We start from the raw sequence: 62,112 nt of genomic DNA on the forward strand, positions 1-62,112 counted from the left end.
AGGGCTTCAAGGCAAGAAATGTCTCCGTGACCCCAGCACGGATTCCCCACCCTGGCTAGTCAGACACCTGCTGGGTCAGCCTGTGTGTATGTCCCTGAGAGATGGGTTGGCCATCTTGAGGATACCTATGAAAGCTGAGGAGCCTGTGACAGGGGATCAGCAGAGAACCCCACACTTTATGCGTCTAACATGTTAGTGTCTCCTTTAGTCAACCAGTAAGAAATTTCACACTTGTGGGGTACGTACTTTAGATGGTAGAGTGTTTGCCTAGCATGCACAAAACCCTGGGTTCACTCCATACCCCTGCAGAAAACTGGGTGTGGTGGTATGTACCCACAATCCCAGCACTGGAGAAACTGAAGCAGGAGGATTGTGCATTCAGGACCAGCCTGGTCTACAAAGTAAGACTCTGTCTCCAAGCAAACAAACAAACAAACAAACAAACAAAACAAAATAAAAGCTTCAATACTGATGAATTAGTAAATAATTTTTAAGATTTGTTTCTGCTGGGCATAGTGGTAATTATCTGTATTCCCAACATTCCCCACTGCTTAGGTCATCCTTGACTACAGAATGAGTTAGAGGCTAGCCTCGGCTACAGTGAGCCCATGTATGTGGCTCTGGATCCTCTGAGACTCAGACTCCTGCCCTCTGGGACCCGTGTTTTTCTGGAGGACAGTTAAACTGCAGACGACAGATAGAGACTTGACCGCTTGATCTGTGACCGACGGCAGAATGAACACAGACACGGACAGACAGACACTACAAAGCTGGCCCAAACATGTCCACATTGCTCATTCACAGTTCAGAGAGGCAGAGAGGCTGAGCAACTGGAACCATGGGAACTCCGAGGAACCATGTGGCTATGTGTGTATGTAGGGTCTTGTAGTATTGTTTAAGGAGAGAGAGAGAGAGAGAGAGAGAGAGAGAGAGAGAGAGAGAGAGAGAGAGAGAGAGAGAGAGGATTTCTTCACACTGGCTGTTTCTCTTGACTTGTGTCCTGGGAACGTGACTGTCACCTGCCAGGCAAGCCCTGAAGACTCTTCTGTCTGTGACCTGGATATGGATCAGTTCCAAAGGAAAGACCTGGAAGCGGATGGCGAGCCTAGCATGCCACCTCCTCAGCTGGCACCTGTGATAACAGCCCCACCCACCACATTCTGCCAAGGGTCCAGCTATCTGCTTTGTTGGGACTGGCTCAGTCCCAGGAACACTCAGAGCCAAGCAGAGCGAACCAGGCAGGACCTGTTCCAAGTGTGTGTACACGGTGTGCGTGGTGAGAACTAGACTCAGAAGCAGCCAGGAGGCAGGCTAACTGGGAAGGGATTTTCTTAATTTCAGAAGGGACTGTGGAGAATGGTTTTCGATTTTTGCCTAGAAAAGGTTTCTGGAGGACCAGAGCCTTTTCCCCAGGCGTTTCTTGAATTAAAGAAGGAAAGATGAGAAGAAGCAAAGGATTGGGACACAGGCGCTCATCCTTGTCTCAAACCCAGGTAGCAGAGCTCAGGCTCGGTATGGATTACCCTGACAAACAGGACTCTTCTTGTAACCCTAACAAGCGTGTCCAAGAATACAGGAAACAAACTGGTCCCAAGTGCCCCAAGTTCTAAAGAGGTTTTAGAACATTTGGGCCAGGCCTTCCTTAACAAAAACCCGAGGACTTTTAAACCAGAGCTGACGAGAGGAGCAGGGGAGCATGGAGAGCAGAAGAGCGACCCACAGACTGGACACCTGGCCTGTGCCAGTGAAAAGGAACTGTGAATAAAAGCCAAGGTGAAGCAAGAGGGTGAGACACAGGGGCAGGCAAGGGCACCCACAGATGAAGAGCTACCCCATCAGGGTCAAGTGATGCCGAGGAGCGTGTAGGAAGGGTGGAAGCTGGGCCCTGGGCTTATGATTCCTTCATTTTTACCCCCTCCTCCTCTGAGGTAAAATATAGATACAGTGGAATGCACAAACCTTAAAACACATCATGCCATGCATCTCTCAAACTCACACACCTGTGCAACCCAAAGTCCATGTCATCACCTCAGAAAACACTACGCACATGCTCCCAGTCAGTGCCCTCCCCAGAAGCAACGCTGTTCCGTAGTTCCGATGTTCTCTCCCTCTCCCTCCTGCCTCCCTCCCTCTCTCTCCTCCCTCCCCCTCCCTTCTCTCCCTCCCTTACCTTGAATATCCTACCTAGATGCTTATCTATTTATCTCATTACCAATTTCTGCCTGTGCTAATTTTCTGTCTGTTCCTTATTATTTTCTCCTACTTAATTTATTTTGCCTTTTTGCCCCTAGATTTTTGTTTGGTTTGGTTTTTTTGTTTTCTGTTTGTTTGTTTTGAGACCAAGTCTCTCTTACTCTGTAGACCAGACTGGCCTCGAACTCAGAGAGATCTGCCTGCCTCTGCCTCCCGAGTGCTGGAATTAAAGGTGTGTCCTGCTGCCGCCGCTGCCCAGCCTTTTCTAGATTTTTTTTAAAGTAGAAACTTAGGTAATTGATTTTGGGCATTCCAAGTACTGTTTTAGATGCACTTTGATACACTGGTTACTTCTTTTGTGGGTTATTGAAAAGAGTGTTACTTATTTTAAACATTTGGAAAATTCTATATACTTTTTATTTATCCATTATAAGCAAAGAACTTATTCCCTATTCTGTATGATTTCAATTCATCTAAATATATTGAAACGGTCAATTTATTTTATGTCCTGACATATTTTCTCAGTGAGTGAATTGTGTACAGTTGTAAAACACATATGCTGTGTATTCATTGAGTGTACGCATACATCTGCTTGCTATGATTTCCCAGTGGATGTCATCATCAAATGTCCTTGGTTCTAATGGCTTTCTTTGGGGGGGAGGGGGGTTTGGTTGGATGTTTGGTTGGTTTGCTGGCTTGCTTTTTGTGTCATTAGCAAATATATTCATTATGCAAAATTATGGGTTTATTGATGACCTCTTCATACGTATATATCATGTACTTTGCTCATTTTCACCCCCACATTACTCCATTTCTCTGTCTTGTTCCTTCCCACTAGTTCCCATCTTCTTCCCAGACAGATAATCTCCTCGTGTGTGTGTGTGTGTGTGTGTGTGTGTGTGTGTGTGTGTGTTCTAGATTTTTGTATATGAGAAAACATACAATAATTGTCATGCAGCATCTGGCTTATTTCCCTTAGCACAATGATCTCCAGTTCCATCCGTGTTCCTGCAAATTATATAATTTCATTACAGCTGAATAATAGTATATTATTCAGTATAAAATTATATAATTTCAATACAGCCATTGTAGTGCTGGCAAGATGGTTCACTGGGTAAAGGTGCTTGCAGCACCCACATAACAAGCCGGATATGAACGAGCAGGGGCTCCTGTAACCCCAGTGCTGTAAGGGGCGGGAACAGAAGGACTCCTGGAGCTTGCCACCCTTCCTCCAAGTTCAGTGACAGACCCTGTCTTACAAAAAAAAAAAGTGATACCACGCTGATTCCAGGGGTCTGGGCCATCACTTGGGGCCATGTTGGTGTCTGAGGACCTCACTGCCACTGGGGCCATGCCAGTCTGGGTGGCCTTCACTGCAACATGGGGCCAGGATGGCATCCAGACCTGGGGTGCTGCTGAGGACCATGACTGGGTCAATGGTCCTACTGCAGCCGGGGTCTGTGTGGAAGTCAGTGGCCCATGTTGCCACTAGGGCCCACACGGAGGCCTGGGGTCTGGGCAGCAACCTGTGGCCTTGTTGGTGTTCAAGGCCTGTACTACATCCAGAGCCATACAGATCTGGGTGGCCTGTGCTGCCACCAGGGGCTATGGTCTCATCTGGGCCCAGGCTGCTGCCAAAGGTCATATCTGGGTCTGTAGCCTTATAGTAGCCATGGTCTGGGTTGACATCTGTGGCTGCCATTGCCACCAAAGGCCATGTAGATGCCCAAGGTCAGGTCAGCCACCTGAGTCCATGTTGGCATCTGAGGGCCATGCTGCAGCCAGGGCCATACAGATCTGAACGGCCTGCACTGTTACCCAATGCCATGGTGACATCCAGGCCGAGCTGCAGCTGAGGGTCACATCTAGGTCCATGGCCCTACTACAGCCAGAGTCTGTGCTGACGCCCAAGGCTCCTCTTACTATCGAAGACTATGCAGACGCCCAAGGTCTGGGGCCACGTTGGTGTCTGAGGACCACGCTGCCTGGGGCAATGGTAACATCCAGACCCGGCTGCTGCCAAGGACCATGTCTGGGTCTGTGGTCCTGCCAAGGCCAGGGTCTGTGTTGAAATCAGAGGCCCGTGTTGCCACCAAAGGTCAGTCACATGGAAGCCTGGGGTTGGGGTTGAAGCCTGAGGCCTTGTTGGTGTCCAGGGGCCATGCCGCTGCCAGAACCATCCTCATCTGAGTGGTCAGTGCCTCCACCTGGAGCCAGGATGCTGTCTGGGCCGGAGTTGCTGCCAATGGCCATGTCTGGGTCTGTGGTCGAGCTGCAGCTGGGTCTATGTTAATGTCTGTGGCCTGTGTCACCTCAGCGGTGGCCATAGGAACCATGTGGGATAAAATCAGAGGGTCATGCTGAGCTGGCCCTGAGAAAGCTGGGCCCTACCTCTTGCTGGACACTGCAACAGGAGAGCTGGTCCCTACCCTCATGAGAGAACTGCACTCAGGAGAAATGGCCCCACTTCTCACCTCGGGTGAAGGAGAACTGACCCTGATGGTGTGGGCACAGGGGAGCTGGCTCCATCCCCTCACCTGAAGCGGGGTGTCCACAGCAGGGCCCTGGGTTGGCCCACCCTAACATCTGCCCCATCTAGGACCTGCTGGAGCTCATGAAGGGACTGGTCTTGTGGGACAATACATGCAGGATCTTCGTGAGTGGAGCGGCTGCAGGCTGTCCCAGAAGAGTTTGGGTGAGGATCCCGTGACTATGTACCAGAAGCCAGAGGCCTTGAATCGGACCAGTGACTCACTGTAATGAACATTTGCTAGTTGTGGTGGTTTCAGAGAAAATGGCCCCAAAGGGAGTGGCACTATTAGGAGGTGTGGCCTTGCTGGAGGAAGTGTGTCACTGTGGGGGCGGGCTTTGAAGTCTCTTTTTCTTAAGCTTCCGTCAGTGTGACAGTCAGTCGACTTCCTGTTGCCTGGAAGTCAAGATGTAGGACTCTCAGTTCCAACACCACATCTGCCTGCACGCCTCCAGGCTCCCCACCCCGATGTGATGGACTGAACCCCCTGAAACTGTGAGAGAGCCACCCCAATTAAATGTTTTCTTTGTAAGAGTTGCTGTGGTCATAGTGTCTCTGCACAGCAGTAAAAAAGCCCTAACTAAGACACTAGTAAAGCTGATTGGACAAAAGGGTATTCTATGTGACACGCCAAGGCTCCCAGTGTCACCAGGACAAATGAAGAGGTGTTGGAGAGGCTGGAAAGATGCAGAAGTGAAGAGGGTTTTTTGTTTGTTTTTTGTTTTGTTTTGTTCTTGTTTTTGTTTGTCTGTTTGCTTTGTTTGTTTTTTTTTAATTTTCCTTTGGTGGGGTGCTGCAGGGGTGAGGGGAGAATATGAGAGGACTGGGAGGTGAGTGGAATTAGGGTGCATGATGTGAAATTCCCAAAGAATCAATAAAGAAATTAGGTTAAATTTTTTTAAAAAAAAGGTGAAGAGTGATAGAGCAGGACACCTAATTGCCTCTTCCCTTCTCATGCACAGAGGCAAGTGCACCTGTACACACACACACACACACACACACACACACACACACACAACATATAGACACAACACATGTAGACACAACACATATAGACACACCACGTATAGACACACATACAAGCCAAAGGATGGAGGTGAGTGTCCTTACTTAACTTTCATTCTTCAAGGACATTTCTCCAGATACAGGATTCTGATGGATGGTGGCGCTCTTCTTCCATCATGTTAAAGATGCTGTTTCTCCATCTTCTCACTGCCGTTATTATTAGCAATCATGTACCTCTTCTCTAAATGTATTCTGTCATCTTTTCCACTTCCCAGACATTATTGTTTCAGTCTGTAACAACAGCCCGCCCGCCCAGATGTGGCTTGGCTCGAGCAGGCCCTGCTTGAGCTCTGCTGAGCTTCTCAGTCTGTGTGCTGTGTCTTTCAGCACACTGGGAAATTTGGGGCCATTCTGTTTTCAATTGTCTTTATATCTCCTTTCCTTTCTCCTCCTCTCATGCTGGAACTGGGGTTCAAAATGTGCTGGACCTCTCGTCATTGCTCCACGGATCAGTTTCTAGTCCCTGCTCCTCCGGTGCGTCCATCCCTTGTTGATCTGTGCTCAGGTTCAACACTTCTATCATTTCAACTGTGAGCTTGAACCTGTCAGTGGACTTGCATTTTACATACACTTTTCAGCTTCAGAATTTCTATTTGGTTCTGTTTAATAATTTTTACTTTTTGTAAATGTTTCTTTTACATTTACAAATGTTGCTTATTCATTACATTTTTCTTCACGTCTTCTAGCAAAATTATTATTTCTGTGTTTAAATTATCCAATTCCAGTATTTAAATAGTTTGTTTCCTTTTATTTCAAATATGGATCACATTCTCTTATTTATTTATTTATTTATTTATTTATTTATTTATTTATTTATATTTGCTTGTTTGGTTTTTCATTTTTGTCTGTTGGTTTGTTTTGTTTTGTTTTTTATACAGGGTCTCTCTATATAGCCCTAGCTATCCTGGAACTTGCTATGTAGACGAGGCTGGCTTTGAACTCACAGAGATCTGCCTACCTCTGCCTCCAAAGTGCTGAATTAAAGGCCACCATGCCCGTCTATATTCTCTTATTTCTAATTTGCACCCCGAATGTAATGAATGATATTTGTGAATTTTCTGGGTTCTCCTCTTTGCCATTTGAAGGATACTGACATTTTGTCAGGCCATTAACTGCTGAGCTCAGACTCCAGCCTCCATTTCCCTTGTGGTGACCGGCAGCTAAACCTTTGGTCAGTCCTCTGGGGTCTGTTTGAGCTGCCCAGGTGCTCTTCCACACATGCATGGCTGAAGAGCCAATCGGAGACTCAGGTGTGGTTTATTTATCGTTTTTAAATGTCTACTACATCTTTGCTTCTTTCAGTGTATGTAGTGTGCATGTCTGTGTGTTGCATGCGTACAACACACGCCACAGCACACATGTAGAACTCAGAAAACAACTTGCAGGAGTCAGTTCTCTCCTTCCCTCAAGTAGGTTCTGGGGATTGCACTGGGTCTTCAGGCTTGGTGGCAAGCACCTGTACCTGCTGAGCCAACTTGCCAGCCCTTAGTTATAGCTCATATATGAAACTGAAGCATTTGCTCGGAGACTGTATCACATTTGCAATATCCGTGTTTTTGTTTGTTTGTTTGTTTTGTTTTTTAAGTTCCTGGCTGCCTCAGACAGTCTCCTCTGATTCTTAAAGCCAGTGAGATGACAAGCTTCGATTTGACTCTTAGTCTGCATGGAGCCAACTGCAGCCTGCCCTTGGATGTGCATGGACAACTCACTAAGTGAAATTTCTTCTCCCCTGCCTGCCTTTGGTCAGTCTCCGATATCTTTGGGTGCTCGCTACTTTTTACCTGTGTCTGGAGGGCGTGGCTCTTATCTACAGCCACCAATGGTTTGGTAAGAACCACTCCACCATTTCTGGAAATGGAACTCTGGCCACCCAATGAGTGGCATGGAAGATGTCAGTGTTTGCTACGTTCGATTATGACGGAGTGGTGGGGCAGACATCTGACTGGAGTGCATTCAAGCGGAAGGAAGGAATTACGAAAGCAAGGTGCTCAGTTTCCTGAAAAGTTCCTGGTGAAGAAAACAGGGGGCTGGTAACGGTTCAGCTCACAACTGGCTGCAACTCCAGTTCCAGGGGACCCCAATACCTTCTTCTGGCATCCGAAGGCACCATGCATGCACTTGGGACATAGATACACTATACACGTAGGCAAGACATCCACAAGCACATAATAAAACAATTAAATATTTTTTAAATAATAAGAAAACAGGTGCTTAGGGGAAGCAAACGTGGCATTGAGATGGGCCTTTCTGTGAGACGTTCTGATGACAAGGAGCAGCTGTTGGTCCAAGAGGAAAGAATTGCTGAAGTGAGAGGTCCTTGTGTGGATGAGAGAGGTCAGGACCGACTATCCAAATGGCAGCTGTGGCTAAGCCAGTCTTCTGCAGTCACAGACACAAGGGTCAGTTAATGTGACGGGAGCTTGTTGGCGTTCTCTCCGGGTTGTTTTTGTGTTCTCAGTGAGACAAGCCTGCCTGGGATCTAGCGTGAGGATAATGGAAACACATAGGTATTTGGAAAAAGGGAGAAGACATGAAAGGGAGGGGAGCTACTCTCATGGTGATGAACTTAATAAGCGCATGTAAGCATGCATTCTTCTCTACCCATTTTGTTACCACCCAGGTGAAGGCACAGAGCAAGGCCAGAGCCATACCTACTCCACCAAAGCCATGCCTCCTAATAGTGCCACTCCCTATGAGATTATGAGGGCCAATTACATTCAAACTACCACCCATGACTGGAGTATTTGAGCTGGAAGTTAGAAAGTAATGGCCCAAAGGTGCATGCACTGCTTGAAATTGAAAATACATAGAAATTGTTGTTCATGGTCACAGCAAAACTGGTCAATCATGGGGGTGAATAGCTAAGGTAAAAGAGGACCAACCAAGCTCTTGGAGAGAAGAGATCAAGGACCAAGAAGCCGGGACTGTGGAAGGATCACGCAACATATATAAGAGAATCATTAGTCAGTGGAACAAATTTTGAGAAAGTGGTAGTAGATCTTGCTGTAGGCCACAAGCATATGAAATAGAGATTCAGCTGTCTATGATAAAGCTATACCTAGAAGGATCTAAACTAAACTCTTCAGGGAAATGACGGGAGTGTCTGGGATGTCTATCAGTGTCTACAGCAGAAGGGACAGTGTAGTGTACAGACAGATGTTTGCTAGCTATTGAAATAAGGGCTCCAGAGCCCCAGCACACCTCCGTTCCAAGACCAATTCATAGCCATTTCCAGGCAGATCACAATCAGCTGCTGGGGATGAGGTGAGCTTCCTTCCTTCCCAATACTCTGACAACATGTTAGAGGGAGAAGGATTTACCAGTCCATTCCTAGAGTCATCTAAGTCTAAACCCTGTGGACCACCAGCTCTGCTAGTGACTAGTCTACCTCTCAGCAGAGCAGGTGGGGAATAGGGGCTCTCTGGAGGCTGGTGCAGGGGACACTACTAATGTGCCATGCCGGTTCCCACCAGCTTGTGACCGGTTTTTTACAAATCAGGGTTGAAATGGCGCAGTGGGTGGGGCATGGATATGCAGGCGTGAAGAGGCAGAGGAGACTGTCTGGATCTTTAGCAGACAGGTGGGACAACGTCTGTTGTTGCTCCCTGTTCATAGGAAACAGGGATCCCGTGACATGCCGCACATGCCTTGGCTCGGGAGTTCCATAAAGTTCAAAACCATCCTGAGCTACAGGTGGATTGGGTTTGTTCGCTTTTAAGAAATAAAGACTAACTGGAATCGCTACCCACCCATCCTCCCAGATGAGTGATTCTGCCCTCATCTTTAATTCTTCCTTTCACATTCAGGCAGCAAGTCCTGATGACTGAACTATCCTCTCCTCTCCACACACACTAACCAGGGGAATGTCAAGCCTGGCCCTTTCCTCGTTCTATGCTGCCACCTCCTGGCAGGCTTCACTCCCATGCCGGCCCACTGCGGGGGGGGGGGGGGGGGGGGGGCTAGGCACCGGGGTGTGCCTCCACCAGACCGATCTGTCGGTAACGCTAACCACACCCTCCACCTTTTGGAAAACATCAGCCAACTCCGAGCTTCCCGTCCACAAATCTCTCAGGCCAACCTCTGTCTATCTGCCATGTCCCCTGTTTGTCTCCATTCTCTGCCTGGGCTTCCCCTAATGGCGTCTCCCCAGGAGCTGCACGGATTCAAGGCCACTGTCCCTGTGTTGCTTCTGTGGCCTCGTGTGGCCTTCCTCTGAGTGTGCTCTGTCCATCGAAACTCTGTTCACCCTCCAAGAGCCGACTCCCATGCTGTTCCCTCCGTGAGGTCTTCACATTCATGCCACTTCATGCCACTTCACGAGCCGTGACCTGTGCCTGTGGAACGATGACCTACTCATTTTTGTGTCTCAACACTAACCCAGAGTCCATCCCAGAGTGTGTGCTCAACACTCTGTGAGCTCCGAGTGTAGATTCAGCCTTTCCCAGAGAATTGATCTTGAAAGCCTTCCTGACTCTCCATAAAGATCCGATCCATTTCCGCTGTCTGTCTGAGCCAGGTGCCAGCTCCGAGCTCTACAGGGAAAAGACCCCAAGACGTGCTGATTTCTGGTCATGTCTAGTTCCTGTGACATCCACCAGCTAGCCTTGTCTCGGCCCACAGGGCCCATGGAGAGTAGGTCTCTCTTCCTTCCCTAAGGCAGCCATCCTATGCCTTCGAGTTTTCTCATATCCAACCTACACAGTTTCTTCAGCCCTCCCTGAAAGGTGTGGTTTCATGTCCCTCTCCCTGTCATGGTCACCTTCTCTGAACACATCTCAAGTTGTCGTCATTTCTCTTAAGAACTGGAGCGCTGATTAGAGGAGGGGACAGAAGATGTCATCTAAGGGTATCAAGGACAGTGTGGGGCTAGAATCCGGGTTTGAAGCATCCATTTCTAGTGTGTTCTGCCATACAGGACTGGGATCACCAAGTGAGGGTGGTTTCTAAGACTCCTTTTCTTTTCTTTTCTTTTCTTTTTTAGCACATTCTTTTTTGTTTGTTTGTTTGTTTTTTGTTTTTTGTTTTTCAAGACAAGGTTTCTCTGTGTAGTTTTGCACCTTTCCTGGAGCTCGCTTTGGAGACCACGCTGGCCTCGAACTCACAGAGATCCGCCTGCCTCTGCCTCCCGAGTGCTGGGATTAAAGGCGTGTGCCATCACCGCCTGGCTTAGGACTCCTTTTCTTAGAAATTCATGTAAAGATCTCTCTCTCTCCCCCTCCCTCCTTCCCCCCTCCCTTCTTGTAGAACTAAGGATGGAAACCAGGGCTCTTTGCGTGCTGGGCAAACACTACCACTGAGTGACATTTCCCACTCATGAAGATCTCTTCTGACTGCACAGGCTCCACACGATCAAGCTTCTTCAGCCCGCATTGGCAGCCTCCTCAGGAAGCTAACGAAGAGGAGGAGAAGACAATAGGCGTGGTGAGTTGCTATTTAGAAATGGGGTTCCCCAGAGCTGGTGGATGGTGTCTCGATGTGACCATCAGGAGATCGCCACGGTCGATACCCAGCCTTGGAAACCTCCTCAATAGCTTCTTTCTACCAAAATAAGGGAGGTTCCTGGGGGGCCCCCAGTGCTGCCGCATTAGGTCATTGCCTTATGATCTTGGTGTCAGTGCCGGGTTTCTGTCGCTACAGATCCCAGGGTCCCCAGAATCTCTGCAAACCCCAGACCTTGGCCCCAGCTCACTGGCCAGAGAGAGAAGCCTTCAGCACTGCATTCCTGCAGATTCCCACAAGCTCCCGGGCCAGCCTCCTCAACCACGCTGTTAGTGGCGGGAGGTGGTGGTTACAGAAGCCATGAGTCAGACTGTCGGAACCAACCCTGCCAGTTCCACCTTCCATCCAACCACAAAGTCAGCAAAAGGCAGTCCAGGGGTTGGCTGGAAACCGCGGTCGCTACATACTCCGCAGGTGGGCAAGGCAAATGGAATTTGCCCGTGTGAATCGTCCTCCCTCTGGATGGACCACGCCTTCCTTTCCGACGGCTGGCAGCAGCAAGTCTTGTCTCCTGCAGCAGGGACTCCAACTCTGGAGCACTTGCTGGAGCACTTGCTGGAGCACTTGCTGGAACATAGAACAGTTGAGATTCAAAACAAAAGCAAGAGAGGTGGGGATTGGTGTGTTGTTGTCACTGTCCCCCTCCCCCAGCCCAGCCCCGGCCAATGCCACCAACCCACCTGGGAAATGAGCGCAAGGGTCCATCAGGGGCCAAAGTGCCTCCAACAAGAACCTTAGCCATTGGTGTGTGGGTGTGGGAGTAGAGGACTTAAGGGATCCTGACATCATTTGTATAGGCTCACAGGTGCTAAGTGACAAAGGTGTGGATTTTGGAAGCTCTGAACCAATAAGTTAAGTAGTTTTCTTTGCTCATGATTTCCAGAAGCTTTACTGCGCCGAGGTGTTTCGGGGCAGAGAGAGTGAGAAGAGAGACAACACCAAACCTTCCCGTGAGCCTCTGCAGAACGCTTTTTAACAGAATGCTGACCAAGGAACCACCTGGGCTACAGCCTCAGATTGTTTAAGCTCACATGCGGAGAGAGATTTCATATTCCTAAGCCAAGGGCTCCCAGAACACACCACGGCAAATCAGTACACAAGGAGAGCTCTGTCTCTGCTAAGCCTGTGCTGGGAATGAGGCCTTGTGTGAGGACCCTTGGCAGGTCCAGCCCTTTGCCAGCCACGTGAATGGGCTGGTACAGGAGCAGGATTCGGGTGTCAGACAGGTCCACGGGCTGCTCTGTTGTTCATGGAATTGGACATGCTCTCTTCTCTGTCACCAGTCTGTACCAGGGGACATACGGTCCCAGACTCTGCCTTTTCAGGGATTGAACACCTCAGCAAACCATCAGAGGACCACCCTTTGAACAGCAAGCTCCCAGACAACCTCTGAAAGCTTCCTGGAGCGGGGTGGGCTGATTTGAGTGGAACAATCTGGATGGGAAAGGCAGAAGAAAGTAGAGTCGGGGCTACAGAACGACGTGAAAGTGGGCACAGTTTATCAGCGAGGCAGGTTCCGACAGATGAGGCATCAAGGAAGTCAGGTCCTACGGAGACCTGGACCTTACAGATTGGAATAGAACGGGAGACTCAAGTAATGGCTGCAGGATGGACAACATCCAGTCATTGGCGAATCTCTCACAGGCCCACATTGTGACAGACAGTGATGGTACAGGGACTGGAGACCATAGCCAGGGTCCCTGCTGACCGCTCTGTTAACAGGTATGATTGGGCTCCGGGTTCCTCTCTTCAGAAGAAATCTCTGCCTTCCTGATAGGAGATGGGATGTCATCAACACCTAACTTTTACCTCCTGTAGCTGGTCGGCTACACGCAGCAGGGAGGCAAGGCAGCATGGGCTGACTCACCCCATCAGGACCGTCTTCCCATGACCTGTAAGTCCCAGGCTTGGCAAGGAGAGGGAAAGGGTGGGAGGAGGGGCCTAGCTACAGACACCCTATGGCTCAACAGGGTGGGAGGAAATGGGGACCTAAACTGTGGGAGGCTACGGGAAGCGGGTAGGAGGGGAAGCACTACACTGGAGCAAGAACAGAGGAGGCCAGGGGACACCCGCCATCCCACAGTGTCCCAGAGATCACAGTGAATGTTCACATGCTTCCACCTCGTGCTGTTTTGAGCCTGATATTTACACAAGCTCGTTTAATCCCCACAAGAACCTGGTGAGGTCATTGCTAATATCATTCCCATTGTGTAGAGGAAGAAACCCAGACGTCGTAACGATGCCAAAGCCACTCAACAACTATGTGGGGGAGGTGGCATTGAACCCGAGAAGCCTGGTGCCGCAGCTTGTGCCTCCAATGACGCTCCAGAGGAAGCTGATTCTGGGCAATGCATGACTTCTCCTCTCCCTGGCCCCGCCCCCCTTGACCAAGTGAACAGAATGCAGAACAGGTTGCTTGCTGGTGGCCAGGCCCAGAGCACCCTGACTCCAGGACTGACAGTCGGCCCTCATGAAATCTCTTCAGGCAATCTCTCCTTCATGAAAGCCTTTTTGCTCAGTTCCCTTCTGGATGAAGTAACCCTGGCTTTATCCTAGATGGACCTCCTCAGACATCCAGCTGCTCCCACCCGGGACTCCAAACCTGTTCACCTTTCAGAGTCGCAAGACTCTGTCTTTTCTAGAACACCGTGTTGTGTGCAACCTGTTCAACAAGAGGCCAGGACTCTGGGAGAGAGTCATTCATCATTCCTCATACCCACAGAGTAGTCACTGCGTGTCACCAAGTGCCACCGTGTGCCTAGTGAACAAAAGGCCAATCCCGGCTCTGTTGTGCTTTCGCTCAAGTGGAAAGACGCCGTGAAGACAAGATGAGCCGGGGCAAAGAACAGCATGTAGCAGCAAAATGAAAACCCCGAAGGGAGCATGAAAGGGAAAGGGACAGACAGACGGACAGTAGAGCACCCGCAGAGCCGGCTTTGGTAGCCAGGGGTGGCCTCCCTGTGAGCCGGGAAGACCTGAAGAAGGTGGGGTTGGCCGTGCAAAGTTTCATTCATGCCCCAGTGGTCCTCGCCCCTCCGGGGGCTCGGCCTGCTGGACTGCGGGGTCTGTGGCAGCTTCCAAACCGCCACAGTCGCTCTTGCTTCCTACACTTGAGTTGTCAAGACTCCCTGATCCAGCTGGAGCTTGCTCTCCGGTCTGCTGTTCTTCCTCCTCCTCTGAACAGTACAGACTAGCCTGGGGAGTGAACCGGGAGGAGGTGGGTCACTGTCCTGTCTGCTGCCGGGAAAGGAGAGGGCTGTGTCTTGGTCTCACGGCTGTCTTACGGCTACCCTGGGGAAGATGCTCCAGGTTCCTCTGACTTTGTGCTAGACTCAGAGAGGGTCAGGGGTAGGTGGGTGCAGGGGCACACAAGGCCTGTCGGAGGCCAATAGTGAGTGTCAGTCCCATACAGCAGCGTCGGGGACTGGAGGGTCTCCCACCAACTCTCCAGACCCCAGCCCCGGGCCAGTGCTGTGATGCATCCATCATCTTCAGGAAAGGTACCTTGTCATACTGCCTGGCCTCTCATAGCTTTCCACAATCAACCCCTTCAAACTGCGAGGGCAAGGATAGTTGCTTGGAGCCTCTAGAGGCAGGAGAGACTCAGCCAGTTGTCCCAGGGCCCTGGGAAGTCTAGAGGATGTCAGGAGAGCTTTGATTGCTGGGCCATGAGAGGCAGGCCTCCCCTAACAAGACAAGGCCATCCTTACTAACAGTCATCCATCTGACTCTGCAAGGGACCCAGAGTCCATCCCAGTCCCAGATTCAAGCCACACACTGTGGTTGTAATTTGCTTGCCCAGACCCTGGGCAATAGTCATACTCCAGAACTATTTGGCAGGAAATTAGAGCTTCTGGAAACCCCAAGAGTGGCCTAGGACATCATTATTAGAAGGGAAGGCTCTGTTTCTATCCACCATACACAAGAAGCTGGTGTCAAAATGCAGAATGGCTATATCCCCAAGTACACTGCCTATCTAGATGATTTTTGTCATTTAAGAAAGAAAGAGAGAGAGAGAAAGAGAGAGAGAAGAAAAGAAAGAAAAAGAAAAGAAAACTTGGTTGCAAGTTTTTCTTTCTCTGAAGTAGAGACGCCCACTGGCCAACCACCCTAGCCTCCTTGGTGAGTTCTAGGCCAGTGAGAGACTGTGTCTCAGGAAGCAAGTAGACAACACCAGGGGAACAATTCCTGCGGCTGTTCTTATGTCCATCTTATGTATGTGCATACACGTACACATGCACCCCTGCACTCAAATAAAATAAGATGAACTAAAAATAAAACGCAGATCCCAAAGACAGCCCCAGCTGCCCAGTATAAGGGCAGTGCTGTAGGGAACATCATGGGGGAGGGGAGAGGAGGGGAGGGGTGAGGAGGGGAAGGGAGAGGAGGGGAGAGGAGAGGAAGGGAGAGGAGTGGAGAGGAGGGGAAGGGAGAGGAGGGGAGGGGGAGGGGAGGAGGAAAGAGGAGAGGAGGGGAGGGGAGAGGAGTGGAGAGGAGGGGAAGGGAGAGGAGAAGAAGGGAGAGGAGGGGAGGGGAAAGGAGGGGAGGGGGAGGGGAGGAGGAAAGAGGAAAGGAGGGGAGAGGAGAGGAGGGGAGAGGAGGGAATGGGAGAGGAGGGGAGAGGAGAGGAGGAAAGAGGAGGGGAGGGGAGAGGAGGGAAAAGGAGGGGAGGGGAGAGGAGGGAAAAGGAGGGGAGGGGAGAGGAGGGGAGGAGGGGAGGGGAGGAGGAAAGAGGAGAGGAGGGGAGAGGAGGGGAGAGGAGAGGAAGGGAGAGGAGTAGAGAGGAGGGGAAGAGAGAGGAGAGGAGGGAGAGGGGAGGGGGAGGGGAGGAAGAAAGAGGAGAGGAGGGGAGAGGAGGGAAGAGGAGAGGAGGAGATCCTCAAAGGCAGCACATCTCCTCTTCCTTGATTCTGGGGGCTTTGCCTCCACTCTTCCCCACCATTCTCTCACTCCACTTCCCGCCCACATCACCGGCTTGACCCACTAGACATGGCATCTGGTCCAGTCTTCCTGTGTCCCTTCTGGCCCTCTTCCAACCAAAGAGATTTTTAAAAGCATAAATCAGGCTAAACTAGTTGTACTCATCTGTAATCCCAGTACTCAGGAGGTGGAGCAGGAGGATTGCCGGGAGTTGGGAGCCATCATGGACTACATAATGAAACTAACTTAATGCTCTCTCTATATATAAATCTGTCTGTCTGTCTAGCTATCTATCTATGTATCTATCTCTTTCTCCCTCTCTCTCTTTCATTCTCCCCTCCCCCATATCTCTCTCTCTCTCTCTCTCTCTCTCTCTCTCTCTCTCTCTCTCTCTCTTTCTTCTCTCTCTCTCTCTCTCTCTCTCTCTCTCTCTCTCTCTCTTTCTGTGTGTGTGTGTGTGTGTGTGTGTGTGTGTGTGTGTGTGTGTGTACTGTAATGTAGGAGCTAGATAGTGGCACAGATCTGTACTATTATCTCAGTACTTGGGTGATGAAAGAAAGAGTATCTCAAGTTCAAACTATCTATCCTCAGGCACATAGAGAGTTCCAGCCTGAGCTAAATAGGCCTTTTCTTATGAATGATAGATGATAGGTAGATGATAGATAGATAGATAGATAGATAGATAGATAGATAGATAGATAGACAGATAGATAAGACACATGAAGAGAGAGACAGAGACAGGCAGGCAGGCAGGCAGACATGTAAACCAGTATGTGTCACTCTTGCTAAAAACTCTCAGTAGCTTCCCATGATGCCCTTCCCCATGTCCTGCAAGGACTGACATGATCCTGGCTGGCCCTGGTCTCTTCTCCCATCTTTTCCAGCCACTCTCAGTACCTTGACCACGTCACATCCCCTGTCATCTCTCTGCTACCAGCATCCTCTCCACTCGCTTCCTATGGCTAGCTGCTGTCAACCCAGAGAACCGAACCCAGGGAAGGTTTCTGCAAGGAAGCTTGTTCATCAAACCTTCAGCTAAATCATGTCCTATGCCAAGCATTTTCTCTTTCTCTCAGTTTTTCTTCACACTTTGAAACAGGCACACACAGGTTTAACTGTATATATGAATTATTTATAGCATGTCTTTCTAGCTTTCGCTGGTGTAGTGTCTGCTTATTATCTCTCTCCCCTGGTCTGTGAAGATCAGTCTTGGTCTGTCACCATGGTAACCTCATAACCAGACAGTAGCTGGCATAGGATGTGTTCAATAAACATGTGTTAAATTTATAGATTAATGAATCAATGGATCGATAAGCTCTCCTAAAAGAAACACCTACACTTAACAGACTCAATGCTTACATTGATATGTGTATCAGGTAAGTACATTACTCCCCTTTATTTATTTTTAAAGATTTATTTCCTTTTATTTTCTGTACCTGTTTTGCTTGCATGTATGTATGTGCATCATGTGTGTGCCTGGTGCCCAGAGAAGTCAGAAGAGGGAATCAGAGCCCTTGGAACTGGAGCTATGAATGGTTGTGAGCCACTATGTGGGTGCTGGGAACCTAACTCAGATCCTCTGGAAGAGCAACAAATGCTCTTAACCACTTAGCCATCTCTCCAGCCCCACCACACACACACACACACACACACACACACACACACACACACACACACACACACCAAACCAACCATGCTGCTTTTTTATTTTGTTTGTCTGTTTTGAGACAAGCTCCTTCTATGTAGCCCTAGCTGTCCTGGAACTTACTATGTAGACCTAGCTGGCCTCAGACTCACAGAGATCTGCCTGCCTCTGCCTCCCAAATGCTAACATTAAAGGAGTGTGCCACCATGCCTGGCCACATGACCTTTTAAGAGAAAAATTGTTCTTCTAGAGCAGGAATGCCTTTCGACATAGTGAAATGCTGTTGTCATCTACAAATGCATTGAGTCGTGCTCATCACTTTCCTGGGACCCAGGCAGTCTGTGACCTGCAATGTAGACAGCTTGTAATAAAAAGCTATCACTTTGATTTATTACAGGACTCTATAACTGCAAAAGATAATGTCTGTTTTGCTGTGTGTTCCAATCGTGTTAATAGTTGATGTCCACAAACCAGGTTCTATGCAGGTCACCTACTGTGGGAATGACTTCTGTGCTCACTCAGTCTGTTTGGTAGGACACTAGGATCTATGAAGGAATGAGCTACGGCTCTAGGCAACAGTTTACATAAGAAGGGAGAAGAGGGGATCAGTAGCCACAGCTAAATGAGAAAAGGGCTTTAATTCACAAACTGTGACCTGATTGACCAACAGTAATAGCGTCTGACTGGCCAGAGAGCGATCAAAACTTTGCAACTGATAGGTTTGTACGTTATTTCACACAAGTTTTCATATGACAAGGATTGGTGTGCACATATTTTGCTTTGCATAATCAGAAATCATTCGAATATTTGTTGGCTAGAATACTAAGTAATCTCTTGAAAATAGACTTCTTTTGTCTTCCTTCATCAGATAGAAAGTGTGTTGCGCAAATAATCTAAAATCATAATAAAAATGATCCTATATGCAATCATAATAAAAGTAATCCCTGCCCTATGTGACCTAGGATGAGTCACTTAACTTCTCTAGGCCTCAATTTCCTTGCGTATAAAATGGGCTTACTTATACAGGACCTAACTTTGTGTGTTATTGTAATTAGAGTTTACATAGTACAATGCCTAGCTCACTTATAGACACCTGGTCCATGGGGACTAATATTATTTATTAGTATTATCCGTAGCTCATAAACTATACCTTGTGTCTCAGCGGAATCCATCACTCACTCCGTCATTCTCTGTGAGGGCCTAAGTCAGTGAGAGATGCCAAGCTAAAGGGTCCCCTGGGTCAAATTCTCAAGGAAAAAAATACTTTGTTCATTCCCCCAAATCATCCCAGTTGCCGGCCTCTTCTGGGAGCTGGCAGGGCATGGTGGGTGGGAAGAAGATGAAGCCAGACAGCTCATCCTCAACAGGCCTTCAGACCTGTCACTCTGTTCTGCCAGCCCAGCACAAACTCAGCAGGTCTCGGCCTGGGAACCGCCCCACCCCATGCCTTGCCCACCGCTTTCCTCAAGAGCACCCCAGCCTGGCCCAGGCTCTACATTGCCCAGGCCTGACTTTCCAGAGGAAACTACTTTGAGATTGGCATGAGCTTAAGGTGTGGCTCCTGTGGCCCTGGCCAGCCCTGAGTGTAGAGCCACAGGGTGGAGCAGGGGCGGGGTGGGGCGGGGTGGGATGGGGAGACACAATGCACACCCACTCCCCAGGGCCTGGGTGCTTTGCACAAGTGTGGAAACATTTTTCTCCTGAGTCTTCAATTGAGAGCAATTTAAATTCCTGTAGCTGTTGGAGTGGAGGCTGAGAACCTGGGGTGAGCTGGTGGGTGGAGCCAGGGAGGGAGGGTTGAGCGGGGCACCCAGAGCTGACTTCGGGGAATCACAACCTGGGTAAATCCTCAGTGCGGGGAAACTGAGGCCTCTCCAGGGGAAACAAGAAGCACTAAGGGCATAGTCAGAGAAACAGGGACTGGCCACAGCCCAGAGAAACGAGGCCAAGTGAGCTCGGGAAGGAGAAGCAGTGAGACCAGGAAGGGCATTGCAGAGGCAAGAGTGGATAAAAAATGGGGGTAAAGGGAGCTGTGAGATGCCTCAAGGAGCCAGGGTGCTTGCTGCCAAGTCTGAAGACCCGAGCTCAATCCCTGGAACCCACATGGTAGAAAGAGAGAATTGACTCCTCCTGCAAACTTCTCTGACATCCACACGTATCCCCACGCATGCGCACGGGCACACACAATGTAATTTTTTTTTAATTGTTAAAGATAATGCTGACCCCCTTCTCTCTAGAAATAAGATGGCAGCTGCAGCAGGCCAGGCAGTGACTTCCAGGATCCACAAATCCTTCCTCAATCCAGGACATAAGAATGGGTTATGGGCTCCAACCCACCCACCCACCAAGAGCAGGCTACCTGTACGTCCTATGGTTCCTGAGTGCCCTCTTCAGGCTGGCCTCCCTCTACTGGACCCCACATCTCCCATCAGGTCCAGGGTAGGGAGAACAGGAAAGGGGCAATGGGAGCTAAGTCCCTGGACTCACGCTCTGTGCCCTGACCCAGGTAGACCCACAACTAGTTCACAGGAGACTCCGACTCTGGCCCAGGTGCTGCATTTTGGGGAGTCTTGGAGTGCTTCTCAACCAATAAGGTCCAAGCACAGAGAGGAAATGAATTGACCTGGGTCAGTAGCAGTACCCCTCTCATAGCCCACCTTCCTCAGGAACAGAAGCAGCAAGAACTTGCCCAAAGCTCCCAGAGTCAGACTTGGCAGAACCAGAATTTGACAAGTTCTATGTCCAGAGCATGGGTCTACAGCTTCAAGAGTTGATCTCAAGGCAAGTGGACCCCTAGAGGCCCCTGATTTTAGTTGTCCCACCTCTAAAGTGGGCGTAGTAAAAAGGAGCTCTGCCCGGGACATAAGATTGAGAGCAGACATAAGGACATGAGAGCAAATCTATTGGCAAGATGGAGCAAGGGTCTCTACTGCTCCAATCCAGGGCCAAAAGGGGCATGTGAGTGGACAAGGGGCACCAAGAGATCCTTAAAGCAAGGGGTCAGGGACCCAGAGTAGCACAAGGTTGAAACTGAGGGGTCCAGCAAGTAAGTTGTCCTTGGGGGTGTACAAGAAAGATGGGCATGCAGGAGTCAGGGTGCCAAGTGTGCATTGATCCTACCCCCATCTTTCTGACACCCCCCCCCCAGCTCTAAGGTAGTCATGAGGCCCAGCCCATCTTGACCATCATGGCTCCTCTGGTGTTAGACCCAGTTCCAACGGTAAACACAACAGCGATGTATGGAATGGACAAAACAAGTAAGGCTGTGTACTTGCGCTCCGGAATCTATCTGGGTGTTTCTGTGCACATGTCCATGGTCCCTCTGTTTCCTCAGAATATCAGAGAGAACGTGGAAGACCACTTGGCCTCATCACATCCCTTGTCTGTTGAATTTAGAAGGGTTTCCTGCCCTGTCTCATCACCTAGGTATGGCCCTGCACTCTGGCATTCTCTTGTTCTCTCCTCCGTGAGTAAGATAGGACAGGACTAACTCCTTTGGCTCCACTTATAAGTGAATACTTCATGACCCACGAAGGCCAGGGACTTCAGCCAGGCACAGGGTCTCACTTGGATCTAGAATCTAGAAGATTGGAGCTGATCGGGAAAGAGTAGCATGGGAAGGCAGGGGATGGCATGTGAGTTCTTGGGTTCTCCGAGTCAATAATAATTCATGGTGTGTCATGCATTTCAAAATAGAACAGTCTTCCAATTCCTGAGGAAAGGCTCTCTCCTTCTTGACACCTGAAACAAGGCTAGTACCAAGCCCCACCTACATATGTGGTGGTTTTCCTACCCACGCTGAAGTTTCACTTGCAATTTAGGCACAGGAAAAGACTAACAAAGTAAGCAATAGTAAACTAGAACAACAGTACTAATATATACCGTCATAAAGAGTTATTTGAGTGTTCCTCCTTCTCTTTTGCCTCACTCTCCCCTGTCTTGATACCTTTTTGAATTGCTTGTGGTCACACTTCTTGGTGACGGAGAGTGACCGAAGGACTGTGTACTGGGGTCGAGCTATGGGAACTACTAGAGCCAAAAGCTCATGACAAATATCCCCACTACAAAGAAATGGTGAACACTTGGGTTTGGTTTTGTTTTTTAAAATCTTCCCAATACCCCTGATGACCTTAGGAGAAAAGATACGTTTGGGGGCAAGTTCAGAGCAGAGCAGAACAGGCTGCCTCCTGTTTCTAAGGCTTGTAGACACACACACCCCCATACACACCTCCCCCTGACTCCCCCTCCTTCCCACCAGGACCCAGTAGACACACTTCCCTCGAGAAGCCCTCCTGCCTCTCATGGCCCTGTCTGCACCTTTTATGCCATCACAGCCAACTCCGTGACTGGCACAGTGTCCAGCATATGGTCAGAGCTCAGGACGTGGTTATGAGGGACGGATATGGTATGGTTTGAATGGGAAATGCAGCCTTCACACACACACACACACACACACACACACACACACACACACACACACACACTTCTCTGCCCCACATGCACTCCGGCTCATGTGTTTAAACACTTCATTCTCTAATAGTGACACTGTTTGGGGACGTCATAGAACCTTTGGGATGTGAGGCCTAACTGCCAGACAATAGACCTTGGAGGTGGGACTTGAGGGTTCGAGGCCCACTCTACCTCCTGTCTAAGCTACCTGTGCTTCCTGATCCACAGAGCTACAAGCAAGCCGCCTTACACTCTTCCCTGTGGTTTTCCCACCATGATGGACTGTGCCCTCCGCTGTTGAAGCTGTGAACCAAAATGAACCTTTTCTTTCTTAAGTTGCTTCTGTCTGGTATTTTTATCATAGTAACGAGAATAGTAACTAAGAGAGAGTGCTAAATAAGTAAAACTATGACCACAGGCTAAGCCCCTAGGATGGTATTCTTTTCATGTCTGTATCACTAATGTCTGTTACAGGAATGTAGCTCAGGATAAATAGGGAGTATGGTGTCCAGAAAGCAGGACAAGTGATGCCTGTAGGAACAGGTTGACCGATTAAGTGTGCACCGGAAGATGTAGGTTGAACCCAGATGCTCAACGCAATGAGAGGTAAAACCGCTATGCTTGGGAGATCCCAGGGAAAGTTCTGAGACAGGACTTACAGGTGTTGCTGATGGATGGCACAGGGAGACCAGGAGAAAGGATTCCAGCAGAGGGAGGCCTAAGAAAGGCCTGGTGGTGCAGGAGAACCTGCTCCCTTGGGGGATTGCCCTAGAGGGCTGTTAAATTGGGTGTTCTACTATCTCTTGTGGATTATCTATCTGTCTGCTCAGAAACTGTGCTACCATGCTGTCTTCTTAGCTCTGGGATTTTTTTAAACAATTTATTTAAATTTATTTTATGTGCATTGATGTGAAGGTGTCAGATCCCCTGGAACCGGAGTTACAGACAGTTGTGAGCTGCCATGTGGGTGATGGGAATTGAACCTGGGTCCTCTGGAAGAGCAGCCAGTGCTCTTAACCTCTGAGCCATCTCTCTAGCCCCAGCTATGGGATTTTTAAGCCCTGGAAGATATGCAGATCATGGGAAAGGGGAAACTGAGGCACTCAGACTAGCCCAAGCCTCTTGGCAGCTCTGGCCTGAACAGCTGCCCAATGAAACCATCCTTCCTTCCTCCCTCAAGGGCTCCCTGCCCCTCAGACAGTGGGCTCTCAGTGCCCAGGCCAGGAGGAGAAAAAAAACAGGAACCATCCAAAGAGGCTCCATTGTTCCCCAGCAAATGACTCACATGGGGAATGCTCCCTCCCTGTGTGACAGCCCTCTTCCCCAGTATGCTGTTCCTGGTGACTCAGAGGCTAAAATCACAAACCCTGTCCCTGTTCCCACCTCCCTCCTGGGCTCTGAGAATGTATGTGCATTACTCAAGCATCAGCTTCTCTCCTGTAGGTGGGTAAAAGCTGTAGGTGGGTAAAAGAAGACCAGACCGGCATAAGTTCCTCCAAGCTGGGCAGATATGAGGGTCTTGATTCCCTGTGACGCTCGGGAGAAACGACAGAAACACCACTCAGTGTGTGCAGTGTGCTGGCCTTTTATTCCTGGAGTGGTGCAGGCATAGGGGTCAGGCAGAGCACGGGCTTCTAGCTGGCCCAGCTCCCACCTTCCAGATGGGAGTTTGCACTGGGTGCCTAGGAGGACCCAGAGCTGGGATGCTCAGGGCAGGGACACAGGCAAGGGGCAGAGCTTTGGAGAGAGCAGCGCCCGCCGCCCTCTCTATTTCCAGCGCCCGGTGACTTTGGCCTTCCCACGAGTTTTGGAGCTGCAGGAGAAGCAGAACCCCAGGAGATGGAGGGAGTGGGGGTAACAGTTTCCAGTGGGGCAGGGGGCAGGCTAAGGAAAGCTAAGGGTTGAGATGGACATCCTGGAGCAGGGGTGGGATATGACAACGGCCTTGCCCCGCCCCATCCCACCCTGCACGCGTAAGCAGTGGCTAAGGCTGAAAGAAGGAAGCTGTGAACGGAAGGAGAAGAGGAAGGGCTGGGGTCCGAACCCTCACAGCAGGACGGGGAAGAGAGAGGCAGGCTGCCCCGTGAGAGAGGGGCCGTAGACACTTACACTTTCTGGTTGTCATTGATCCTGTTTCGCAGGACGTTGATCTGGAAGGAAAACAGGGAAGATAAAGGATAAAGTGGGGTTCATTCAGTGAGGTCTGGGAGGGAGAAGGGGGTTCAGCATAGAAGCAAGGGTGCAAAGCAGGAGGAGATAAGTACCAGAACACTGTGGGGGGCCGGTGAGTGAGTTGAATGGACGGATGGAGGGACGGGGAAAGAGGCTTTGAGGGTCAGCCGTGGTGGGGAGCAGGTCAAACCGGAGCACGGCAGAAGGATGGGCACAGTGAGCAACTCACCTCGTACTTCTGCTGCTTGAACTTCTCCTGAAGGTCGAACTTCTCCGCCTCCAGGTTGTGAATGCTCTGCCAGAGCTCCTTGGCCTTCTCTCTGCGGAAGCCGCAGTGGGAGGGGAAGGGGGGCGCATTAAAGACCGTGGCTTTGGCTTTCACCCTGGCGCGGACTGGCCTGCACGGTCCCCAGCCTGCCCTTGCACACTCAGGTCTGCAGAGGGTGCCTCCAGCCTGGGCTATGGGCCTGGCCATTCTGAAATTCTGGGTCCCTGCTACTGTGCCCCGTGTTCAGGGACAGACACCAAGGGCTGCCAGAGCACAGTTCTGAGAGTCCTGGTGCTGTAGAGCATCTAGTTCAATCCTCCTTCCCACCTTCTGCGTGAAGGTGGGCAAGCAAGGGCTCAGTTCTCCTTCCCTGTCCGCAAAGCTCCCACGGGAGGCCTGACCTGTGAGGCCCAACCCCTGGTCATGAGCCTTGGTAAATGTGTGAGGGCGGGACTCCCCCTGGTGGTTTACAGGAAGAAGTACCCTCCACCCCACTCTAGAGAACAGGGCCAGAGGCCACCCACCCAACCGGGCCCACCTCAGCTGGTCTTCATTCAGGTGGTCGATGGCCAGCACCTTCCTCCTCTCGGCCAGGATCTTCTTCTTCTTCTCTCGCTCCGTCTGTCTCTTCCCGCTCTTGCGCTCTGTCTAAAGGGGGTGGGGAGCAGAGACACTTGTCTAGAGATGGCTCTTCCCTGTCCCCTGACCCTCCCTGTCCCCTGGGGGCGTAGGGCCAGGTCTGCAGAACACCAGGTTCCTATCCTGTCGCTCTAGCAACGTGACACACCATCACCTTCTAGATCCCCCCCCCCAGAGAAACTGAGGCAGGGGCAAGGAGGAGCCTAAGTGCCCTCCCTCCTCCCACAACTCCTCCTCCAACAAGGTGTGCTCCCCTCCCAGGGAGCACTCTACAACTAAAGGGAGGACTCGAGGTTTTGTACCCACCTGAGCTTGCTAAACCAGGAAACCATGAGAGAAAGACCCAGAGAGAAAGACCAAGACCGCCACAGAGACACGGAGAGAAGCAGGGTGGGAGACAGGAAGACAGTAAGGACAAGGTGATTCGGCTGCTCAGCAGGGGCTGACTGCTGTGCCAAGCACAGGTCTGGAGCTCAGGGAAGGGAAATGTTTAGAACATTTGCCTAGTATGGTCACTGTGAGGACAGAGACATGGGGGCAGAGCTGGGGGCTTAGGGTATCTAAAAGAAAATATTCCAATGCCTCCATGCATAAAGAAAATTGGGCCTGGTTGGGCATGGTGGCCCTTGCCTTTAATCCCAGTACTTGGGAGGCAGAGGTTAGGTGGATCTCTGTGAATTCAAGGCTAGCCTGGTCTACAGAGTGAGTTCCAGGACAGTCAAGGCTACACAGTGAAAGCCTGTCTTTAAAAAACAAAACAAAAAGAAAGATGAAAAAAGAAAATCAGGCCCCAGCCCTGATGGGGTGGGGGGCTGGGGGGGCTGGGGGGCGGGGTATCTAGTAGGCGTGAGTGTCCACGAGCAAACCACCCCACATCCGTGCAGCACACACTTTCCACGCTAGCTCGTTGCCTCTCGAAAGCTGCAGGGCAGGCAATACTAGGCCATGTGAGGAGACAGGATCAGAGGGTATAGCAGGCCATGCTGCTGTGTGTGGCAGAATCAGCTCTCTAACCAGAGCTCCAGGACCCATGATTCTCCCGGTTGCAGCCAGTCACCTTGGGGAGCCAGCATGAGGAGGCATATTAGTGTTCTAACCTTTGCCCACAGCAGAGTCATCCTAGTGAAGCCACGGTCAGGCTGATAGCCAGTTTGGGGGGGGGGGGCTAAGCATGGGGAGACCTTAGACTTCAGCCACAGCAGTTGGGAATTTCTTCATGGATCCAACCAAAGGCAGCCTTGAGGATACACTGAGATCTCCTGGTGCCCGATGCCGCTTCCCACCTACCTTCTGGATGTACCCTCCAAAATGCATCATGTTAGACAGAGCCTTCTTCTTCCGGGCCTCATCCTCAGCCTTCCTCCTGTTCTCCTCCTCCTCGCGCCGGGCCCTTTCTTCCTGATTGCAGGGAGGGCAAATGAACGCATTAGTGTCGAGGGTGGGAATCCAGACTCTGGGTTGAAGCTGGTGTTCTTTACAAATGAGCTCAGCTTTCTTCCCATTGGACAAGGAGCTTTCTGAGGTACGCTCTGGCACAAGATGGGCAAAGTGGAGTTTACTGAATGGGAAACGAACTGTTGTATGAATGAGTTAATAAAGCACCGATTCACATCTGTAAAATCCCACCATCCCCCCAAGCTGAGAGGCCCTCTGTCCTCACATCCTCTTCTAGGGAAGGGATGGGGGCTAGGGGGTCTTAAAATCATGAGCACAAGGCCCCGGCGAGTCTGTCCTGTTCATTGGTGTGATATCAACACTGAGCCAATGACCTGAACTTCTGTGATAAATGCTGCCTCTCAGACTGATGTCTGTGAATACAGAGGGCACTGGGACTTCTGGGGCTCTGGGGCTAGTGTGGTCACTCACAGCCAAGCGGTTCTGCCGTTCCTTCTCCCGCTCATTGCGAATGCGCTGCTGCTCGGCCCGCTCTGCCCGCCGCTTTTCCTAGGGAGAGAGGTAGAAACTCCCATGTGTGCCCAGGAGGGGTGTTATCCCCAGTCCAGGAACTGGGAGGTGGCCCTCTTCCGCTCTCAGTCTGCTCCAGGGACGCAGATGGAAGTGGCCCATCACAGGTGGAGACTGTCTCGATTCTGTGGGAAATGCCAAGTGGCTTCTCTTGTCTCCCTTTAGGGCTGTATCCACGCTCTGCCCCCAGTCCTGGCCCTGGCAGCTTTTCTGTGCTCAAAGATTCATGACTGGAGTGCGCATCTGAGGGAAGCAGGCTGGGTAAAGAAAAACAAGGAATCAAATAATCTCCTCTCTCAGAGTGGAATTCTGGGTGTCACCTAGGATTGCGCAGGCCGATCCGGCGTCTCCTGCAGTAGTGAGGCAGCTATGCCCCATGGGTAGGAAGGAGGAACAGGGAACACGGACTTGACTGCCGTTCCACAGCCAGTGGTGCCTGGTCAAGACCAGCTAGAGCCAGAACTTATCAGGCTCCTGTTGGCAAGGAGCATCCGCACTGATAGGCAGGTGGCAGGGACCCAAGGAGAGCAGCATCCAACAGGTTGGCAGCTTGAGGCAGACTGCAGAGGCGGGGTGGGGGCGGGGTGGGGGGAGGACGGGGTGGACTGTGGAAGATTGACACATACGATCCTGTCTTTGAGCGAGATTAGCTCCTCCTCCTCCTTCTTCCGGTTCTCAAAGTGAGCCTCGATCAGTGTCTGTAGTTCATTCAAATCCTTCTCCATGCGCTTCCGGTGGATGTCCTGTGGGGAGAGCCTGGGTGAGCCTGCTGCACCCGTGAAATGAGGGGCTCAATGCAAAAATTACTAACCGGGCATGGGACCTGAACCTCTGCCATCCCTACAGCATCCTGCCCACGGCCTGCCCCAGCCCACAAGATCAGGAGCTCGGTCACTCTCATTGGAGTCCTTGTCCCCACCCCAAGCTGGCCTGTTCAACCCGCAGCCACCACTCACATCAAAGTCCACTCTCTCTCCATCGGGGATCTTGGGTGGCACCAAGTTCGGCATGAAGAGCCTGCTGCAGAGAGGAATGGAGAGTCAGGAGTCACCAAGGCGACTGGGGAGGTGAGGAACTATGTGTTCCTGGAGCCTCTGGGGCTGTCTTCCTGCAGGAGCGTTCACCTCTGTGATGATGTCAGCACCAACGTCTACCTCACTTGCTCAGACTTTCAGCGAGTTGATATCATTTTGTTCTCTCACTAGATCTCAGAAGCGGGCAGCGCGGACCCCCATCAGGAAAATGGAAGCTTAAAACTACACAGCCGGGAAGCAGAAGAGCTGAGCTTGGATGGTGTGTCCGTGTCCCCGCCCCCAACCCCACCCCACCCCACCCCTGTGGGTCTCTGATTCTTGATTCCCTCATATGCTCTTGGGCCTTTGGGAGCTAAAAGGAGATGCTCCAGGATATACAAGGCAGCCAGCAGAGAGGATGAACAGAGCTAAGACCCACACAGGCCACTGGAGGCCATGAGGGTGCTAAGGCGCCATCTGCTGGCGATATAAGCATTGCCAAGAAGGAAATGCTCCGTCCCAGTGGCCCCACACTCACAGCCTCCAGATGTGGTTCCAGGTATAAGACAAAGCTACCCTGTTGTGCCCATTGGTAGCTCCCCGAAGCTGTCATGCCCAGATTGGCACAGTTGCACTGCTTGGCTCCCCGAAGTTTGCGCCCCTCTCCCCCTAGGTCCCACCTTAATTGAGAGGGAGGTCATCCTGTGGGATAGGCAGTGTGTCTGTCCAAGGCCATGACTAGCCCTTCCCCATTCTGTAGATGAATGTAACTCCATCCATGTTAGGACATAATTGGTAGTGAAGTTCAGGGTGCAGTTCATCCCCTGTTCTCCCCCGCAGGCAGGGATCTCTGGGCAGTATACAACCTGTTCAACCCTCTGTGGGTCTGTGTCTACCACAACTCCTGCTCATGCTCGCTATACCACATGCACGCCTGTCTCTTTCTCGTCAGCCTCCCTAATTGCCCTCTGCCCCCAGGGCTTTACTACAGATAGGTGCATCCCACTCACCTGGGCTTGGGTTTGGACTCCTCTGCTGGACCGTCTGGAGGAGAGAGAAGGACGTATGGGGTCAGCAAGCCTGAATATTCCCAGTTCCGCCCTGAGCTGGACACCTATGGGTCTCTGTGTCCCTGCCTGCACAGGGAATCTCCCCCAGCCCTGGTAAATCTGGACTTCCATAGTCACCAACAGGCATGAAGGTAGCCTGGAGGTGAGGTCACACAGCATGACTGGCTGTGTCTACAGGGACACTAGACCTGGGGCCTCAGAGCCTTTGCTCATCTGTTCTGGGTTGGGAAGATTGCTTCTCAGACTTCACAGTGATGCAGGGGCTTGTGGGAAGGTTCCCAGGGGCTCCAACCCTAGAGACCCTCTCAAGTCTGCCTCAATGTTTTGGGCCCTGGAGCTCCTGGTGGCCACAGGGCCAGGGAGGTAGTGGGCATGATTCCAAGGTCTGGCTTCCTATCCCCCCAAACCCCCAAGCCCCCAACTTCAGTGACTGGAGCCAGCTGATAGAGGCTGCAGCCTGCCAGGGACCTTGATGACGATATCACTACAGCATGGAGCATCTATATCTTGGAAGTCCATCCTACCAACACCAGACCTCACTGGCACTGCCTGGGTGCCAGGAGCCTGGGGTGTGAATGTGACTTCTGAGTCCACTACCCTGCACAGACTAGGGGGGCTAGATGCTGGTTCCTTCTCCTTTGGGGCACTAAGGCCCCTTCTCTGAGGTAAAGAGGACAAAGGTTCAGAGCCACCCAACCCCTGCAAGTGCCACCAAGTTCTGCCTTCTAACCCTTTCCTGTATAACTTCCGGTAGAATCCCCGGGCACAGTCTTCCTCAAAGCTACTATGAGAAATTCCCCTGTCATGTCTGACTCCTGTGCTGATACCCAGCAGCACTTACCTTCAGCGTCTTTGGCTTCTTCATCTGGACCAACCTCTAAACAAAACACAAACAATCAATAGAAGTCCTGTTCTGAGCTTATTTCCCTGAGAGCACACCCATGGTCAGGCACGCAAGCCTCTTCGTTTGTAGGGTCAGCCATGAAAGAAGCACTGGACTGCTGTACCCCCCAGCCCAGCCAGGAATGGCAAGCACACAAGCTAGAAAGCGCCTGGACGACTGACTTCTTCAAACACCACCCCTGAGGCCCTTGTCCCCTTACCCCGGCGTACCTTCTGCTTTGGTCTCCTCTGTCTCAGCCTCACCCTCCGGCTCAGCCTCAGCCCCACCATCCTCCTGCTCCTCCTCCACGGCCTCCTCTTGCTCTGGAGAGGTGAACCAGACACCATGAACAACCAGGCCCCTCTCTCAGCAACCAGACAGCACCTCCAGAACAGAGATCAGCCTGGGAGGGGTGGGAGAGGACTAGTAATATCCAGATTCACATGATTCGGGAGCCTTGGCCTCGAGTGACAGAAGGAAGCTGCTTTGTTCCCCGTTGACACCAGAAGGCAGCAAACTAGAACTCACAGCCACACCCAGCCCGGGACAACTTCTGTAAGCAAAGGTTCGTAGGCACATAACCTCATTCACTCATCTACACTCTCATCCGTGGCTCAACCCCACAAGTGAGGAGGTGCAGCTGGGACTGTGGGTCTGCCAGCCCGAAGAGTTCACTGTCTGCTCCTTTGCAGGAAAAGTGAAACCCAACAGAAGGGTACCATCTGGCTGGTAAGTGTCCCAAATTTGCCACCCCGGGAGTTTGGAAATCAGAATGGGGTCTTCTGCAGTGTGGACACCTATTTGCCACCTGGAGGCTTCTGGACAAGGCAGATATTTGGGGAGGGAGCACTGATGTGGTGGTGGGTGCTATGGGGAGCACCAGTGATGGAGGACAGCAAGACCCACTGCTGGGGACCAGTTGGGATGAAGGACTATCGTGCCTCTTTCTGCCCAAGTTAGAACTTGCTTCTGCGATCTCCCTGGTGATATGATTCCATCATCTTCCCTAACTTTTCACCCTGGAGGCTCCAATCAGCGCCTGGCAGCACAGGACAAGTCCTGATTAAACTGAGGTGCCAGGGAAGGTCTGCTGTGAATTCAGGGACTCTTCAAGTCTACAGACCCTTCCTCCATGTCTAGCAGAAACCAAAGCCACGAGGTTGTGCGGGTGGATGAAACGTCCAATATTTAGAGAGTTGTGCTACCCAGAAGGCTGCCAGGAATTTCTATTTTCATCATTTGCTTGGCAGGATGTGGACCCCGCCTCTCCCAACATTCAGAAGGGACAGACAGATTAAGGAGGCAGGATGCCATCCAGACCATGACTCGGCTTGGCGGAAGTGCTTGTAACATTCGGTGATGGATAGGCTGACAAGTGGTGGCCCTTGGCAGAAGAAAAGACCTCATGACAGAAAGAACCATCGGAGGGAAGAGGGCACCTCCACCCCTTCTGCTCATCTCCTCTGGCCTCCTTTCCTAGGACTGGGTCCTCATGGAGGTCTGGGGTACTTCGTTCAACCCTGCGGGAGGTTTGCCAGTAGCGTGAGAATAGAGGAAGATGGCCAGTTCTGGGGTCCACCTTGAGACCACCATGCCGGCACCTCTTCCATGCACCCTAGGCTTCATCTCTCTGTGCCATGTGCCCTTGGTCCAGTGGTCACACAGAAGCTCAATGAGCAGGTCACACTTAGGGCCTCCCTTGGACATCACTGTGGGAAAGCTGGTCCTAAAATTAAGCCCCATTCTGTCTCCTTTGCCCTCCTGTTATCCCTGAGAGCAAGTCCAGCCTCACGCCACCACTCAGCAGCACACATCTGAAGGCTTACATCACGCCCTCTCTGCTCTGGCTATTCGCAGTCTTCTCTGCTACTCTTCAATGACTTTGTCCTCAGAACCCTAACCCTTTGGCCGCCATGCCTTGGGCAAAGCAGGGAAGGTCCCCCACATGGAACACTGCCATGCACAGCAGAGCAGTTGGGGTTCATTCGTGCCCTAAGAATCTCTCTGTGACCACACGTGGAGCACAGCCCAGATCCTTCCCACTGCCCACCCCAGAGAAAAGTCAAGAAGGAAAGGAAGGAATGGGCAAGGGGTCCTAGGGTCCTGGCTTGAAGTGATGGACCTTCCTAGCCCAAGCCCAGCCCCAGGGGAACAGGAGAGCAGGGGAGAGGACAGAGGAAGCAGTATACCGTCTTCGTCTTCACTCCAGTCTTCCTCTTCCAGGCGCAGGAGGTGACAGCCGCAAAGGGAGCAAGCAGAACAGGTTAGCGTGCAGCAGACAGCCTGGTGGAGGCGGCACAGGCCACAGGCAGCCAAAGTTAGGCCTGAACTCCCATCCCCAAGCCAACACTCAAGCCACATGGCAGGCTCACTCCTCAGTGACATCCCCACGCCTCAAGTAAACAGACACCATGACAGTCAGTTCCCAACCACTACTGAGAACAGAATGCCTAAAACCAAGCGGAGCCTGGCACCTGAAAGTGTTCAGCCCCGGCCTGCTTCTAGGCTGCAGACCCAGCTTCTCCCTCACTAAGATAGTGGACCCCAGTATCAGAAAATGGGGAAAAATTTACTCCCTCTCCATCTTCTCCTACATTCCTGCCCTGAGTGAGTTTTGGGACTATCCCACAGAACACCCACAGACTCCCAGAATCACATCTAGGACCACCACACGGGAGGCCATACTAAGAGAGCTGGCCGGGCCTGTTGGAAGGCATGGACTCACAATCTGAGGAGGCTGACTACGCTTCCCCATTGTTCTCCATGCAAATCTCTGCTTACGGAAGAGTTTAAGAAGCCAGCAATGGTGACACACGCCTTTCATCCCAGCAGGCGGATCTCTGTGAAGTTGGAGGCCAGCCTGGTCCACAGAGCTAGTTTTAGGACAGCCGAGGCTACACAAAGAAACCCTGTCTCGAAAAACCAAAAAAGATGTGTATGTGTGTGAGAGAGGTGGGAGTGGGGGGATCTTAACAGCAATGGGAAGATCCTTTGCCCTAGAAAAAAGGCCCTTAGGACTATCTGCCCTGTAGGTTTCAGCCGCTCATCTGGACCCTTCCTTTCTGAGCCAGAGGCGGTGCCTTGGACCATTCAAGACAAGTAAGGCAGAGGCAGATGCTGCAAGGCTCACACTCGACTGAGAACTTTGAATCCCAGACAGAACCTGCTGTGTGTGTGAGTAGTAGTAGCCAGGCTGAAGGTCCCAAATCTGGCTGAAGTCTGTTTCCCAAACCCTACCACCAAGAACCTGCTGTAAAAATCCCCCAAGGCAAAGGAATCCCCAGAAGATGAAGTCCCTACTATAGGAAAGTCGGAGGCAGCTGAGCTCTTGATTCAAAACGTCTTTGAAGCTGGACATGGTGGCTGTGGCTCATGCCTATAATCCCAGTACTGAAGCTGAGGCAGGGAGATTGCCACAGCTTGAGACCAGACTGAATTAAAAAAAAAAAAAAAAAAAAAAAGCCTTGGTCTGGAGATTATCTCAGTGGTGAAATGCCAGGTGGGCCAGGATGAGAGATCTTTCTAACGGCTCCTAAAAACCAGAAATGGCATCTGTGGACCCTTTGTGCTCATGGCTCCTATTTGGCTACATGACCCCAGAACAGGCGTAAAGGAGCAAGAGCCTCCTCACTTTTCCCAGAAGGCCTGAGGAGCCGGGGAGGTGCGGCTCCCTAGACAGTCAGAGACCCTTTTCCTTGTCCTTGTGTCCACACAGGACATGACTTTCCCAAACCACGGCAAGCCGGGCTGCAGACTGGCTGTGGCGTAGGAGCCAAGAGCCACAGGGTCATTCTGGGCCTTCCAGGAGGAAGAGGAGAGAGAGAGGGAGAGAGAGAGAGAGAGGGAGAGAGAGAGGAGAGCCCAAGACAAGGAGGGTGACACGTCATCATATCCAAGACGAGGGGACAGCAAGATGGACCTTTGCCAGGTTATAATAAAGCTTCATGCCCATAGGAAATTTCCCAGGTAATGGAGCACTTTCATAGCCACATTTTCAAAAGCAGTCAATGGAATATGCTTCGGTTTGTTCATGGCATTATGGCTGTGTTTGTTTGTTTAATGGGCTTATTTTTTCTAACTTTGAATTTAATTTAACCTTTTATACATATGGATGTTTTGCCTGCATGTATGTTGGTGCACTTGTGTGCATGGTGCCCGTAGAAGCCAGAAGAGGGTGTCAGATATCCTGAAACTGGAGTTATATACGGTTGTGGACCACCATGGGGGTAGCAGGTATTGAACCTGGGTCCTCTGGAAAAGCAGCCAGTGCTCATAAGTGCTGAACCATCTCTCCAGCCTACATATCTTGAGATATGTGCTGAAATAATAAAGTGCGTATCTGGGAATGGTTTGTGGTGCCTCCTCAGATCAGCTAGGAGTTTAGGACAAAGAAAGACAAGCTATTACCCCAGAAACATTGGCCTCCCAAAACTCCTCTCTGGTTCCCCATGTGCCGGAAGTACATACCTTCCACAGCTTCTGTTCAGAAGAGAAGACCAGGGCGAAAGAGAAGAGAGAAGACGTGAGTCAGTTTCCAGCCGTACTGCCCTGCATCTGTGTGAGCATCCCCATGAGCGCTTACCTTCCTGTTCCCTGCGTATGAAAGAAGACACTGTCAGAACCGGTGCACATGCTACTACACACACACACACACACACACACACACACACACACACACACACCTCCATACAATGACCTTTCCTTGAAGTCAGCCAGCTGCCTTTTCCACTTCCTTCTTGTGCAAATGGCACTCCATCTTCTGGCTCGCCCTGCAAAGGCCCCCAGCAGCCTGGCCCACCCTTCCTAGCCAGCACTATTTGCCACTGTCCCTCACAAACCTCTAAGTCAACAATCATCTCAGCCTTCTTCCCACTTCTGCCTCTCACCTCACCTCTGAGGTTCTCCCAGGCAGTGCTCCTTTTCAGAAAGCCCTTTCCTCCCAAATCTCTCTACAAATGCTGCCGGATGAGGCCTGCCTTCTCCATGCAGCTGCCTCTGACCATCCCAGTACCCACTCTCCCTCTTCCCTGAGCTCCTGCGAAACCTCGGCCACATCTGCCCATTACATCCCTTTGCTAAGCCCTTCCGTGGTTCATATCTCAGCAGCCCAAATGGAAAGGAGGTTCTGTGTGGGTCCATCTGACCTCCCTGGCAGCATCTCCACTCAGAATACTTGTTGGATTGCCTAACTGTAGCTCATCTTTGGCTTCAACAGGACAGGCCTGTAGACAGGTACTATGAGGGACTGGGGATCTGAGAAGGAGTGATACTGCTGTGCCCTGGGGAAGGATGAGGGAGGCCACCATTTCTGTGGCCTCAGGAGGGCTGTTGACTTGTTAGCAGTTTCAACAGGCCCAGCTCCTCAGCTTCCCCCTGATGGCCAGTGCACTAGCTAGTAAGACCCTGCTGGTCCTGGAACCCGGTTCTGTGTTCCCAAAGTCCCCAGTCTGAGGTTGCCTGTTAACCAAGAGCTACAGAAATGGGAAGGAAGGGGAGAAATCCCAAATCCAAGTCCTGGAAGCAGGTGCAGTCACTCCTACCAGGTCGTGGGGGTTGCTGGGCAGCTCACTGGCTGAGTATGAGGAGACAGTACGCAAGGCAGGACGCTCCGATACTTACTCCTCCTCGTACTCCTCCACCACCTCCTCCGTGTCAGACATGGTCTCGGCTCTCCCTCCGGAAAGAGAAAAACATCATTGCAGGCAGTCAGAGTGAGGCGGCTGCCCTCTGCAGGAGCCTTCTGCACCTAGCTATAGAGGGCTCAAAGAAGCCTGGGGATGAGTTCACTGGGTGACCCACGGGACAAAGCCAGTATCTCCTTCTGCAAGGAGGCAGCCAGGACCCCTGAATCACCGCAAGGCAGCAACTGGTGGTGTTCCCCCATTCCTGGCCCCTGAGCAGGCATGCCACCCTGGACTTCTTATGTTCCTCTTTGTAAGTCCCAAAGAGATGTTAGTTGTGTTTCTCGCTTCCCAGGGGAGCAGAGAGTCCTAGTGGATGGCACCCTATTTCTGTTCACACTATGTATTTCATCCTGACACAGCGCTCCCTTGGGGTACGGGTGACACCAACTCTAGCCCTGCACAGCACCGAACTCAGCAATTAAAAGAGATAAACAACTGGTCTGTTCTCTCAAGCTACGGCTTGAGAAAAGCCAACTGTGATGGTCATACGCTGTGTGACTCCATGTATAACGTTCTTGAAATGGCAAGATTATAAATGTGAAGAGTAAGTCACCAGGGCCCATGTGGAGGGTAGGAGGGAAGTGGACATGGTAATAGACATATGCACGCAGGACCCTTGCTGTCCTTTTTGAAAAACTGTATATTTATTTATTTATGTGTGTGCACATGAATATCACAGTGCATGTATGAAGGTCAGGCTCCACCTGACCTCCACCGTGGAGGTCCCAGGGATGGGACTCAGGCTGTCAGGCTTGGTGGCAGGTTCTTTTACCTCTGAGCCGTCTCCAGGTCCCCTTGTGGGTCTTGACTACAGGGATGAATACATGAACATACCCAGGTTAAAACTGTGTAGAACTCAACCCACACAAAGCGCAATTGAAGCTGGGGTGGTCTAAGTGAGAGTGTGGATGGACTGGATCTGTCTGCACACAAGTTGTGATATCACATTATATAGTTTTGGAAATGTTTTGTCTGGGGAATGCAGACAAGGGGACACAAACTTCTCTGTTTTCTTTCTCCCTTTTTTGGACCTATTTTTATTTTTTGTTATGTGTGTCTGTATGTGAAGATGTACACATGTGAGGGCGGGTGCCTATGGCATTCAGAAGAGGAATTCAGATTCCTCGAAGCTCAGTTACAGGTGGTTGTAAGTCACCTGATGTAGATGCCAGGAATCCACTCTGGATCCTTATATATGTGCTCTTCACTGCTGACCCGTCTCTCCAGCCCTTATGTATTACTTCTTAGACTTGAGTATCAATCTGCACAATCTCAATGAAGATTCCAGCTTTAAAGCTTTCCTGGGAAACTGGTTGAACTAACTATTCCTGTAACTGTGGCAGCAACAGTGCTGGGTTCAGGCTCTCCTGCGTTATTTTGCTGAGATGTGGGTGTGCTTGTAGCACAGTTGAACCATGGTCCTCTCTGAATGATGGAGTACAGACATCCTCCGTAAGGGACTGTATGAGGATCCAGCGGATGTTAGTGTGTGGACACCTAGGCACGGCCAGGTGTAATAATGTCCATTCATAGTCACAAGAAGCCACAGGGAGAGGTGGAAAGAGCAAAGCCTCAGTGCGAGAGTCACCTGGTGCCCTTGAGTGTGACCTTGGAAAGGTCATTTCATTTTCCTACATCATAATTCCCTTTGGGAAAGTTCTCTTCCCCTGCGGTGTATGCAACAGAATGAACAGATTGGAGATAGTGTAAAGTGCCTGGCCTGAGAACAAACTCAACCCGTATAATTATAAGCCAGTTCCCGGAGGTGTATCAGTGCCTAACCCAGGGACACTGCCAGGTTGCCTGAAATTTGGACAATGCCCCCTGTTGTTACAAAGGAAAGGAGCACACAGTGTGGCGAGCTCGAGCAATAGAAGCATGCTGATTGACAGGACCACCCCCACAGCTTTCCCTTGTGCCCTGCTTCCTGCCTGCACTGAAGCCACTCTCTGGGATGTGATTGCCAGTATGTAATGGTGGGACCTGGATGGTGCTGCCCCTGCCTTCTCCAGCTTTCCCTGTATATCCCAATGTAGGGAAGAGGGCTGAGACCCAGGCCAGGCACACATCTATGGACATCCATGAAAGGCAATGTGTTGCGGGATTGAACTGATGGTCAGCACAGAGCCACCCTTGAGACTGGGCTGTTTCCAGAAAGCTGACACTTGCCAGATGTTCTGAGACTCAGAAGTCACTGCAACTTGGGATTGGTCCAGGCACAGCAAGTCCCCATTCTGCTCCCTCTGCTGGAGTAGGACAGGGACAGTGGGGACAGGGACCGGGGGGTGGGGGGGCTGCTCAAGTGGAACTCTGGACAGCAGCCCTGTGCAGTTCGTCACTCTGTCCCCCATGTCCCCCCCCCATTTTAAGATAGAGGAATAGGGATGTCAAATGTGTAAGGTGTCTCAACGGGGGTGGGGTGGGGGGTGAGCTGTATTCTACTGAGAGAAGACTTGAACACCAGATGACCTCCACTTGGATCTCAGAGTGAGCATGGCCACTCCTGAGCCCAGGAGTCTGGTAGTAGACTCACCTTGGGTGAGACAAACCCCAGGGGTAGACAGTCAGAACCTGCGAGGAATCGGGGATGTTGGAGGTGACGGGGAGAGTTCTTGGGGGAAGGTGTGTGGCCGCCCCAGAGCTTATCACCGCCAGCTTCTCTCCTCCCTCCCACCAGCTTAGAGTCACTGGACATCTTGCTGAGATCAGAGGAGGTGGGATCAACTCGGACTCCCCACCTTGTCCCCAGGAACACCATCCAGCTCCCCAAATAGCACAGACCACAGACTGCAGAGTCTGAGGAATGCTTCCAGCAGAGCGGGCACACCTAAGCCAGGGAGGCTGGGAAAAGGAAAGGGGAGGCTGAGCCTGAGGGCTACAGAACGGGAGGAGATGGGGACGCTGGAGGGGCAGATATGAGCATGTCCCAAGGGCCCTACCCTCCACCAGCTTCTACCATCTGACCACGCTCTCAGCAAGCCACAGGGGTCACCTTTCACTGGTAATAAAGCAGAGCTACAGAGAAACAAAGAAGACCCTCTATGGGGAGCAAAAGATCCACGTTTTAAACTCAGCTTTTACTGTGTGGCCTTAGGTAGGTCACTAAACGTCTCTGAACCTTTACTTGATTTACCTATAAAATAGATTAGCTTCAGATTCTGGCCTTGCAGTTTCTGAGGAGCGTAGGCTCTGTCCTTCAGCCCTGGTCTACAACATCAAACTGGGATCTTCCTAAAGCTACAGCTGTTAGCCCAGGGGACGGAGGAATCAGCACAGGGTGAAAGGGAGGGGCATAAGCAACTTGATCCCCTCAGATTTTTCTGCCCTGAGAAGAGGAGGATCTATCCTGCGAGGAGAGGGTCAGAGGAGGAATCCTGGAGGTCAGGGAGCTTCCCAGATGGACTCCCCATGGAATGTGCTGGAAATTTCTTCAACTCCAAGCAATTACCACCCAAACTATCCTCCAATATGCCCAGAAGTCAGAAAACCTGCTACAATTCAAAGGCACAGAACAAGAGCAAGAACACTGGAAGGGACATAGTGGGTCCCAGGGATAGCCTTCCAATGTTGACAAGCTTAGCTCGCCTCTCCTGGGAAAGGGATCTTAACCACCCTTGACCTCCTCCAGGAGTGAAATCACACCCGGTCCCAGATGCTCAGTGGATACTGTGCATCTGCTTGGAGAAGCCCCATCAGGCCCACATGCCTCTGGACATTTGACCTTTCCCAGGACTCCCAGGGCAGCATCTTTCCTGGACATGAGAGCTGGGTCACCAGGATTTGTTGGCAAATATAGCCATGGTCTTATCCTGCTCTCTAGGCCTCCAGAAGAAAGGTTCAGGTGGCCCTTAACCTGAGCAGTCTGAGGATCCCTGTTGGCCAGGGTTCTGTTGTATTTAGCAGCCCAACAACGATCTAGGCCACTTGACTCATGAAAAAAAGTAAGATCTCTGGGGAGGAAAAGAAACCTACTGCAGACTTTAAAACCACACGGTGTCTTTAGTGGCAGATCGGGACCTCCCATTCATTTCTCATCGAGAACGCAGGCTCTCCCCACTCCACAGCACTCATGCTGGAATCTATCCTGGGAACAGCTCCTCTGAATGTGGAGGTGTTCTCCCCTCCTAGAACGGGCCATGGATTTCCATCAACCTGGTGACCACTCAGAGCGGACACAAACTCAGGTCAGGGAAAATGCCAGCGCCAAATCCCTCTCATTCTCCTACCTGCCTCCGCCTTTCCCTAGAACATCCCCCTAGTCTTACCTCTGAACAGGGGCTGCACACGGGTCCTGGGGTATCTGCTCAGCCTCGGCAGGGACTGGCCGAGGGCAGGGCATGGAGAGGACTTTAAGCAGGCATGTGGGCTGGGGCCTTGAGAGCCAAGCCCTGCGGTGGGAGGAATGTGCAGCGGGAGATGGGGGGGACACAATGGAGGGTGTTGGCTGCTATTTTGGCAGGTGCCAGGCACAGGGCTAAAAGAACAAGTACCCCACGCCATATAAGCTCATGTGGTCCTCCAGCTGCCCACATAAGCTATTTTAAACCAGAGCAGATATGCTGGGAACATAAACCAGCTGTCCCTCTTGAGAATCCTGATAAAGCAGATGCCAAAGCCTGGGGTGGGGGAGGGACTGGGAGCAGGGTGGGGGGCAGAAGTCAACATTAGAGATACTTCAAGAGCCCTGGGGAGCAGAGGGCAAGAGCTGGGGGACAAACATCTTCTGGGCTGCTGGCTGCCGCTGCTGCTGCTGCTGGACCAAGTGGCCTCCGGCAGATGGCAAGCTCTGCAGGCCTTGGAAAGAGCACCTGGAAAGTAGTCTCCATGAGCCCCAAGCCACACGCCAGGTCCTCCTCAGAGGAGTGGGCTCCAGCAGCCAGAGGAGGTTGGACACAAGAATGGCGACTCTCCTTAGTCTGGCAGCAGGAGTATGAGTGGGGTGCAGAGAACCATTGGGGTTTCCCTTCAGGGTTGGAGACTGGGGTCCTGGTGAGCAACTTTGTCCAGCTTGCCCACTAGATCAAAAGGCCCGTAAGACCAGGACCCAGCTTTTGCTGTAGCCGGAATGTTTATGTCCATCAGCCCACAGAGGGTGACTGGCACAAGGTGGGATGCAGGGTGTGATGGAACTAAAAGAAGAAACTAAGTTGGGAGGCAGCTGAGCTCTCCCCCAAAGTCTCCCTCCCTCCACCCCTTTTCTCAGTAGGTCCCACCAAAGTCTGAAGAACAAATACCTCCATGGACCAGGCCCAACTTCCCAGATGCCCCGAGCCTTAAGATCCCTGACCCTTCCAGACATTGTTAGTGACTCATCCTCTTGCTTCCACACCAGACTCACCCAGCCTCTGCCCTTCTCTTCTTTCCTGACCATATGCCCAGCTTCTCCTTTAGTTCCACCACTTAAGAGGGACGGGGCTGCCCTTGTGTGAAAGTCCTTGTCAGGACCCTCTGCCACAAGATGTCCACACTTCTAGCCAACTTATCCATTATTCAGCTGACACCATTCCCTTCCCATGGTCCCCAGCAGCCTCTGAGCCCAATGACTTTGATCCCCAGCTCCAGGCTTATCCTGAGCCGTGTGCCATTCTGCCAGCAGGTCAGCAGCAGGACCAGCTGGAGCCACAGGCCTGGGGGCAGCATCCCAGGAAAGGGAGGGTTCAGGAGAGCTGGGGGGGTTGGAGCGGGGGAGGCTTGGGAAAGGCGGAGGGAGGAAGAAGACTAAGAAGGATGAGACGGAGCCAAGCTGGCCTCATAAAGAGCATGGCAGCCTGTTTCCCATTCGAGCCCACCAAGCCCCATTTTGCATTGTATCTCAGTCTAGAATCTGCTGGAATTTGGGAGTTGCTCTTCCTAAGCTCTCCCTAAACTTAAATTACTTTCAAGAAAGCCCATAACCTTTCAGACAGGCCATAGCCAGTCTTCATGGATGCCCGAAGGAGAAATCTGAGCATCTACCTACACAGAGCACCCTCCTCTGGAAAACCAGTAGGTTCTTAGTATCAGGAGACCCTAGGTGTGGGGCTTCATCCAGACAGCCACTGCTTGGCAGCCATACTGGTATATCACAAGGTAGTCCCAGAAGCAACTTAGAGGTCTAGTAATGACAAATAATGTCTTGGCAAATGAGCAGAAAATCAGAACTACAATGATCTGAAGAAGCATGTGAGTTGGTGCATGCACACTGAGGTACCCACCCAATGACAGGATGCTCCTTGGGTCCCCAGGCCATTGCAGCAGCAGAGTGGGGAGGTAGACTTACCTCCAGGGGGGCACTCAGATGTCACTTCCTACACACACACACACACACACACACACACACACACACACACACACACATCTCTGACTCCAGCCACCTCCACACCCTTGTGTAATGGCACACAGGTAAAGCCACAGAAAAAGTGGCAACACATAGATTAACAGAAATAGGCTGAGTTTAAGCATAACAGCTAGTTAGTAGTAAGCCTGAGCTAATGGCCAAGGAGTTTTAATTAATATAAGCCTCTATGAGTTTATTTGGGTCTGAGCAGCTGTGGACCGGGCGGGACACAGGAAAACTTCCAGCTACATGTGGTGCCCACACGTGGTGGCAAGAGTTTCCACCTAAAATCTGAGAGAGGTTAAGAAGAGATTATAAATGTAGCTAAGAGCACCTTTCTAGCTCATGTCACTCATGGCGGGCCTAGGTACAATGATGTGTCCCTGCTGGACAGTGGTGACGCATGCCTTTAATCCCAGCACTCGGGAGGCAGAGGCAGGCAGATCTCTGTGAGTTCAAGGCCAGCCTGGTCTACAAAGTGAGTTCTAGGAAAGGCGTAAAACTACACAGAGAAACCCTGTCTTGAAAAACAAAAACAAAAACAAAAACAAAAAAACAAAACAAAACAATGTGTCCTCTGGCTATGGCGGGTTCACAGCATGCAGGCTGGAGCTACAGCATGTCGGATTTCTGCTGAGTTACACAGAGGTTTCGGTAAACTGCACAACATGATGCTTGGTAGATACAGCTTTTGATAGTACAAAAAAAAAAGTTTCTGGGCTACATGCTGCTTTGATAGAAGCATAGACCCACTGCCTCCCAGAGTCAGCAGAAAATTATCTCCACCATGTTGAAAAGCTGAGGTGGGCGGAGCCAGCAGCCAAAGCTGCCATTTCAGTCCTAGTAATGCTGCAGTTTAAAGCAATAGATTCACAATAAAACAGGTTCAGATAAGATAAACCCTAAACTGTTTACATGTGTGTAAAAATGTACATAGGCTTAAAAGAAAGAGGAAAAGGAGGATAAACAGTTATATAAAGAAATAGATAGTTTTAAAAAAAATAAAGTCTTTAAAGAGAAAGTAAAAGTAATATAAAAAATAAGCCACATAAAGATGCAAATCACACAGAGTCTGGATTATGTTGTCTTTGGGATTTTTAACTGCAGAGAGATATTTGATTGTAAAAGCTGCTGAGTTAAACCAATATATATATTTTAAAAATACCTTGATTTCAAAATTTATGTCTAAGGATATGTTGCTTTGGAAAAGAGATTCTGCTTTTGTTTCTACAGAAGATGAGAACCTGTGGATTGCTTCCAGGCTAATATGGTTTGACCAGCCAAGACCCCCTGAAAGGTCTCCAATGACACCATGGCCCAGATGATCCAACACCCAGAATGGTTTCAAGGCAACTGGCTCAGACAATGCAGCCTCACAGACTATTCCAGTCAGGACTTAACTATAATTCTTAATTTTCTCAGGATCCCCATAAGACTACCAGTACCCTCTATCAGCAGGAAATAGCCTAGAAAACTATGCCCACATTCCCAAAAAATGGATTATCAATGTTTGCCTTCGTTTAAGTTGTTGGTTACAAATTGTTATTGGTCATAGTTAATATCTTTCTAAAAGAAGAAAGGGGGATATGATATGGAAATATAGGATATAGATAGGATAGGATAAAAGGGTAGATTATTGAACCCACTTTTAAAGAGCAACTTGTTTAAAATGTTTTACATTGGTATAGATTTTAGTTTATTGATACAAATTTAAAGTTAATTTTGTTATACTGAATGTGTATTTCTACTCTTGTTTAAAATAATATGTTTGTGCAGCTCATTTAAATTGTAATGTATAATTAAAAAATACAGATTAACAATTAGTCTTCTATGATAGTCAAACTTATAGTCATGTTAAGTTTTCTAGGTATACATAGATATAATTAAGTTAGATAGGTAATCTTCAAACACTTCAAAGACCTACAGAATATGGCATTTAAAATGTTTTAAGAACTTTGACTTTCTGGACATTGAGACATGTATGCTCCTGGCAGCATCGATTTACTTCAAAGAGGAAGATGGGCATTGAAGAAACTCATTATGGAGTTTGCTTTCTTTGTGGCAAAAGTTAGCCACTGGGCAAAAAAGTGCCCTTGTGCTGACTGCTTGATGATATGTTGTATAAACTATTCATGCAGGACCCATAGGAAGGTGACCACTGAACTTTGCAAGGCGAGATGTTCCTTCAGGTTTCTGCTTCACAGAAGAAACTACCAGACATTCTACAGGACACACACACACACACACAATGACTGAGAGACTAGGCCTATGGGCTGAAGATGGATGCCCCAACGTTACAGAGGAACTTTGGGTAACTGTCCAGTTAGGCAGCTGTCTCTGTCATTCTAGATTTTTGGAAGTTGCTTACAGTGTTCTTCCTGTTTACTTAGGTAAAATTGTATCCTTCTGAGGTTTTTGATGTAGTTCAAGACTAGATAGTTATAATTTTCCTTGGTTATGATAAAAAACAAATTAGATATAAAACTTTAGATTCACAAATATAGGATAGATAGAATATTTTCTTTAATTTTGCCAAATACAAATAGACTAGATACTGTAACTGTAATTCTTGCTTGATAACTGTTTGTTATACGTAATTTTACTATGTTAAAGTTAAAACCTTTCTTTTTAATTAAACAGAAAAAGGGAATGTGGCAGCTGTGGGATGATGCTTTTGTACACTGGTTTAATAAAACACTGATTGGCCAGTAGCCAGGCAGAAAGTATAGGTGGGACAAGCAGACAAGGAGAATTCTGGGAAGAGGAAGGCTGAGTGAGGAGACGCCACCCCGCCGTCCAGGGGGGCAGCATGTAATGGCACACAGGTAAAGCCACGGAAAACATGGCAACATATAGATTAACAGAAATAGGCTGAATTTAAGTGTAAGAGCTAGTCAGTAGTAAGCCTGAGCTAATCGCCAAGCAGTTTTAATTAATATAAGCCTCTGTGTGTTTACTTGGGTCTGAGCAGCTGCAGACCAGGAGGGACATAGGAAAACTTCCAGCTACACCTTTGTTCATCAGCTGCCTCCAAAGCAAAGCAGGTGGCAGAAGAAGCCGTGGAGTGGAGCTGCTGCCACACTCTCCCCAGCAGCCTGCTCACAAGGGCCATCCCAAAGAGGGGATGCAGGCAGAGGTCACACCACTTAGAGTCTGCACCTGATGAGCATCCCCTCCATTGTCTGTGGGGAGCACCCATGAGCCTCTCCTAAGAGACTGTAGGACAGCTCCACCAGCTACGAAAGTTCACCTGCCAAGGGACTACTCAAAATTTGCAACATGAACATCCCAAAGCCATCTGAGGTCACCTGCTTGAACTCTCAGGATGCAGAGAAAGGAAGGGCATGGGGTCATAGTCAAGGTGCTCAGCAGAACCAGAGCTGCCACAGCCTCCACTGTCCAGGTGACACACAGCCACCTCATCTGCCTTGCCCAGAGTTCCACCAACCCTCAATTGCAGATCAAGTTCTTGGCAGGATGTACAGGGTGTCCCAGGCAGGTCTTCAGGGTCTGCTTTCCCCCTCCCCATCCCCCTGCATCTGCCCCAGCCTAGCAAAAGTGTGAGACCAACTGCAGGGGACCCACAGAGGTAAGCCAGCTCTGGGTACTGACAAATGAGCACATCCTGGGCCTGAGGGTCTCTGTCCTCGGGACTAGAGGGGCCCTCACCCAGGACACAAAGACAGGTGGGACTGACTGCTTCTGTCCCATCAACTACGGAGCAGGGGGTCTGTGCTGTACTTATTAGCCATGTTCTGAGAAACTGTGGGGTTGCCTCAGGCTGCAAAGTGGGTATGGGCAGCCTTTGTACCCATTCTCCCTCAAGCTGGTTCTAGGTGAAACCAGAGCAATCAACCTTGAGGAAGAGCTGTAATGACCGAAGACCATAACGGGGTTGCAGGGCACTGGATTGCCTTTCTCGGTTTGCTGTACATTTTCGGGTGGCTCAGAATTCTACACACACACACATGGGGCCATGGTACTGGACTGGGAAGAGGAAGCCTGGGGAGAAAGATGGGATGAAGGAAGGTGGCAGTTCTGTGCTCTTAAATGTTTTTATTGTATGTGTGCTCTGCTTACATGGATGACTATGCACCATGTGCATGCGGTGCCCACAAAGCCCCTGAAACTGGAGTGTCAGACATTCGTCAATTGATATGTATGTGCTGGGGACTCGAACCTCGGTTCCCCTGGAAGAGCGACCAGGGCTCTTAACTGCTTAACCATCTTAACCATCTCTCCAGCCCCCAGTTCTGTACTATTAAGTCACCAAGCTAGGGCCACTGAAGACAAGCCTAACATCTTAATATGAGAGAAGATGGGAACAAGGAGCGAGATTCTCCTTCCACCAAAGCCGGTGATCCACCTCTCCCTGCAGCTGACCCCGAAAGAAAGCAGAGCTGGTGGGGACAAATGCATCAACATCACCAGCCACTTATGCCTGAGGATGAACGAGTTTATCAGATCCTTCCTGAGAAAAGAGTTTTCTGAGTGAGTAAGGCTGGTGGTAATACAAAAAGGCACTGAGCTCCAGAGAAGGGGAGGGGTTTTGGGGGGGCAGACAAAGCAGGGAGATGGCAGCACATGGGCAGTGAGCGCCTGGTGACTCCTTTGCTGTCTGGCTTGAAAAAGCCCCCGGGAGCAGGGACCGGGTCTAGGACTTAGTTTGGGGAACATCACAGGCACACAGAGTACCTGCTGGGAGCAGGCAGGACAGATAACTCTGGAGTTGGCAAAACAACCCAGCCTGATGCCGGAAGTGAGCAGGAGGAAGAGGCAGTCTCTAGACAGGACATGGAGACTCCATGGCTGATGTGCCAGGGCTGTGATCTGGGTCCTTCTGGGTTCAGGATATATTGTGCCTGCAGCAGGGCAAGACAGCTCCAGAGCGTATCGGCCCCCCAGGCAGGACTGGGGAGGGGCTGGAGGAGTGTCATTCATGTTCCTGGCCCCCAGGGGCCCTGACCAGACTGGCTGAGAGGCAGAAAGGGAATGGGGACATCAAGAGTCAGGAGTGCCGCAGGGCAGGGGCTGGCATGAAGAAGGGCCCTTGGGGTACATGTTTGCAGGTCTGTTCTGGCAGGGCTTGTCACACCTGTGGGACAAAGGCCAATTAGAAAAAGGGAAAGGGGTTCCTGGTGCCATGGGGGAGGGCACCTCTGGACGAGAAGATAACCCTTTGGACAACCAAGCCTCCACCCACAGTGGGTAAGTACCCAAAACCTGATGGTTAGATGGGAGAGACTTTGCCAAGCTACGGCTCAGCCAAGCCAGTGTAGGGCTCCCATTATCTCATGGGTGAATCATCTAAGCACACAGGGTTTGACAAAACCTGGGTGCTGAGACCACACAACTGCAACCCACTTAGAGTATGCATTTAGATAGATTTGGGGGGCCTTCCACCATATCTCAGGGCTGGGCCCCTTCCACCTCACTCACCTCTGCATCCAGGGACATGGCCGACTTGTTTCCCCATTGAGCCCTCCTGGTGACGGATGCCTCTTTCTGAACCTCCTGATTAGGACACCAGAGTAGAGACCAAGACTTCAGGGGTAAAGAGGGACTTGGGACTCCCACCTGTCCCCTACTCCACGTGGCTTTGTTCTTCCTGAAGTGACAAGGACCTAGACCCAGTCCTCTCTGCAGCTCTCACCCACAAGTTGTGTTTCTACCCTCTACCCTCGCCACCAGCTCCACTTCTGGAATGACCCATCGCTGTCAGGCCTATCCCTCCTCCGACCTGACATGCGGGGAAGGGTACCTGAGGGCCCTGGTCTCCGGAGTCCTGGGTCTTGCTGATCCACAGGTTAAGTCTTGATGTCACAACCCCTGACAGTCGCAGATTCTCCTAGAAAGAAAATTCCCACCTTAAGGTTCGGAGATCCTGACAGCACTAAGACTCTCCCAGAGGCCCCAGAATGGGGACAAGATTCTCTCCACCACAACATCCACTCAGCACAAATTATGCGTACCTGGGACAGGCCCCACCCTGGGGAGGTCTGCACCTGATTAAGGAGACTCAATACAGAACGATACAGTTTCTAACACTGCAAGGCCAAGGACCAGGTTCTAATACTGCCGAGGTCGAGGCCCAGGCTTCGAGGATGTCAGTCCAGAACCCCGGCAGTTGGGATCTGGCCCTCACCTTTCGGATGGTTGGTTCTGCGCGGTTCTGGCCTGCCAGCTCCTTCTCAAAGAGGTGGCGCTTGCTGGCTACACCAGCAGGAGCCACAAGGACCTCAGTGCGGGAGGAGCCTGGAGACCTGACGGATTCGGATCTCTGTAAATCAGAGATGCGAGAGGTTGAACCATGACTGTGTGTTCATAAATAGTGCCCTCCACCCTGGCGGGGGCTCTGGAGGATCGCTCTGCCCCTTCCTACCTGTATGGCTGTGTGGTATCTCTCCAGTTTCTCTCCTAGCTTCAGTGTGCTAGCCGGCAGCCTCACACTGGCACTGGAGGATGGGAAGACAGATTGAGATGAGCCAGCTGAGGCTCTCACCCCAGGGAGGCCAGGCCTGCCCTCAGGGCTTGAAGAACAACCCCCCTCACACCCCATCCTGCTGGCAGAGAAGGATGGGGACTGAGGAAGTCGCCTCTGATGCAGAGCGGATTGTAATGGTCAGGGTGACATCTCCAGACTCCAGGGACTTTCACACCTCTGAGGAACAGCCTGCCTGCTCCAAAGGGCATCTCCGGATGGGGAGCACTTCCCACTGTCTCCTTCCTCCCTTCTCCTTTCACACCCTGTCACTTCCGGTCACCTCGGTTCTCACAGGCTGCGTGGTCATCACGGCCCCTGTGCGAACTCACCTGCTGGCCCTGCATCTGCCTGCCTGGGTGGCTACGGGTTTAATGGTCTCAAGTGAGTTGCTTCGGGCTAGCCACTGACTTGTCTTTGTTCTCCACTCGCTCCAGCCCCAGCCCCAGCCCCAGCCCCAGCCCAGGAACCTAAGCCCTTATTAAAGGTTTAGCAGGGAGGTAAGCACATCAAAGGTGGATGGAACTGGTAACACCAGCACTAGATCTCAGGTCTTATTTATGTTTGCCGCTCCCCGCTGCCCCACGTAATGTACCATTCTCCATCTCCTTGGCTCAGTGTTCCAGGGGAGTTACTAAACACCCCGGTTCCACACACACACACACACATACACACACACACACACACACACACACACACACACACACACACACACACCCCGACGCTAGGCCTGCCACCGCTGAGCCTTTCCCTTTTATGTCCTAACCATAGTCTCCCTTCTGGAAAGTTCTCTCACCCTTTCCCACCCCAACTCCAAGATAGAACAAAGTCTCCTCCCTCTTCAGAGACCCATCGAAGCTGCATCCAAGCAACTCTCCCAGGAACCACAGGATGAGTACTCCACTCCCTGAAACAGCACGCTGGCCCCACACTGGGCAGCTTGGTCCACGATCTCAGCATCCAGAACCACGAGGTAGCCAAGAGGGGCCAGCGTACATGCATCCCAGGTCTTAAGGGTCCCAATGACCACGCCCCAGAGGCTGGTACCTCAAGGTCACAGGCAGATGTATCAGCTACAGCCGCCTCCCTAGGGGCGATGCTTCAGGGCCACAAAGCTATCGTGACACTTCCTCGGGTGTCATCTCACCCAATCCCAGGACCGCCTATCAATCCTGTCGCCCTGCCGGATCTAGAGTCACAACTCACTTGAGACCATTAAACACACTATCTACACCTCCCCTAATGTGCGCTGTGGCACAGCCTGGCACATGACAGCAGGTGAAAATAATCAGATAACCCGACCAAAGAGAGTCAGGCCTCCAGGCAGCTCACCTGCGGGTCAAGGTTGTTTCTGAGTTGTCTTTCCTGGGGCTCATCTGAAATGAGAAGGGTGAGGTTGGTAAGTGAGGGTCTGAGGGAAGTCCAAGCCCCCTCTCCAGTGAGGCGGCTAGCTCTCAGGATGCATCTTCTTCCTGAGACAATCCCCCCACCCCACTCCCACCCCACCCCCACGCCTCTCTGCCCCAGTGCAAGTGCCAAGCCTTCATTAAAAGTCTTAATCTGAAAACACCTTGGCCCTTCAGCGTGGGTCCAAAGCCCTTCCTCCGCCACCCTAGCCTTGCCAAGGTACCTGTTACAACCTGTATTCCTATCTGCCTCTCCACTACCCAAGAGCCTTGGGGGTACTGGTCAACCTCAGGCACGTGGCCCCTTTCCCAGGGCCTACATCAAGGCACAAGGCAAACTCAATCAATGGATGAGCAGATGACCCAGTAAACAAAAGAACCAAGAGTAAGCACTGAGACAGACCAGATGAGACTTTCCAATCTCATCACATGGAAGCAAGGCAGAGAACACTGGAGAGAAAAACCTGAAGCTCTCTCCTAAGGAAGATACAAGACGCCATGACAGGCCAGTCTGGTCTGGCAAGTTCATCTTCCTGCAGTCCTGTTCTTATCCACTAGGTGGGGCTGCTCACATTTGTTTACACACTCCCTCCTCTCCCTCCCCCCCCCCCCCCCATTCCTCCCCTACACACATTTTCTAGGTCTTCAATCTGCTCTTCTTTATTTAAAATTTCTGGTCTAGTTTGGGCACCCATGGAAATTCAAAGCTCCTCTCTATCCAGTTTCTAGAGACTTCTGGTTGTGTAACAAAAGCTCTTGCTTAATGGGCACTGGTTTCCTTTGCCTGCTCCACAGTGGATTGATGACTAGGGTCCCGGGCTCTTACCCGAAAGGAGATGGTCCTGGGGCTGGAGCGTTTGAGGGAACTGCTGAAGGTGAACAGGGTAGGTGAGGGTGTGTCTGCCTCTTCATCCTTGCTGGGAATTTTTACCTGAGTGGACAGCAAAGGTGTCAGACAAGAACTCACCTTCCTCAGGACAAGGGGAGGGCGCTCCTAGGCCCAAACTTCCAGAGGGACCTCAGGTGGCCTGGCTAATCCCAGAAGCTAGAGATGGGAGAGTCAGTCCAACTGCCTATGCCTCCCTCTCCTGCTCCTGCTACGCAGTAACCACATAGCCTCATGTAGCCCGGCCACCAGGCAGGGCTTTAGTTTTGGAAGGATCTCAGACTCCCTAAGAGCTTGCTATCTAGCCTAAGGCTCCCATGCTTAATGAGTGCCGGTTTCTTCAGTGGGCTCTGTAGTGGACAGGTGACGAGGTTACCCTGGCTCTGAGCAGAAATAAATGGCTTGGAGGCTGGAACCCAGGACCTGGATGAGGATGTGGTTGGAGACCCCAGGTGCCTCTCTGCACATGGCTCCTTTCGGCTCCAACAATCTGCCTCTGACTCGGGGTCCTATTCGGACCATAGCTAGGAAGTCTGACTTGCTAGGAGAGAAAAAACTGCCAAGGCCAGCCCAAAAGCGGGAGGAGAGGAGGAAGTGCGGGAAGTAGAGGCCCCAGGGCCGCCAGGGACGGCAAGGGAGAAAGGGGCAGTGCCAACCTGGAGTGTGATGGGTGGGAAGCAAGAAGCCTTAGTCGGAGGGTCTGTTGTGCCCTGCTCTGCAGAGGAAGGTGGGCTCTTCCCAGGGACGGCCCTCCCTCTGGGCTCCCTTGTGGTGGCCTGGCTTCCCCCAGGGGCCTGGGGCTGCTCTGAGGCTGCCGCCTTCTTCGGAGTCAGCTTTGTCTCTGAGACCAGTGACTTCTCGAAGATGGATGCCTTCTCAGACACCAGCCTCCTCTCTTGCATCTTCTCAGAGACAATGGCTTTTTCTAGAACCGGAGGGGACCTCTTCTCTGGTGCTGCTGTCTTCAGAGACACGAGTGTCTTCCCGGGTACCGTTGACTTCTCTGACACACTCGTTCTTTCCGGAACCAACTTCTCTGGGCTGCGTTTCTTCTCAGTCAGGGGTGCTTTCTCTGCGGCTGCCCCCTTCTCTGAGGGGCAGGCTTTCTCCGGAGCCAGTCTCTTGGTAGGCACCGGAGTTTTGTCTGGGACAGGCAGTTTCTCAGAGACGGAGGTCTTCTGCTGGGCCCCTGCCTCCTCTGGAAGGCCCTTTTCCCCTTCCCCAAGCTCTCTGCCCTTTAGATGCTCTTCTTCCTGGGCCCAAGGGCCTCGCTGCTCCCGACTCAATCTCCGGCGAGGCTGGGGCTCCACTTTCTTCTTAGTCACAAGGGGCTGCGGCAAGGTCTGCTCAGGGCTGGGGCTGTCCCTTTCCGCCTCACCCTCTAACCTCTCCTGCACCGGAGCCTGGACAGCCTCTACCACATGCCGCCTCTGTCTCCGTTCCTTCCGAGTCCTCAGGATGGCCTGGACGTCCTCCTCTTCATCTTTGGAGGCTGGAGGTGATGGCTTGGGGACCTCTGCTTCCTCCACGCTGGGCAGCCTGGATCAAAAGACGCGGGGACACAAGGTGGACAGAATCAGATGACGTCAGGAGTGAGGGTGACCCTGGGTGTAGCTGACTCAATGAGACACCCCCAGGGCCACCAAGGAGGAAGGAAGCAAATTAGACCCTGCTCTCCCAGCCCCACCACCACTATTTTCAAAATAATCACTTGTATCTCTTCTGTATGCTGCCCCTCCAAAGGGGGTCACTTGAACAAAGCACCTCGGGGCTCTAGAAAAATCACAGAGTCCTGTACAGTGTTCCGTGTTCAGCCACAATCACTAACACTGATCAAGCAACTGCTTTATAGGTTCTGGGACTGGGGCAACATTGGCTAAGAGGGCTCAGAGGAGTGAGTTCAGTCCCTGTCCATCAGAGCCTAGAGGAGACCGTGGGAGCGAACTGGTAGGGAGCTAAAAGGAAACCCAAGGCTTCTGAGGCACCACTCTAATATCCTGTCCATTGTAGGGGTATATCTGGAACACGGTGGCAGCCACGGGTTTGGGTCAGCCCACAGACACAGCCTGGTCTTTCTTCATCGGAATATGTAAAGGAACAAGAGCAACATAAAATAATTGTGCAAAACTCAGAGGCCCTAGTCTCCAGCTAAAGGAGCTTGTGCCTCCTGTCACCCTGCTTTTCATGTGATTTCAGGCAAGTTAGCTTACTGTCTGAGCTTTTCAAACCTGTAAACTGAGCTTGTTACGCAGCGAAACGAGAGCCATCCCATGAGAGCAACGGCCTAACCCACAGGCAGCACTCAGGAAGTTCTGGGACCTTCTCTTCCTTTCCCTCATAATCCCCAAACCTAGATGTCAAGATTGGTCCCCTTTTGCTCCCCCCAGAATGGGGAGGCTCCGAGTATGGGGAGGGAGGTAGCCTGTTTAAGGGAAGTTTGACGAAGCTGGATGAACACTTGTGGCCACACACACAGGACCTCGACGAGTTATCTAAGCATGCTTCCCTGAGTCTCTCCCACTGTAAAACAAGCTATTAACAGTGGCCTCTCACACATCGTGAGGACTGAGGGAGCCACATACATAAAATGTCCAGCAGAGTAGGGCTCATGGACAGGTTCACCAAATAGCATCAGTGAGTGTCGATGAGGAGGATGGGGACCATGCTTGGGCTGAGGATGGGTCTAAGGATGATGAGGAACTTGAATTCCATCTTCCCACCATCAGCCTTACTCCTGGACCAAATCTCTAGCAGGCCAAACAGATTTCACAGAGTCTTCTGGCGCAGCTAGGTCCCTCACCTGCACTCAAACTGAAGGAATGATGTTCAGCTCCTAGCCCCACCACATACCTCTCCACAGGTCTCTGAGCTCCATTCTGGGTGAGTTTTGGAGATTCGTCGTCCGTGGTTGAACTCAGGTTGCGATGCCTCCGCCTGCGTTCACGCTCCTGTTCCTCCTCATCCTCCAAAGTCCGCTGCCGGGCCAGGCTGAGGGAAGGAGGCAGGGTCAGAGACTGGTGAACATCCATCTTCCCTAGCCAAACTCCAAACTCCCGCAGCCTTGGAGATGACAAATTGCCTCTAGGCAGCCCTGCCGCCAGTGGCCCTGGGGTACTGCCGTGCAGGTGACTTGGGACAAGAATGTTGGAAGTACACATACACAGCATATTTCCAAGACCCATGATGGAGAACAAAGTGTAAAAATTTCTCATTGAAATAGTGTAACTTTCTGTGATGGCCTGTATCTGTAGTTCCAGCTAGCTAGAAGGGTTGAACCCAGGAACTTCAAGCTCCCCTGCGATACACAGTGAGAGTCTGTATCGAAAAAAGAAAGGGGGGGGGGGTTGAGGATTTAGCTCAGTGGTAGAGCGCTTGCCTAGCAAGCGCAAGGCCCTGGGTTCAGTCCTCAGCTCCAGAAAAAAAAAAGAAAGGAAAAAAGTGTATATAGATTACGTGTTGAAATGATTGCTTTGGGGTATATTAAAGCAAGTGGAGATATATCATTTATTTTCCCCCTTTTACTTCTTTAACACGGCTGCTAGAAAATTTAATTTTTCAACGCAGTTCCTTTCTTCACAGCTTGCAAGAATCTAGTCAGAGCGGAGTTTCTCCCGGTTGGCACCACTGACATTTTGGCCAGGTAATTCTTTGCAAGGAGCCACCCTCGATTAGAGGGGACCAAGCAACACCCCTAGACGCCAGTAGCAGCAGCGCCCAGTTGGGACAACCAGAGACATTTTCCAGAATTACCAAATAGCCCCTTGGGGTACCGATGCCCTCAGCTGGGGACCACTGTGCTGGATTTTACTGTGGGAGCAGAATGTCTCTGGATGATGGGAACAGGGAAGGGGGCGTGGCTCTGTCCGAAGGAAAAAGGTGACCTTGACAAGGGCCACTCTCTTCTGAGTTCTTGACAGACAAGAACTGAGGAATTGCCTCAAAGTAGCTCACAACCCACAAAATTCCTTAGCCTCTGGTGGTAGGCAGAAGGGTAGACTCACAAATAACACAGAGAGAAAACCACCATACCCTTCCACTTCTCGGGGCCTCTCTAGACCTTTAGAACTATCTTCTCCCTGCCTGGAGTAGCAAGGGGACTCCACATACTCTACATTTGGTTTCCGCTCCTGTGAACTTCCATTTGTGGAACTAACTGGACAGTTTCAGGCAGCTGAACAACCCCCCACTAATCAATCCATTCCCCCAGCCAGCCAGTCGTCTGGCAATCCAGTCAACCCATGCACCTGCTCTTCTCACCGTCTTTAAACACCTACCCACCAGAAAGCCACCAACTGCCCACTCCCAGCCCATCTTCCCTCCACCCACCCAGACAAACAACAAATAAGCACTCAGGGGCTCTAATGAATGGCATCCTTAGTCTGTAAGTTTGGGTATGAAGGAAAGCATGCCTTGACGTATTCCTTTTTCTTATGCATAATTCTGCCCTTGAAGCAGCAACTTTTTAAAGGCAAGTCGTGTTGGCTTGCAGCTGAAGAAGGGAATAGAGAGTAAAACATTCCTCAAGCCGGGTGGCAGTGGCACACGCCTTTAATCCCAGCACTCGGGAGGCAGAGCCAGGTGGATCTCTGTGAGTTTGAGGCCAGCCTGGTCTAGAGAGTGAGTTCCAGGACAGGCACCAGAACTATGCGGAGAAACCCTGTCTCAAAAAAAAAAAACAAAAAAAACAAAGCGAGAGAGAGAGAGAGAGAGAGAGAGAGAGAGAGAGAGAGAGAGAGAGAGCGAGCCAATGCTCAGAGGAAGATGATAGACTAGGGACAGCCTACAGAAGAGCTAGGAACAAGGTCAGAGCAGTGGGGTTTGAAGACCTCTGGTGTCTAACATGGAGACCAGCATAACAAGTGCCAACAAATGTGGAAGAACAAGTGTAAATGTCACTAGCAGAAGCCAGGACTCTCCTCTTCCTGAGAAACCACCAACTTCTGCCTTGATGCAGAAGAATACAGAGAGGGAGCCAGTAGTGAGCTCCTGAAGGCAATCTGTCCATCTCTCTACATAAGGAAGGGGGTGTCTGCTCATCACCCCAAGGAAAGGAGCAAGCATAGTAGAGAAACTTCTGGAATATCCCAGTTCTGCCATTATGAGGGCAACCTCAGGTCCTCTGCTCATCTGAGTCACGATTGTATTCCACCTCAGTGCAAATGAAAAAGGGCCAGGGTTTTTCCTATGGCCTTGACCATGGATCTTAAGCGGGACTCCCTGGACCTTCACCTGAGCCCTGTGATCTTCGTATATTTATGGACTGATCCTTCATTCACCCCCCACACTGCACACAGTCTCTTACGAGCCAGAGCCTGGGGTCCCATCTCTCCTCTGCCAACTTCTGCTGGCTTGCAAAGGAGGACACTGTTCCTTCTCTCCCTCTGCATGCACGCTGCTCCTGTCCTGGTTTGGGAACAACTCCTACCCTCCAGAGAGGGTCCACATCCAGAGGAAAGTGAACCCTCCCAACCCACACCCAGTAGAGCTGGCTGGATCCTCCAGGATTCCTGGACCATGAGCAACACTGTTCTCATATGCTGCTCACTGCCCTTGGGGAAGCAGGGGCTTTGTTTGCTCTCCTCTGGGGCCCTCTGTGGTGCGCCATCAGCCTGAACCAGGTCTCTTCAAACATGACTCATAACCAGGTTGGGCCAAAGCTGGCTGCAGAAGTCAGGGCCCGATGTACCTTAGTGTTTCCAAGCTTTACACCCAGACCCCAACACTCAAGAAGGGTGATGGGGTCACCAAGACCTGCTGCTCAGAAATCACGGGGCTACTGACACCCAGTAAAACATGAGTCCTTTCATTATCTCACCCCACCCCAGGCGAAGAATGTTATCTCCAATAAGCAAAGATTATTGGCCTCTAAAGGAAGAAATGGACAGAAATGGAAGAGAAGGAAGACCAAAGGTCAGCTTCCCTCGCAGGTGCAATTACTGGAACCCCGGAAATAAATCCATTATTTGGGGGGGCCTAAAACAGGGCTTGAAATCCAAATATGGTGAAAAACAAATCAATAAGTAAAAGAAGGAAGGAAGGTGGGGTGGCACTAATGTGTCAGTGCTTACTATAACGCCAGAGGCTGGTCCAAGCACTTTACGAATACCACGGATGTTAATCCATACAAGGCTATGAGCAAGGTGGTGCTACCCACCTCGGATTTGAGAAACCTGGGGCTTGGAGGAGCTCATAACTTTCTAGAGAAAGCATGGCGACTGAAAAGAAGGAACCAAGACCTCCCACCTAAGTCGTCCTCTCAAAGCCTCGTGCCTTAACCAAGACACCAAGGGCCAGGAAGGATGCCCTGCAAGTGTTGGTCGTAAATCAGAGCAATAACAGCTGAACATTCGGAAGGAAAGCGGGGCCTAAGCAGGAGCAGGGCCAGCCAAGCTCAGGGTGCAGCTGCGAGGACAGAGGTTTAGGGAAGGCCAGCAACCACGGAGCCCTGGAGCCAGGCCCTATGTGAAACCTGCAGGCTCTAACAGCCCGGAGGCTCGGCAGCTGACCCTGCAGGCCAGCCAAGCAGCTCACCATTCACTCCCTTCCACACCCTTTCCTCCAGCTCCTGGCCTTCACTGGGGGACGCACATCCCTCTCTGCACCTCCAGATGAGGCTGCTATCCCTCCCGATGCCTGATTCACCAACTCCACCCTTTCTCGTGGATGCCTAAGACATCACTGCCCTGTTACACTTAGGAGTAGACCGCATTTCCCCCAGTGGTCACGGAGAAGCCTCTTACAGGTTCAGCTGCTCTAGTTTAAGTAGCTAGAGGGTTTGTGAAGATGCCCCAGAAGCATTTGGTGAACCCTGGGGCTCAGAGACCCGGGCCTGGGGAAGGGGAGAATAGTGGAAGAGCCCTCAGTGTGCCTGTGACTTTGGGCCAACCTTCAGCTCCTGAGCAGGCAGGCCTCAGGCTCCCCTTCCACTTACTGAGGAGCTATTGTGGGTGATCTGAGGTCCCTTCGGCCCCAGACAGTCTGAAGAAAGGTATCAGGAGAATCCAGAGACGCATGAGAGGTGAGAGGGCCGTTAAAGGGCCTGGCAAGGAAATGATTAACCACTGGTCACTTAGTCCCGGGGCTCTCAGATCCACCCCTCACCCCCCACAGACAGGCTGGCATATCCTCACTGGTCACCAGGTCAGCACATGGAGGAAAGGAAAAGACTGACCCGGGCAAGCAGCTCACCACTACCCCATCCCAGGCCCGCAGCTTCTGAGCCTCCCGGCTGAGGACAGTGAGTACAAGCTCACATCTCCGCCTTAGTTCTCGTGAGGCCACCCTTGTCACGCCCTCAGCACAGGCCTCCCCCAGTCTGGGAGGCTCGGTCGATGGTGACTCACAGCCCCTTCCTGCAGCCCGCTGAGGCTTGTTGCTCACTCAGAGAGCAGAGCAGGAGCGGTCCTCTGTTCCAGGTGCCTCATCAGGGAGACTGCTGGCAGCAGCTGCATCTGCCCACGGGGTTCCGTGAAGGCTGGGACTGGGCATGGAGGCCAGACTCAGTCCTCCAGTGGCAGGACTGGTTCCCCAGGGGTTCACTACCACTTAGCCTGGACAGCCCATGGGAACTCAGCCCCACCCCTACAGCCACATGAGTCTGTCCGACTGAGCAGTGGACAAGCTAAGACCAGACCTCATTCCCGTTAAAAATCCTAGTGCCCCCAGCCAAATCCTCTGTACACACACACACACACACACACACACACACACACACACACACACACAGAGCCAGGCTTTTAAACAAAAAATAAGTAAATTAATACAATCACAAACACCCTCAACAGTCTGGGCACTTCTAAGGAAGTAAGATCTGTTTTGTATTTTTAAGCTAATATGCAGTACTACCATCGTCAACAACCATTTCGATGGAGCATACTGGGAGCAAACTCAGCTGCCCACACGGACGTCTCATCTCTACACGGGCCATAAACACGCTCACCCACACAGAAGCTGCACTCCGTGTATCTGAGCGTGCATTCATCGGCACTGATGTGCCCACACCCAGAAACAAAGACACCCCCACAACAACCCCATGCACACTGACCCACAGGCAGAGTCCAAGGCCTTGCCCCCGCACCCAGCTCCACCCTCAGCACATACCTTCCTTGGGGTGTGTCTGACCTCTAAGGCAGCCTGGGTTCCCTTTCCAGAGCATTGGCTCTCACCCTCCTTGGGGCTTACCTTTCCCCTTCTCTAGATACCATGGGCCTCCCTGCACTGAGGCTGAGGGCACCCATACTGCAGAGCAGTGCCCTAAGGGTCTGAGGAGGTAGTCCTCAGACCAAATGGATGAAGTTCTGTGAGACTGAGACAAAAAAAAAAAAAAAAAAACAAAACCTGAAGCCCTCAGGGAGACCCTGAGGGGCAGCTGATCTTAGGTGATGAAAAATGTGTGAAAGATGCCTTCACAAGCAAGGCTATGGTACCGACGCTGCTGGAGTTGCTGGGCTGCATCTACAGAGATAGCTCTGACCCTACAGTAGCCTGAAGACCTAAAGCCCACTTGAGAGAGGCCAAGAAGCCAATCCCACCCTGACTGGAGCCTAAGGAACAGAAAGAGCCGGGCTCCAGTGTGAGCCTCCGTTCCCTTAGGACAAAGGATGCATTCCAAATTAGGGACTCAGTCAAAGGACATGGGAGAAGAGATGCTATTTCATCAGTCCTGGAGAGGGAGGGCCAGCAGCTCCGAGAGGAGGCAACAGAGGGGCTGCCTCTCAGATACCCACCCTCCTAGGCTCCTCGGACCCTGATAGGCTGTCCAGAAGGCAGGGAGAGCAGATACAGTTTCTGACCCATTGGGACCAGTTCACGAACATGAGCAGCAGGGCAGACAGGGATAGCAAACGTCTTGCCCCCAGCGTGGATGCCACCCCAAATGCGAACTCAGAATTTGAGCCTCCTTAGGATAGGGGAGCCGCTTCCTCTGATCCTAGTCACAGTCTCCGGCTCTGTTGACTCCATTAGGTGGGGCTAAAGGACACTTCCCAGACTCACTCTAAAACTCTTAACGGAGGCTCAGAGACTCGGGGTTCACTCAAGAAGAAGGCTTGGGGTAACTCTTGAACCTTCCCAGCCCGGTGAAACGTTCCTTTGCCCTCACAGACCGTGGCACTCTGGGCTGTCCAGGCTGCGGACCAGCCTTCTCCTAAGCTCATTCCTTAGGACCTAAGGGGACAGGAAGCTGCGGAGCAGGGAAACCACTCTCCCTGTCACCTGAGGGGGTCCAGAGTTTGGTCTCAATTCTGTCCCCCACCGAAGAGCAACAAGATCAGGATCCCGCTTCCGCAGGGGAGCAGGCCTGTGTCCGGGAGAGGAGATCCGAAGGGGCGAGGCTGTCCCCCGAGCCCCAGCCCCCCTGGCCTCGGTGGCGGCTCTCACCTGGACAGCGCGGACCAGTCCTTTCTGCTGACCGACATGCTGCCGAGCCCCGCGGCCGCCGCGTGCCGAGCTCCGCGCTCCGCCGCTCACCTGCGGCCCCTCCCCCTCGCCAGGTAGGGTCACATGGTCGCTTATCTCAGCCCGGCTCGGCCCCGCGCCGCCGCGCTCCCATTCGCCGGCCCCGGGAGCTGCCTCTGGGGTGTGGACGTCCCAGACAAAGCCGCGCCGATCTCCGCCGGGGCGGGTCTCTCTCCAGCGCGGCCGCTCTGCGCGGACCGTCTGCACCGGGCTGCGGGCTGCACCGAAGCCGGGGCTAGCGCGGGGCTGCGCTGCGGCTGGGGGCGAGGGCGGGAGACTTCCTGCTCAGAACCAGTTGGACCAGCTTGGCGCCGGCCCGCGTCTTCTCTCCGAGTCGCGGTCCCGAGTGCCAGGGAGTGGGGCGGGGGGCGGGACCCAGAGATCGGGGTCAGGTCCTGAGCTCGCTGCCTGGAAATCGACTTAGCCCGCAGAAACCCAAGAGCTGGAAGCTGAGCAGAAAAGTTAGAGCGGGTACCGTAATCTCGGGTGTAGAGCGCCCGCAGCCGTGAGAAAGTGGATGGGGGGGCTCCCAGAGCACACCCGAGGAGTCAGAAACTACCTTGAAGACTCTGCTGAGATGAGCAGACACTGTGTGAGAAACATGTCCTCTAGAAAGTCAGCCTCTATCTAAAGGAGATGAGACTCAAACCCGCCAACAGGGAGTGCACACAGATACACACACACACACACACACACACACACACACACACACACACACCCCAAAGGCAAGGTCCTTGCTCTCTGATACTCCACGGTGGGCTAAGGAGCAGGATTTAACTGTGACATGGAAGCACACTTTTGCTCCCCCAGGAAGAAAGAGGGCCATAGATAACTGAAACTAGTATTGCTCCAACCTAAAGCAACTCGGACACCACCCGTGGACACCCATTTGGGCGGGTGCAGCACCAGCTGCTTCCCACGCGGGAACCTACCTCCCGACTGAGCAAGCCAGGGTCAGGTACCTGGATTGGGAATTTTATCTTCCCGGAAAGATCAGAAACGGAACCAATGACTGTTGCAGGCCCTGCTCAGAGAAGGTTGGGGTGCTGCCCACCACACGGGATGTGAAGTCGGAGCTGGCGTGATCGCCTCCAGAGATTCACTTGTCTCTGCCTCCTGAAGGCAGGGAACGCTGGAATTAAAGGCGTGAGCCACCACACCGAGCTAGGGGGCTATTTTCATAATCTACAAAAGAAACGAGGGGGGGTAATCAAAGGTAGCATTGTGTAGGAGATGGGTTTAGCAAGAGCATCGGAAAGTTGAACTGTTGGCCAGAGGTGATTGACAGGGCTGGTGACTCCTCTTGGCCTAATGAGAGAGGGATTGAGTCCAGTCAAGGGATTCAGAGAGCCAGGGATTCCAGAGGACTTAGGGAGGAAGGTGGGAAGGTGGCTATGGCCCACAAAAGGTTTCTTGATATTTTAACCTGATAATTCTCGGTTTGGGGAGCTATCTCCCGAATTGTCAGATGGTCAGCTGCTCCCAATACCCATTTGAATTAAAGGTCTTAGAAGGAGCCGTCCGGGAGATCTTTGGATGTTGGTGTGGGAGCTCAGGAGATGGCTTGGCATT

At 51.5% G+C, this 62,112-nt stretch overlaps 2 protein-coding genes across 2 annotated transcripts; both read right to left on the minus strand.

Moving 5' to 3' along the window:
• Positions 1-24,068: 24,068 nt before the first annotated feature.
• Positions 24,069-40,334, minus strand: Tnnt2 (troponin T2, cardiac type). The gene is given in 15 exon segments (XM_059280347.1): positions 24,069-24,114; positions 24,411-24,451; positions 24,703-24,793; positions 25,280-25,389; positions 26,668-26,778; positions 27,247-27,324; positions 27,972-28,088; positions 28,302-28,365; positions 29,369-29,402; positions 30,270-30,305; positions 30,542-30,634; positions 32,501-32,527; positions 34,779-34,790; positions 35,917-35,981; positions 40,261-40,334. Coding segments are annotated over 15 exon segments (999 nt in total).
• Positions 40,335-46,075: 5,741 nt separating this feature from the next.
• Lad1 (ladinin 1) lies at positions 46,076-60,555 on the minus strand. The gene is made up of 10 exons (XM_059280629.1): positions 60,463-60,555; positions 53,935-54,072; positions 51,741-52,623; positions 51,025-51,129; positions 50,125-50,168; positions 48,694-48,766; positions 48,457-48,591; positions 48,073-48,159; positions 47,751-47,825; positions 46,076-47,406 (listed from the first exon to the last, which is right to left on the minus strand). The coding sequence occupies exons 1-10, from the start codon at positions 60,498-60,500 to the stop codon at positions 47,401-47,403; spliced, it is 1,584 nt and encodes a 527-aa protein (XP_059136612.1). The 5' UTR covers positions 60,501-60,555; the 3' UTR covers positions 46,076-47,400.
• Between the last annotated feature and the right edge of the window lie 1,557 nt (positions 60,556-62,112).

Source organism: Peromyscus eremicus, chromosome 15, assembly GCF_949786415.1.
Source record: "Peromyscus eremicus chromosome 15, PerEre_H2_v1, whole genome shotgun sequence".
Classification (NCBI taxonomy): Eukaryota; Metazoa; Chordata; class Mammalia; order Rodentia; family Cricetidae; genus Peromyscus; species Peromyscus eremicus.

Bases quoted from the DNA above. Each gene is read 5' to 3' on its own strand.
- Lad1 (XM_059280629.1), bottom strand. From the start codon at position 60,500: ATGTCGGTCAGCAGAAAGGACTGGTCCGCGCTGTCCAG. The intron at 50,169-51,024 runs GTAAGAGCCCGG...TTCTCATTTCAG, and splicing joins CCAGGACCATCTCCTTTCGG to ATGAGCCCCAGGAAAGACAA. The intron at 48,767-50,124 runs GTGAGCTGCCTG...CCCATCCTCCAG, and splicing joins GAAACAACCTTGACCCGCAG to TGCCAGTGTGAGGCTGCCGG.